This window comes from Dermacentor andersoni, chromosome 2, assembly GCF_023375885.2.
Source record: "Dermacentor andersoni chromosome 2, qqDerAnde1_hic_scaffold, whole genome shotgun sequence".
NCBI classification, from domain to species: Eukaryota; Metazoa; Arthropoda; class Arachnida; order Ixodida; family Ixodidae; genus Dermacentor; species Dermacentor andersoni.
In genome coordinates, this window is record NC_092815.1 from 147,816,959 (window position 1) to 147,889,047 (window position 72,089).

General features: G+C 46.0%; 1 protein-coding gene and 1 long non-coding RNA gene across 2 annotated transcripts; one reads left to right on the forward strand and one right to left on the reverse strand.

Moving 5' to 3' along the window:
• Positions 1–3,843: 3,843 nt before the first annotated feature.
• LOC126540610 (uncharacterized) lies at positions 3,844–35,540 on the forward strand. Its single transcript, XR_011892574.1, has 4 exons — positions 3,844–3,931; positions 15,084–15,139; positions 29,565–29,651; positions 35,220–35,540. It is a non-coding gene; the product is annotated as an uncharacterized lncRNA (long non-coding RNA).
• Positions 35,541–38,169: 2,629 nt separating this feature from the next.
• Positions 38,170–49,465, reverse strand: LOC126540948 (uncharacterized). The gene is made up of 2 exons (XM_050187766.1): positions 48,375–49,465; positions 38,170–38,200 (listed from the first exon to the last, which is right to left on the reverse strand). The coding sequence occupies exons 1-2, from the start codon at positions 49,463–49,465 to the stop codon at positions 38,170–38,172; spliced, it is 1,122 nt and encodes a 373-aa protein (XP_050043723.1).
• Between the last annotated feature and the right edge of the window lie 22,624 nt (positions 49,466–72,089).

Sequence of the window (72,089 nt, forward strand, 5' to 3'; positions counted from 1 at the left end):
TCCTCCTATCCCTTCGTGATCGCCTGAAGGCAGGTGCTCCTCTTTCCAGCGCCCGAAACCGCGCGTACCGTGCCTCCCACACATTCCGCGTGCTTTGTTGGCACTCCCGGTCGTGTCACGCTGCGAGCCGACATTCCATCATCACTAACATTTTTGTTCATGATGTCGACCCTGTTCAGATTTTGCTCGACTGCTCGACATGTTTCTGATACCCCCTTCCATGCATATCGCTCCATGTTCAGCTCATTTTTCAGCTCTTCGATCCGTTTCACTAGCTGATCCTGGACATGTTCCATTTTCTTTTAGTCTAGGATCGACATGACAGTGTCTGGCGATTGACTCGGCTTCCTCTACATTCTCGTCCTTTCCTTCGTCTGCCTTGAGGGACCTCCCACGCGCTGCACGCTACCCTCTTCCTTGCCATATGTTGCACCTTGGTTACGGTAATGCTAACGCCGAACCTTTCAAAGCATGTACCTACAAGCAAAGGCCGGTACGCATAGAAGCTACAGCGCAGATCATTCACCTACTGTTTTTAAAAGCAATAAATTCTGAAGAGACTTAAGGTACGGCGCACGTTCGCACCTGTTCGAACACATGGCCTCGCTCTGGCTGTACTACAAAATCAATATTCCCAATACAAATAGAAAAACACACTAAAACCACGAATCGATGGTAGCCTTGAAACATCCCACCTAAAATGCTAAAGTCTAAAGGATAAAAAGAGGTATAAAGGCATAAAGGCTAAAGAACCAGCAAATCTAAAAAAAACAGAAGCATGCTCAAAGCATGCCACTAAAAGAAGTGCGTTTTCGTCGCAGCCACGGAGCCCTGGAATAACACGTCCGTTCTACAAAAATAACGTACCAGACCAGTCTCAGCTGCGCGATGGACGCGCCATTAAGGAGCGATGGCTCACACCAATTTGCTGGCAGGAGCAGAAGGTACAGAGGGGAAGACGGCCTTCTAATGCGGGTCTTGGCCGCTGTTGGAGAGGGCGAGAGGCCGCGATGCGACGGCAGAAAGGGAACGGAGGAGATGGCCTCACGTTGCGCATGCGTTACGCCACATCGCAACCGCGTAGACGGTCGCATCTGCGCCTCCAAGGGGAAACCGGGTACCCCAAAAAGTAGCGCAGAAAGCCTCCTTGCCTATTTCAACCCCTATAACGCTGGTTGCATTCAAAGGTGCATTGCATCGAAGAGCTTGTCTGTGAAATCCTAGAGCCACATGACAAGGGGTGCGTGAACACATTCTCGTAAGCTTCGCTGTATATGTATATTCCTACAAAGCACGTTGGATCTCCTGCTTTCTTTTTCTGTAGGATGCCGCAACGTTGGTCCTCGGCGCAATAGCTTCGTGAGGCCTACGAGCTAGCTGGGGGAAAAAAAATGGCGGAACCCACGTCACGATGACTGTCAACTGTAATGGGCTAATATTGAATCACTATAGCGACACAACGTATTGCCATCGTCGACAAGAGTTATGTATGAGTCGTGTACTATGCGGGACTGCTCTTACGCGCGTCCCTAAGAACACTCGGTGTCATCGAGAACCGCCACCGCGAAGGCTGCTCATGGCTGACAACGTTCATGGCGCACCGGTGCGTGCGAACGCTGACAATCGCGTAATGCGTAAACTGGGCTTCCCTTTCTCAGAGTTGTCTACGAGCTAGTTCGTATTCCATTGCGAACTAGTGGTATCTAATGGTGCATTACATCTAGTGGCACTGCCCAGAAGTACGCGCGTGTGCTCCGAAGCGAACAGCGTGGCGCGCCGAAACCGTCGAACGCTGAGTATTGTTCCCTCGCTTTCCGCATAGTCAGTGGCACATGCTCAGTGACCCAAGGTGTTGAGGCGTTCATTGAAGAGCAGCACATGCCAAGTGCATTCATGGCGCAGTTCGCTAACGTGTTGGCTTGAAAGGCTATCATTGTAAAGCGGCACGTACCGTTATTGGTTAGCCGTGGGCTCGTTTCCGTGGGCTCGTTAGACGTGGGCTCGTTTCCGTTCCGCAAGGGAGAAATCTAAGGGATCTTTTTGTGATCATGGAGCGGTACACCTGCAGTAGCACATACATACATGGTCAAGTTGGCATCAACGCCGTTCATCGAAGAGCGGCACACACGTTATGGCACATACCCAGTGATCCATCTTGGTCCGATGTTAGGTTAGAACCCTGTTAGCTCACCCCAGCAGCCCCATGTGCTATCCATTCGACCAATGGCTACCCAGTGACTCAGCTGGAGGAAACCCAATCGAAAGAGCCATTCAAACTTACATCGCTACAAACGTGCAAACACACACAGCGACCGCAAAGTGCGCCAAGTATCCAAAATATTCTAACGAAAAAAATTATGGGGTTTTACGTGCCAAAATCACTTTCTCATTATGAGGCACGATGTAGTGGAAAGCTCCGGAAATTTCGGCCATCTAGGGTTCTTTAACGTGCACCTAAATGTATGTACAGGGGTGTTTTGGCATTTCGCCCTCATCGAAATGCGGCCGCCGTGGCCAGGAGTCTAGCCCGCGATCAAGTGCTCAGCAGCGCAAAACCATAGCCACTGAGCAACCACGGCGGGTAATGCTAACGAAGTAACAGCATGGAGGATCGCCACGTTAAGAAATGTAAAAAGAATCACGCAGGATAGCCTTCCGCCCGCAGCTTATAGTTGACTCAGAATTTATGGAAACGTGACCCACGTTCCGGTCTGTCTGTTTGTACTTAAGCTTTTGCGCACCATGGGAACCAAGTTGCCAACTGGTTTGAGGCCACAACTTATGTGCTGGCGGACCTTTAGCAAAGCACATTCGGTATGTGCTCGCTCTTGTCCAATCCCCCAGAATGAGTGTGCCAAGGTGACACAAGGGGCCTAAATATATTAAAGCGATAACGGCCCGACCGCAACACACACTTCCGCATCGAGTACAGCCACTTAATATATAGCGACTGCAACGAAGTTGCAGCTAGACTACAGTGGGGTTGCTGCGGAATTTAAACAGGGGTACAATGATTACAACTGGGTAAACTAGAGTGCGCTTCGTCCGTCCGCGTCCTTCTTTCATTCATTGCCGTCTGTTTCCACTGTTAAACTCAGCGTAACATAATCATGAAGGTATACTATGTAAAGGTAGCATTCGGCATTTCGATAGGCTGCGTCATTAACCTTTGTATGCGTGTAGATGTACCCATAATGTTTCGTGATTCATGAATGGCATGGCGGAGATCGCGGGGGCCTGGATAATTCATAATAATATTTAAGATACCATATAAAACATATCATTACCCATTGCATATCTGTTCTAGTAATGATTTCTCATCGTATTATGCTGCCGTGAATGATCTTCAAAAGAACAAGACACCCCCAAATTTTTATAACGTTGGGATTACAGTGCTATGATCAGTAGTTGTGAAGGCAGCTCTGCGATGTGGTGCTGGAAAAACGGGACAGAACAATTAGCTTGAACATTTCTTCGTGCGGATGTAACGGGCACGAAAAGAGGAAGTTCGGTATGGAGAAGAATAAATTGCCAGAAATATATGCAGTGAGATCAGTATGTCACATGCGGAATTAATATTCTCGTTGTTTACATCAAACCTACAATAAATGTAATATTTGCACATTTTGCTATTGCATAGGCTCAACTAATACAAAGCTGCTCCAGCTAGGTGAATGTCCTTGAAAGGAAAAAGAACAACTGACTATCGTTCGGCATTCAAGTAGTCCTCACCTAAATAAATACCTGTCGATACGACAGCGTTGAACTTTGCTGTTGGTCCTGTACTGACATTTATTCATCGGTCATTCGATGACGCGCATGTTGCCATGTACATATATAAATGAAGCCCTCATACCTGAAATGTGGAAGCGGAACGCTAAAGCATCAACCATGCTTCTACTAGCGCTTCTTGTGGTTTTGTTGCCTCAAGGTGAGTGTGTCGCAGTAATATTCCTTCACTAAATAATTTGGGCTGTTTTGATACTGTTCCTTCGAAGTTGGCGTCAAATGTAGGTATATTAAGTACATCGTAAGCTACGAGCCAGGACCTACTGTGCACTGCGATACCTGCATAATATATATCTACATTTTTCATATTCGACTGCTCAAACAAATACTGCAGTGGAAGTTGTCTTATTGATGTGGCCAATAACTACGGACGTTGAATCGTCTTTTTCAGTATCCTTCCGCCTTATTACTGTGTTTGGTAAAGCAATGAAGCGGGCTAGTTGGTGGACGTTCATTATCATACTGCGCTTACTTTTACACTGACGATTTAAGTGAATGACAGGACGCGAACGTACGTAGCGCAAACTATCAACTGTTGAATACTGGTAAAGAACGCGCTTATATACAAGGAGATATGGTGTGTGTGTGGGGGGGGGGGGGGGTGTACAAGCAGATATTACAAGATGATGACATGTGATCATACTTTTGGCCAGGCATACATCATTCACTTGCACCCGTTCGCCCTGGCATATCAACCTCAGCTTCGATTAGCGCGATAGACGGAGTGCTCACGCACATCTCTCTTTATTTATCTATCGCATCTGTGGTGCTTTCTAGTAGCGGATAGTATTTGAATTGTTTGCAGTGTTCAGCCAAGTTGCTAGGTTCTGTCAGATGCTGGCACGTGTATTTGTGCTCTCGTAACCTATCATTTAGACAACGTCTAGTTTCCCAATGTACACTTTCCCTCAATCTAGTTTGATTTCGTAAACCACTGAAGTAGCACATTCCACGTACTTTTTCAAGTGCTTAGTCTCAGAGACCGTAGCACTTGGATTGCTCTCTTTGGACCCTGCGTTCACCCTCTTGCACATACTTTTTAGTTTTTGCGGAGCGAAGAACAGTACTTGAACATCATGGCGTTGGGCTGTCTTTTTTATCCTATGTGACTACCCATGGATGTAAAACACCACGTGTTTTTTGAATTTTTCTTTTTCCTGTGTTTTTTGCCTTTTCCTGTTGGCTCTGATTTCGGGCAACAGGTTTTCATAGATTTGCACCACCACACTGTTCGGGTACACACTGTTTCTTAAGCGGCTCACTTGCAAATCGATGCTCTTCCCCACAGCATAGTGGCATAATTTTTCAACTGCTTGACTGGTGCAAGCCTTGGCGATGCCTCTTTTTATGATTTTAGAATGGCAAGAGCCATACTTCAGGATATCATTTTCTCCTCTCGTTTTGTAGCACCAGCACATGTGGGAGCCGGTGAGCCTAATGTTTATGTCAAGTACCGTAATCAACCATCCGTAGGAGTCTCGAATGTGAATTCTAGACCTTCATGCTATGCTGCTTTCCACACAACTGCGAAGTTGTAATGGGGTAGTCATCTCTTCAGGCTCTACTTCAAGGCATGCATCTCGGAAAAAGATCTAGCGGAACTCATATAACAATGAATGTCGACGTTAGTGCGATTAGCACTGTAGTAACGTAGCGACACACCATATCGCCACCGTTAATAGGCGTCATTTATGAGGCGCATATGCAGGTGGACATCCCTCTAGCGCATTCAGCCTAACGCGCTACGCCATCTAATGGGACCGCCACGAAGTTACCATGTAGCGTGTGTCTTAATATATAGTCAGACAAGATTTTTGTGAATATATTTTACGCATATTCGATTCCGTCAATTATCAGGAAAAATCTAAAATCTCTAATTCAAAAGGCATCTATTTATCTATTTATCTATATTGTTTACACACAAACCAATATCTATATATATTTGTTTGGGTGTAAGTTTGTATCTAATTGTTTTCCCGCCTACCCGTGGTAGAACTACCCGTGTTCGAACGGGTACTGTAGTGGGTTTCTGTGCTCAGGTGACAGGGTTTGAAACCAAGCATCGGACCAACTTTGATCACTGAGTATGTGAAGATGTGTATGCACGTTCCGCTTTTAAGCAAATCTTTTCCACACCGACATGAGTCGCTGTAGATGCAGGACCCGGTAGGTACCGCTGTTCGAAAAAACTGTTTGATGCTGACTTGTGGCGCTATGTATGTGCCACTACATCTGTGCTGGTCTTCAATGAACCTCTTTGATGTCGAATAGGGTTGTTGGCTATGTGCCAGTAGGTGTCTGTTGCTCCTCAATGAACGTCTTTGACGCCAACGTGGGTGACCGAATATGTACCACTGGGAATATCCCACTGTACAGGGATGAAAGAAATTCCATAAATTTATCCTATGGTAAATGGAATCGAACCCACATTACAAGGGTTCCTTAAGAGGAAGCTTTAGCTCGGGCCCAACTCCGACGCGGCCTATTCAAATACATGTAAAAACGCAAAATCATTTTTCTGAGATAACCCAGGGACCAATTCTAATGAAATTTGTTGCATTTGAGAGACAAAGTTGAATTCTAGTGACTGTTGGAAGCGGAATTTTGATTTAGGGCATGAATTTTGTTAAAAAGATTTTCAAAAATTCAGAAGTTCGAAAAAAATAGAAGCACGAAGTTTACAAACTAATAGCTCTGCATCAAAAACAGATATCGCGATTCTGTAAACGTCATCTATCAGACCATTCAAAGCGGACAAATTTGATATGTCATTTGACATCTTACGTGAATTTGTTACGTTATTTACGAGGGTTTTGCAAAAGTTGTAATAACACATTGACACATTTTTTTAGATTCATGTGTAACATATCAATTTTGTCCCCTTTAAATGTGCTATCAGATACAATTCACAGAATTGCTATATCATTTTTTCTTGCTGGGTTACGGAGTTGTAAACTTGATAGTTTCGTTTTCTGAAAATTTGCGATTTTTGCCAATTTTTTATAAAAAAATGACAACCTAAATCGAAAATTCGAAACCAACAGTCACTAGATTTTAAGTTTTTCTTTTAAATGCAGCAAACCCCGTCAGATTTGATGCAGTGGTTGCCGAGAAAAACGAATTCTCCTTTTACATGTATTTAGATAGGAGCACCCGAGCTAAAGCTTCCTCTTAAGGGTAGCAACCCATCGTGTAGAAGGGTTCGCTACAAATGCTTTATGTGCCCCTTTTAAATGAACCGCTTTCACGCGAACGCTTTAGCGACCTGCGCCGTGAACGCATTGGGTATGTGCCGCTTTCCAATTATCCTCGCAAACTTGGCTCACTGAGCATGTGCCACTGAGTGTGCAGACAGCGAGGGAACAATTCTCATCGTTCGCAAGCATCGGGGCGCAAAGTTTGTCATCTCGGAGGGTACGCGTTGACGTCTCAATAGTGCCACTAGATGGCGCAGCGTGTCTAGAAAGAAGAGTGAGAGAGGAGCCCTGTGGTCGCATGACGGGTTTCTCATTCGCACTCTCCGACGTTTCGTGCATTTTTTTATACACGCGCAGGCGTAGCGATGGTACCCACTGTTCTTAGGAAGCGCAAAAGAGGAGTCCCACTAAAGTGCACGCCACATACATAACTCGTAGCGAATGTGGCAATACCTTGTGGCGCATACTGATTCAATGCTAGCTCATTACGGTCGACAGTCATCGTGAGATTTGTTCTGCCGTCCTTTCTTTTCAATAAAGAGGGCCACGTACGCAGTGGAACATACTGAGGCCCAATGTGCCCTCATAGAGGTTCATTGAAGCGCGATACATATCCATTGGCCAACGTGGCGTCAAAGATGTTAATCAAAATGTGGTCGATAACCAGTGACACATACCCAATGACTAAAGTTGACTTAAGAACATTACCTTGAAGGAAAGCACATACCCAGAGGAACGTACCCAGCGGCCCAAGTTTGCATAAAGAAACGGAAGACACTTTGTCGAAACTAAAGGGTGAAACGGCTGAAGCCTGACACCATTGCCAATGGCGATTTGTTGCGTCGGAAACACCACGCAGGCACACAACTCGTATACTCTTATGTCAATGTACGATTGACTTGTACTTGGTCGGCTTGCCGCGGCAAGATGGCGGTCACGGCGCTTCCGAGCTTCATTTGCCTTGGTACCCGGAGATGCGCGGAGCCGCTTCAAACGCATTGCCTCTCTTGCGTTGGCCCGTCGCGTCCCTGGGCTCTGTGGCGTCGGAAGCGCCTCGCTGCCCTTATGCAAGTGACGTATACGCTCAGCTTCTCTTCGGTGTCGCTTGCGTTCAGCGGCTGCCGCACGTCACTTCTTGGGTACACTGGTTTGGCGATACGAGGCATTCTTCCCATACGATACCGCAAAATAAGCTGCCGCCACCGCCGCCATACCGAACCCATCAGGAGGTGAACACCTGCGCCTAGTGACAGTGACGTCACGACGCAGAGGAGACCAATCAGGAGGCCGGAAAGCTGTGACAGTTTCTGCTAACAGCAGATGACCTTGACAATGAGTTATTAAAGGCTTCCGCCTTAAAACAGCTTTACTAAAGGGCGGCACACAGCGATTGTCCCATAATCACTGACTCAGTTTGGTCCAACGGTTCTTTCCTGACAGGGTTTGCTCAGTAGCATAGGTGAATGCTCTACCCATTAAGGATGGAGAACCTAGTGGCTCAATTTGGTGTGAAAGTGCTTCATTAAAGAGCGACACATATCAAGTGTCACATAATCAGTCACACAAGTTGGTCCGAGGATTGGTCTCGAACATGCTCATGTCATTAGACGGTGGCCCGACTAGAGCAGCTCGTCTAGCTTTGTGTAATGCACAAACCTAAGCAACGCTTTCGTTGTCCACATTCAAGTTGCAGTGTCAGGCTGTGGACCGAGAACAACATCCTCCGACATTGGCTACCTGCCAACGATTATCCGACGTCCTCGCACCAGCATATATGCTGGAGCAAAAGCATTTTAGCGCCTGCAACGCTGATTTTGCATCGTGGAACGCCGTCCATTTATGAGGTGTCTAAGCTGCCATAAGACGAATAGTCTCCACCATTGCCGCTGATTCCGCAGCCATACATGTCGATTTGGGGCCAGTTTAAATCGCCAGGTGATCGCGAAGTTGCGTGATAACAAATGCAGCCATTGCGGCAGAAGGTGTGACATAGGTATGTAATTGTGAAGTCCCGCTATATACAACTGATTGGTCGGCAATGTGAAAGATTGTGCGGGCATTTCCCGGGTTACAGTAGAACCACAAGATGACTGCACTTCCAGCTGTCGGGCATTGTCGCCGAGTCCCCCGTAGTGTTGTAGTGCGGCAGGAGAATTTCTCGAATTTACGGGCGAAGATGACAAATCGCGTACTACGTGCTTCCATCTGGTTCTGAATATTATTAACGTTGGGATGCAGATATCACAGAGTCGAGCTTGTGCATAGTGAAAGGTGCATGAAGACGGTCATCACTACATGGTGGGAAAGCTGATCGTGATTCCGTCGGTTAGCTGGCGTAGGCACTCACAAATAATTAGCAGAAGTTTTCGGCGACCTCAACTCGATGCTGAACTTGGCGTATGGCCACTGCGCTAAATGGGTGCTGCTGTTGTGGAGGCGATCGAAGGCTTCGCACAATTTCCCAAATCCCAGACATAGGTTTTGCAGGGTCCAGAGAGCTAGAGAATGTACTCCGGCGTTGTTTGTCGAGCTTGCCAACGTGCCCTAGGACTTAACGTTTATCCTGGCGAGATGCAGATATATGTAATGGTGATTACGTCCTTCTGTAGTTCCGTTCTCCTCGATGCTGTATCGCACGAAGACGCACGTGCTGGCAGTCACTGGGTGATGTAGGTCCATAGGTCTCTACCATGTTGTTTACCGTCAAACCGGTACACTAATCACTGCCCCGGGATCCCACGCTGTACTACATGCCGCAACCATTGTGTCTGCATGAACGGCAACCAAGCGACACCAGTTTCTCCTCGATCGGAACTAGCTGAAAGAATAGGTATGGTATGCAAGGTACCGGTACTGGGTTCGGTGCATGGATGGATGTTATGAGCGTTCCCAGTCGAAGGGGGCGGTGGCTTGCGCCACCAAGCTCCTGCTATTATACTGCCTAATGTGTTACCTAGGCTAAAAATAAAAAAATAAAAAAGCACGCTGATATCCCACAACCAAATTTTCTGACCCCCTATTTTGAAGTTTGCTTTTGTACGTCTCCGCTTTCTTTTTTGTCGTTTCTCTATTTTTTTTCCACAAGTCTTCCAGTCGTCTCTTACTTATCTCTACTGCTGAGATGTTTAATTTCCCCCTGCTCTCGCTGAACCTAAGGGCTTCAAGGAGGCCAGTGGTGCCTAAATCGACCACTCGGCAGATGTCTTCACATTCTAATAAATCATGGTCCACCTTTTCAGTAGATTTACCACAGCAAGCACATGCTTCTTTTCCTTCTTATATACCCGCCGTGGTTGCTCAGTGGCTATGGTGTTGGGCTGCTGAGCTCAAGGTCGCGGGATCGAATCCCGGCCATGGCGGCCGCATTTCGATGGAGGCGAAATGCGAAAACACCCGTGTACTTAGATTTAGGTGCACGTTAAAGATCCCCAGGTGGTCGAAATTTCCGGAGTCCTCCACTACGGCGTGCCTCATAATCAGAAAGTGGTTTTGGCACGTAAAACCCCATAATTAAATTTTTTTTCCTTCTTATATCTCGCTTTATAGGTGCGCGTTCTAAGGCATCCTGATCTCGCTTCGATTAGTAATGAGCTTTCCTTTGAGTTATTATCAATTGTTTCTTTCCTGATTTCGTTTTTTCCTCGAAAGTAGTTACTCATGGCAGGTTTCTTTTCCATTGCATCACCACCAGGTACTACTGCTCATAGGCGCCCCCTGTTGGTGCTTGCACGCGTTCAAGCTGTTGCAGCAAACCTCAAGTGTGGCTGTATATTCTTGAGGAAACATCCCCTGCAGATATCACGCCAAGGCTGAACTTTCTGGCTTGCGACCGAACTCGTTGTCAATGAAAACTAATTCAAACCACTCTGTACCCAACTGTCAGCCCCAATGGAAACTCGGGCGTACGCGTTATGTGATATTGCTGTGGTTCCACACTCGCAATGTTGGGTGCAATCTGCATAATCCTTTTGCACGCTGACGGGCTGGCCTCGTCGTCCACCTGTATTGTAATCGCAGATTTCCCTGCTGGTGGCGCCTCAGACTGTCTGTGCGCTGCTCGAGGCCTCAACACTCATAGCTAGATGGGACTCTTGCACTTGCTTCAATCTCTTGCGTTTGCTCTCCCAATATAGATCGACACGTCTGCTGCAGTCAAATGCGTTGCGAGGATCGGTATTCCTTATTTTCAATGCCTGAGACTTTTGACGCCATTGCTGGAGCCTAAGTGTAAAACACGTGTGCGCCATAGCCCAGGAACCATCAAATTTCTGCAACTAATTACATAATTCTAGGCGTTATAGCTTTAGGTAAAGTCGTTTTTAAGTTCGATGGATAATATCAACTACATTAGAGTGAGTTCTATCAAATGCGTCCACTCTGGCTCGACAAATGTAGTGGCGAGCTAAGCCTCAATGAACGCCATCAGCGAGGCTAACTTTAGCGCTGATTGCGGCACGCCGTGCGCGACAACGGCGCCAATTACGCACACGACACATGCGTATTCTGGCATAGCCTTCGAGGTTTCCGCGCGTCCACAGGTTTTGCTCCAGCCATCCCGTTTACATGAAGAGAGCGTAAGTTTAGTGGTGAACGTGAATGGCTCCTCCGCACCGGGGCGCGCACAGCCGAGGGCACACATGAATCATGTGCTTACTGCGGCAAAACTAGGGAAACAATGCAGCATGTTTCATTAGAATGCGAAGATATCTGCCGAGCCGTCGATTTAGGCATCTCTGGCTTCTTTGAAGCCCTTGGGTTCAGCGAAAGCAGGGTTAAAGTAAACATGTCCGCAGTAGAGATCGGTAAGCGGCGATTGAAAGATTGGTGGAAGTAGGGAACGACAAACAACGCAGATGTGCAAAAGCAAAGTCCACAGAAGGGGTACAACAAGTTTGGTTATAGAAATTCTGCGTCGATTTTTTTTCCTTTTCTTCTTTTTCCTTTTAACGCAGGTATGACCTTAGGCAATATAGTAACAAGAGCTTGGTGGGGCAAGTTACCTTCCTGTTACAAAGGGCATGCTCTTAGCATCCATCCATCCATCCATCGACTTTCATGCATCGACGGGGATTTTTCTCGCTCCAGTACCTTCTATGGCTTGGTAAAGGGCTAGCAAAACGTAATTTTGCGCTGCTCTATTATGCTTTACTGATTAGAAAATGACGGCGGAAGGTGTACGAACGGAAATGTGCTTACTTACGGCTATTTATTCTCAAGTACGCCTGTGTTTCTGCACATACATTGACGTGGATATGTAGAAGTTGTATATATCTGCAAGAGTTCGTCTGGAAACGCCTAGAAAGCATGAACAGCCGCATACCAGCGCCTTTCATCCCCCTTTCGAGCTATGTATCTAGTGTTGGCTCTGTTAGCGAACAAGGAAACCTAAGTCGCAGGATTAAGGACGCCAGCCCAATGCATATAATCAAGAAGTGTTACTTAAAGTGCAAACACACAAATAATGTTTCAGCTAAGGCGCAGTCCGGAAAGGGCGTATTGTAGTTTAGAGAAAATTAGTGTGTTCTATTCCGCGCGCTTGCGTGCCATTACCTGCTGCGTGTAGGAGTTTCAATGTTGAGTGGAGAGAGAAATTGTGGTCGGAGCATGAAATTATAATTTACACAGTTATTTACTCGTTTATTAGTATATTTTGTGGCCGGCTAAGCTGACACCATTATATTTATGTACAGCATCATACCATATTTCTCATATCTATAATTAGATAGCTAGCTTGGCAGTGTTGCACAAATCATCCTAGCTTTTAATATTGCAGTAACTTCAATTCCCAAAAATAAGATGATTTTAAAGCTTCTGGTGGTTTTAATAACTCTCTGGTTTTAAGTGTACGCATTACGTCAACGAAGACTACGGCAGTGATTAACGGGCACAGCCTAACTAACCAGTAACATGGTTCACTGCAACGTAAATAAAGAAATCAATGATTCGTGAGCATGGACACACGTTTATAATTCCACTTGAAAGGCAGGTCCATAATTTATTATCCATTAGTAGATGTTTGACCAACAGGAAGTGCCTCGGGCGCGGCGGCCATGAAATACAGATCTCCTCCCCTTCGCCTTTAGCAAAGAGTTCCGTTGTCTGTCTGTCCGTCACCAATGCACATAGTGATTTTCACAAAAACTAAGTTGCTTCTCAAGCAATGCTTGCCTATTCCTCCCGCTTCGCGTGTGCTGGCTGCTGTCGTCTTGACCAATTATACAACATCAGCCACTTGGTCTGTGCCCAATTAGATAATTTTGAGCCTCTGCATAAGTGGAGTCCACCACTGTGTATGGGTGCGAATAGACAACTTAATCCCGTGAATATGTGCAACTGGTCGTGTGACACTGGGTACGGGAACATTCTTCGGAATTCGCTCAGAATGGGTAAATACCACTTGGTAATGTCTGAAGATACAAGACGAATAAGAGGTGAAGAGTGATGAAGTTGGCTACAAAAGAAAGAGAGAAAAGAAAACAGAAAAAGAAACGGAAATCAGCTACAGAGTATTCGAAATTTCAGGTTCGACTTCGATAGCCCTTGTTATAAGAGTCATATTCACTTTGAAAACTGGCTATGGGAAGTTGCGGGATTTCTTTTCAAATATCAGGGATTGCAACACTCATTCTATTCGGCCAATCATTTCCCCGAAATCCAGCAAATTGGACGAAAGTGCGTGAAATAACAAAAAAAAAGTAATCCAACCGAATGTAGCTCAAAGCCACAAAGGAAACTGATACGTGTTTACCGGAATCAAAGCTTCGCATTTGGGAAAGTAGTTTGCTTCGTGCTAGAATGGATGGCTGTCTTTCCTTTCGCTTATTCTGTCTACATAGATAAGTACAGATGTAACAGGATGCTGTTCCGAACAAGTGAGCTGCATGAGACCCCCCGTTGTTCCCAAGGTCACCGAGTCAACGCAGTGTATTTATGCTCAGTGGTTTCCAAGTATAGAAAAAGAATGCGGCACTCCAAGGGTAGCCAACGGATTTGCTGCATCAATTTAGTTAAATCAAATTATAATTTGGCAATCTTACCATGCTTGCTGTGCAGTACGTGGTACCACACTCCTTTCCTTTAGTGAACAAGACACGTACTCTTGCACTTGCTTAATTATGGGTGTTTTCACATATTTTATCCGATAAATGAGCGTAATTTACAATTTATAAGCTCCTCTGTTGACTGAGCATCCAGTCGTGCAGGCCATCACATGAGTTTGTGAAACGAACTAACTATCCTGTTTTTATGAGAGAACTTTAACGCATTCTATTAGTTCACTGTGTCTCGAACAAAAAAAAATGTCAGGATATATTTGTGAATTCGTCGGTAGTTTTTCTGTAATGTTGTTGTTTGATTGCGTTCAAAAATTTCAGCATTACGCGATTTTCTATTTTACTACAATAATTTGTTTGCCACAGTGCAAAGACAAGCAAGTTTATCCTGCAGTGTTTATCTCTAATTGAGTACGCAAGTGCTAAACTGGAGGTGACAATGTGACTCCTAAGTTTCTAATGTCCCACGAGGTCCACAATGCGCTTTGGAGCAACTGCCGCAGGTACCTCTGCAGTCGTACTGAGGGTGCGCTTGCAATGGCAGACAGCTGCGGCTTATCAGGAAAAAGGCTGAAATAAGTTTGTTACTATTTAATATAAAGCTATTGCACGAAACATGCCACTACTAAGATTATTCAAAGTCATGTGCACTTGTACTCGTCGGTACGCCATCTTTAGGATAACTTTAGCACAGGTACATAAGGAAGACGAATCCTTCTGTGTCGACCATTATTTCGTCTCGTCTTGCACCTGTGCTGCAATGTTCCGGTCAGTTAATAAAGTTTCCCTACAATTTTCGCAAGATTGTGGCACATGTAAAACAAAACAAAAAACTTGGTAAATTTTTGGTACGGATAAAGTTAAGCTTTTAACTATGGACAGCCGTAAGCTTTTTAACTGCGAAATGCTTTCTTGCACTTCAATCAAGTTTGACAGCAAACGATCCTTGACTAGATACTTTAGAATATTTCAGCGCGCACTATCATAAGACAGAGATTGAAACCCCTATGAATAAAATAACCTTTTATATATCCCTTTTTTACAGTGCTCGGCGACGATTTAGTAAAAGGAGGAAACTGCGATGGAACTCCCGTAAATCCAGTAAGTGAAATATTTATTAACGACGCCTAAACTCAACGGTTCTACGTATTGTACATTGTCAATGAAGTAAACGAAAACCAGTCACCCAGTTTTCCGTAAAAAGAAGCGGAAATTATTTTCGAGCAGACAATCTTTAGTGGCCGTAATGAATGAATTTCTGTCGAAATTGGCAAGGACGGATAAAATTGTTCACGCAGCGTGATTAAAAATGAAGATACGGTATTTTCAAAGCACTGTACTCATGCTGCAGAGCAAGGCAATAAAAAAGAAAAATGGAAATAATTTACGACTCTATGGACGTCAGACTCTGGAGTTTTGCAAGACACGTAGCGCCACCTGCCGTTGCGAAGAGGCAGTAATTGAGTAGTGCGAAGCCCGACTCCCTTGCTAAGTTGCCTATGCAGATAGCAACTGCGAAACAACGATGTAACTAGATTTTGGTCCACATTGCGAGTGTTTTGCGCATTTAACACCCAGACAGAGAGCTATGAATTTCTACGCTAGTCGGACGCGCCGCCGAAGTGCCATAAAGCGCTTGCTGGCTCACTCTTCAGACTGATGGCGGAAGCGACGGCAACCACGATAGCTCCGCGCGCTACGAAGAAACGCCGCAATCGACGCTACTGTTGTGTTGTAAATCGCCATGAACGTGAAGGGCAGGATAACAACGTTCAGTTTTACCGATTTCCATTGCGATCGTATGAAGGGGAAAGGCGAGAGCGCTGGATACGGGCCGTTCAACCTGTTGGTTAATCGGATTACTTGCATTCCCCACAACACAGCGGCTCGCATGAGAAAGTGCGACAGTTTTGTTATTCTGTAATTGTGTTGCGTGGCCCTGACGGAGGACCGTGGTAACCATGCTAAATCTCGAGCATCTGCAGCCGCCACTTCGTTAGTAACAGAAAAAACAACGTTGCAAACCATCCTGCTTATGTACCATCGATATCTCCACCTTTTAACAGACGTCTGCGTCCGCTTGACTCAACAAGTGGAACGGGGAGATTTGGCAGGTCAGCTTAACCAAACATTTTGGTTCGTTTATGAATTCAAAATCCTGTTCTAGAGCATCGTCGTATCGCGAGCACATTTCTACTTTCGGTATTTTGCATGTCCTGCGCCGGTACAACAAGCACGCTTCGCAATGTACTGAGCCTGCTCGACTGCGTTTTTCAAATGTGAGCAATAAAGTTGCTGTATAGGAGCACTGGATGAGTAATTGCGAGGTAACGCATGTGTGTAAAGAAAAAAAATGTCGCGTTTATTTACATTTATTTGTGCGCGCTTGTTGCTCGAAGCGTCTGCGAAAAGTTCAAATTAAGGTACTGAGCGATGCTGTAGCTCCTGCGAGAAAGAAAGATGCAGCGCGTAGGCACTGTAGGAAGCTTACTTTCGTTATGATAGCTGTTTGCTGCCTTGGAAACCGTTTTCTGTCTGCTGCCCGGGAAAAGGCTTATAAAGGATTTGCTCTCTGTAAATAATTGCGAGACAAAACATTACGATAAAATACATAAAAATATAGGAGATACTTAAGTCTGGTGTTCAGGACATATTCAATATGAACCAATTTGAAATGCTTAGATTTTTATGCTGATATGGCTATAGACAAACCTGATGCTCTCCGTATTTGCGAGTTGCAGCACGCCGAAATGACACTTGAGACTTTATTTTATATTGTACACGTACTTCGCCCTGCTGAGCTTCCTTTCCGAAGCGTGGATAGGCGGAAGAAGTTTTCCAGGTCCTTGATTTTTAGGAAACCGTGCCTCAACACAAACGAAAGAGAAGGGTCCATTGTGGTCTATGCACCTTCGCTTGCGGACAGCTCTTCTTGCACTACCCAGTTAGCGCCAAGGCTGCGATGGGGGCGCTGGTGACGGGTTTTTCCGCAGCGCCGCCTGGGCAGAGTCTGAGGTCTATTGATTGGAAATACCGTTGAAAATGCAGCATTGAGAGTGTGCGTGTGAAGTTATTGCATAGGTATTTAGAGCACAGAATAGAAAGTAAGTGTAGGTCGTAAACTATACATCAAATTAAGAATTTACTATGGGTATGTAACTGACACTCTTGCATTAGCCGAACTGAATATTTTGCATTGATAGCGTCTGGCCCGTCGTACGCAGACCAATTGCTGTGAATGGTCTATATTACCGCGAAGCTGAGGGCCCAGTACATTGCTCGCCACATGATATGCGGGCCACACGCCTAGTGCTACCGCATCCGATGTGCCCCCCCCCCCTCCTAACCATGCAAGTGAATTGCTACGCTAAAGGACGTGCTGTGCTCGTTCGCTGCCCGTAGTACGAGCTGTGAGCACGCTACTGAGAGCAGCCATGGTACAATAAACCTTTTTTTTTTTAAGATGATTATATGGGACAATGCTTTCTCATCGGATAATTTCCGATATGATTATTTGATGTTCTAGACAATAGGTGAGTATTTGAGTGATGCTCAAAAATGGATGGGTAGAGATGGTGATTGTGACTTTTCATCCATTCAAACGTTGCTAGAATCACTCATTTCGCGTGGTAGGTGTACTATGCAAGGAGTCTTGTCATCTGCTGGAATAGTACAGACTGAACTGCCGGTCACAGTTGCTGCAAAATCTCAACCGGAGTTCCGTGCTAGTACGTGACTCCGGAGCCAGTAGTACCGCAGGCAGTACTAGTACAACTTCCGGCAGACACCTAAAACGGCTGACGATTGTCATTATAGAGGGTGTTTTTTTAAAAGAATACAGATTTTTCGAAACAGCCGCTAAGCGCAGCGACTATGGCGTTCTTTCAGACGGGCCCTTAGGTGGAGTGGACATACATTGCCGATAATAACGTTAGCTTTAGAAGACTAATGAAAAACATTCATTAACATTATTATTAGTGCCTTAAGGGCCGTTGTTTAAATGGATAATTCAAAGGCAGTCAAATTTAATGCACCCTCATTTTTTTAAACCGATGGAAGTCGCACCGACTTCGACATATCTATCATCGAATTTCTGCGGTAAATCCAGGCGCTATCGAAACCGAGCGCCACAGGAGTTCAGAAAAGGCTGTCCCGTTATCTTATCGCACCCAAACGTCTCGTGAAGGCAAGCGCGAGGAAGTTGGAAACCCAACGTCCTGCAGTCGCGGCAGCCACTGATATGCAAAGGCTGCCGCGGTCTGCCGACAGGCGGCAGGCCACGTCGATGTCGTGTCGGCCTTGTGTGAGTGAACCTAAACGCTTTGCCTGGCAAGCATGTGCGGCTGTGTGTCGGGTCTGGATCTGTCGGGGCATGCGATCATTCAAACTTCGCACCACACTTCTTTACGGAGTGTTGCCCTCTGAAGCGCAGCGGGATGCGCTCACTCTCGATATTGCCTCGACTTAGCTTTCGAATTTCATGATTTAATATCTCAAATTAGGTATGATTATTAAGATTTTTAGAAGATGGGTGCGCATGACAATGTCACTGCCTACAAATTTCCAATTTAGACAACTGTTCCCAGGGCACTAACAAAAGACTGAATGAATTTTTTCTACATACTGTTTTGAACCTCGCGCTGTCAGCGGCAAAGTCTATCCTTCTCGGCTAGGGACTAGGCAGTGAAAACGCCACGTTCTCTGCCCTTATAAATTTTTTAATAAAAACCCATCTTGTCGAAAAATAACACGCTATATACAGGATCCCTCGGAAGGAGGGGGGCTCCGACAGTCATCGCGAATGACGGTGACACGGGAGCAGTAGAGAAGTGAGTCTGGCCATCGGCGTAGTACATTGCCTAGGAACCCTGTACTGTTGGAAAGCGAGGCACACGCGTGCCGAGGCCTACACACCCACATCCATGACAGTCCAGACGCAACTTCCCATAGCGAGCTGCTGTTATGCGCGAATGCCTGAATGTGAAGGGTGATGAATCTTGTCCAGAACGAGACTGCGCAGTGGCAATGGGGCACCGAGACGCTAGTTTCCCGAAACCACAGCTATGTCGCAGAATATTGAGACGTTAAGATCGGTAAGCAGGGCGACGTCTTGTAGGCGCAGAGATAAAGAAGAAGGTTGAGGAAAAGTACGAAGTTCGTGATCAAGCTCTCATGGCTCTTCGAGACTCTGAAGCGTGAACTGTAGCCTAGCGAGGTCTGAAATTCAACTCAGCGCGCCTGCTGCAATTTCATCTGTGCCGTTCACGTTGCAGATATAGGTAGTAAATTCTACAAGGAAAAGGAAAGTCAAATGATGTTTTTTTCGTAGAGTACGTAGCTTTCGACATTGAGAAGGCGTTCGGCACGGGCTTGTGGTCTGTGCTAACAATCAATCAGCATCCTTCAAATAAGTAACACAAGTACTTCCCAGTAAGGCACGCCGCATTGACCTCTATGCCCAAATCACTACACTGATCCTCCGTTAGCGCCCCCCCCCCTCCCCGTGAGTTTCTTGAAAAATAAACCCCGATATTTCAAGTGGCGGGCAATTTGCTCTTGTAGTACAATGCCAACTCGAGAACTTAATGCACCAAGCAAGACACTTGTAGGGGCATGGCGCTTTCAGTGGACCAAGATGGCAGCTACTGAGAGACGTTCCTTAATTGTCATGAAAGCAGCATGGGCTTCGTCAGTCCAGGCCAGGCTTTTGGAACGTGGGAAACCGAGAAAGTGTTTGAAAGGGATGCAGCGCAGTGGCAGAACCTGGTCGGAACCTAAAGTAATAGTTGACCAAAGCAAGGAAACGGCGCAGGTGGCTGAGTGATTTAAGGCGAGAAATGTCTGTGGTTACTTCTCATTTTTCAAGAAGAATACAGATGCCAGTGCAGTTTACAAGGTGGCCCAAGCACTCCCAAGAAAAGACGTCAAATCGATACTTCTCATCTTTTGCGATGACCCTGTGTATGGCAAAACGTCGATAAAGGAGGCCTAGATGGAGAAAACGCTCAGTGTGCCATGATCTAGCGACGGCAACGTCACCCACATAAGCAAGAAAGTCACAGTTGTGCATGAAGGAAGAGTCGCTGATTGCAGAAACAAATTATTAGAGAGCTATACGAAGTAAGGCAAGTCGCTTTCTCAGCTGCATAAACTGCTCTAAAATAGGCTTACTAGTTGAATTCACAAAACAGGTTGTCGGGCACGCACAGGCAAGCACGAATGCATCTCACTCGATGACCCCAGACAGTCACTGTCAGAACGCTGACGTAATAAAGAGTGCAAGCAGCGGTGAGCCCGAATTCCACTTCGTACCACCTCTCGCTTCGACGCGATCTACCCATCCGAGAGCACAGCGCACGCGAGGCAATCAGCTACTTCCGGTCGGCTAGCTTTCTAACAAAGCGCCGAATACCTCCAAGATAGTACGCGCGGCTGCGCTCAGCCATCAGATCCGAAGGGGAAGTGGGCAATAACGTCTGTCACCCTTCCTAGCGCGCGAAAGTATGCCTGCTCCCCCACTTGCGCTCTGGAAAAGACGGCAAGCACCTTTCTGGCATTCCTCCATTACAAGCGCGAAAACACATCTCCGCATCCGGTCACAATCCTTCTCGGATAGCGCTGGCAAGCGGTGGCTTGCCAGGGCTATCCTCGCACCTACAGCATATGGCACGCGGCCGTGATGTGATCGCACTTTATACGGTACATCACGCCGATGGTGGAAATATGTATACAGTGTGCATATGTTTGCAATTGTAATAAAACTAATGGGAGACACGGAGGGTCACATGAATGAAGCGCTGAAAGTTTTGCCTACTTTTACGGAGACCAGACGGCATACGAGTGAACTCAAGTAGTTGAGATGGTGTGGTGCACCTCCCTATTTGTCGGTGCACCTCCAAACGTTAATGGTGAAGTCTTGCATACGGGAGAGTACGTAACCGTTGGCAATGACTGCCCTATTGAGCACTTGGTAGTCTCCACAGGGCCACAAGTTACCGCTATTCTGAGAGGAGGTGACGACCAACTCTTCCATGACTGCCTGGCGATGCCAATCTCCACCGTGTTCTTAAACTCTTGCCCGTTCATACGGGATACTACAAGAGTGATGATGCGATGGGTAACATCGCGTTGAACTGTCTTCTAAGGGGTCCAGACGGTGAAGGAGAACGAAAATTCAGCCGAGGGCTTGCTTAGACGAAAAGGCTTGTTGCGCAATCACAGTCTCTCTGGACATGCTCCTCAGGATAGATTATGTTGGACAGGAAAGTGCCTCCTCGTGTGGCTTGACTGGCACTCTCTACGAATAAAATCCAGCGAAACAAGCACCCAAGTTCCAAGTGGACCAGCAGGGATATTTGCATTGGGCAGAAATGTGGGAGCCCATAACAGCCTGCAACTGTGTTATGGTTGTGCAGGTATGGTTGGCGGAATTGACAGACAGAACGCTCGCCTCGACCACTGTGTTAACAAGGAATCGGAGGCCGTTGGCACAGTTTGTTATTCAGAAAAGGTAACAGTCACTGCCTCTCTAACCGATCGCCGCCGCTAGTTACTCCGTTTTTCATTTGCCGATGAACGACAGGGTCAGCTATAGCACTCCATCGAGTCCCTAAAGTAACGGAGCGCCCAATAGTAGGAAGCTGACTGCTCGCTCTTCGGCTGGCGGCAATGTCGCGGCGGTGACGGAGGGCGAAGGGCATTCTGTCTTTCTGGGAACTCACGACGAGTGTCATTCTGGAGACGGCACGGAACGGTATGTCCGGGTCACCAATGGGGTGAAAACGATGCACTTCGTGGAGCGATGGGCAATAACTGAGTATTAAATGCGGCGCACGCGTCGTCGAAGTGTTCTCTCGCGCCGTGTTTGTCCTCATCGGCGCAGCAACATCGCCACAGGTGTTTTCATATTTGTCGTGCAGATTCTTTCTTCTATATATTGCAGTTGGCATGGACGGAATAGAAGTTCTTAGTCCTGGGTTTGTTGTCTGCACTTCGCCCCGTCTTGTGCGCCGTTAAATTACCTTCCGTGCTGTACTTCCGCCTTAGACGTTGTCAAGCTATCGACATCATTCCTCCGCGGATGCAGTGATTTTCGTTGTTACACCACAGTCATAGTCCTTACTGTTGCGTCGCCGGTATCGTGCCGTCATTCGTACTGCGGAGCGAATGCATGCAAGAATGTTCAAGGGTTTCAACATGTACTTTCTTTTATATCTTGTGGAGTGCCCATAGGCTGCAGAAAAGCTTTCATTTGTATTACGGAAGCACTCGAATTACTCGGCTGCTGCGGTCAATTGTTGAGGCGCCGAGACGCAATCGAATTTTTATTTATAAACGCCGACACTGTGGTCATGTAAAGCTCCTGCTGTGACGCAGATTTCTGTTGTTCTTCTACAAATTAATTTTCATTACTGGCGTCCACTCATGATGCGTGCCCTCCAACACATGGTAAACGTACGCTGGCCGTTTGTGTTCTGCGCACCAGAGCACTAGCACTGGCTTTAAGAGCACTAGTACTCTTACGATTTTTTTCTAAGCGTACGTGACATAGCTACAGATCACCTTAAGTTTCAAAATTTCCACATTTGGCCTAAAGTGAACATTTCAAAAGGCAATGAGTGATCCTTTGTTAATCAGCTAACTGAATATTTCAAGCTGCCGCTCAAATAATATATTCAGGCGATCAACCAGAAATGGACGAATTGCGCTATATTATCAAGGCCATTTAGAAAAACATGCTTCAACAAGAAATATAACCACACCAAATAGTGGCCTAAATTCCCTACTCTCGCGCCTTTGCGGCCAAAATATCTGAGGGTAGCTTGTGTGCTACTGACAACTGCCGAGCATTTGTTTGTACCTTTTAGTCTGATCTTGAATAAAAAAGCTTCAATGCGGCGAAAACGGAATCATCATTTATGTGGTAACAAAACTGTTTGATTGTTAAGAACAGCACAGTTCCTTGGAAATGAATGTACATCGCTATGAAAAGTGAACATTGTCTGCTTCATCTCCGAACCGCCAAGCGTATAACAACGGCGGTTTAATTTGTGATATTGTGCCATTTGGCTGTGCCACTTTGCGAATATATTGTGGCACTCGTGCATAACTGAATATATACTGTGAACGAGAAACAATTTAATGTCTCTTTTCTGTGTCCTGTATTTTCACGGCGAGCACTAATGTCTTCATCATTTGCCGAGTGTTAAATGAAGACGCCAATTCTACCAATTTAAGAGTCCCTAGAATTCAAGTTTGAACGGGCAACAGCAACACATACAATTCCTGGGGCTTGTGATAGTGTATAGTACATACTTGTATTTGTCGTCCCCCGCAGGGGCGTCTGCGTCAGCAGGCGTTTGGTGTGTGGCGACACCACGTACCCGAGCACACGAGGCTTGGACCCTCCCGCGTGTAGCCGTGCGCGGCTTAGCCGTGTCTGTGGAAAAGGGCATCCTGGGGGTTGAGCCAATGCTGGGTGTTTGGACCTTTAAGGCCCCCCGGCGGAGGCAACACATCTCTTCTGCCTCGGCTTCACATAGACGGCACCTCCAGACTGACCCACCTGGAGGAAATCGGCAGTCGCCTTTTCCTGTCTCTCTCTTCCTACAACCTTCGTCTTTCGCTTACTTTCCACCTTTCCTGTCTCCTTCTTTCTTCTATTCACTTCCTTCTTCTTGGCGGCAAGGGTTAACCTTGTGTGGCTATCCAACCTTGGGTACACCATATTTGGTTATAGTGGCGGCGTACGACTGGCGTCGTGCAGACTTGTATGCAAGCTCTGCCGCGTCCCCTTGTTGGGCTCCGTGGTGGGCGGTCGGCGCTGCTGCCGAATTTTCATATATTCTCATGGAAACTTCTTTCCCTAAACTTCCTGATCGCCCTCAGAAAAGAGGGCGCACCGAAGATGTCTTCAAGTTTTTTGGCAACAGATTACAAAGCTTTCCCCGATTCCACGTCATCCACTCCGACAAACCTGAAAAGACGATGAGAATGATTTCACCTTTCCTAGTGTCAAAACGTCTTACCGAAGCACTTGGCGCAGGTTACAAGGCATCAAAGATGGCTAGTGGAGATCTCCTTCTGGAACTCCGCGATGCGAAGCAACATGAAAGCCTTCGGAACTTAGTTAAATTTGGAGAAATTCCAGTTACTATATCACCACACCGAACTATGAACACCAGCCGTTGTGTTGTCTCTTATGATGATCTAATGGAGCTGACAGAAGCCGAACTGATGTAAGGCGGGACCGAACAGAATGTTATCAATGTCAAGCGAATTATGCTAAGGCGTGACGGTAAGCAAATCAAGACAAAGCATCTTACACTCACTTTTGGCTCAAGCATCCTGCCTGAGACAATCGAGGCAGGCTATGTAAAGCTACGTGTCAGGCCCTATGTCCCAAATCCTCTTCGATGCTTCAAATGCCAGCGTTTCGGACACAGTTCCCAGAACTGCCGAGGCCGGCAGACATGTGCTAAATGCAGTGGCGGAGATCATACGTCTGAAATGTGCGAAAGCGCTCTACACTGTGTCAACTGTGATGGCGAGCACGCCGCATACTCACGCTCGTGCCCGTCATGGAACAAAGAAAAAGAAATTGTGACGATAAAAGTTAAAGAGAATATTTCATTTAAAGGAGCGCGCAGGCGGGTTTCCTACCTGCCCAAGAGCAGCTTTGCCGATGTGGCGCGTCAGGGGGCAGCGCCACAACGGCCTCCGGCGACTGTCCGACCCACACCCAGTGAGGCGGCAGTGACGCCTCCCGCCCCCCCCCCCCCCCGGCGGCTGCAGCTAGTGCTGCTACGCTAGCCCAGCCGAAGGGGCCATCTACCTTAGAGCAGGTGGCCTCAAAGGTCTCTTCCACAGGGACGAGGCCTTCTTCTCGAACGCAGCGCTCGCAAGAGCGCCTGTCCAGCACTTCTTCTGGGGCGATGGACACAACCAGCCAGACGGCGCCGCTAGCGCCTAAGGAGCGGCGAGATTCTCGCAATAGCTCCCAAAAAGAAAAGCACCGTATCTTGGCGCCCTCAAAGGGCTCCGTGAGGTAACTCGTCTTTCTTAAACACACAGCACATAAACCACATTCAACATGGATACGCAAATAATACACTGGAATGTCAGAGGTCTGCTGCACAATCTTGATGATATCAAAGAACTCCTATACAGGTATACTCGAAAAGTGCTGTGTGTTCAGGAAACACACCTCAAACATACGCAAACTAATTTTCTCCGACAGTACGCTATTTTTCGTAAAGACCGTGATGACACTGTCGTGTCGTCCGGGGGTGTGGCCATTACAGTTGCCAAAAGTGTTGCTTGCCGGGAATTAAGACTTCGTACGCCCTTAGAGGCAGTTGCTGTCCGAGGAGTGTTGTTTAACAAACTAGTCACGATTAGTTCCATATACATTCCTCCGAATGACCAACTTCACAAAACAGAATTTCAAAAGTATATAGATGGACTTCCGGCACCTTACATAGTTGCCGGCGACTTCAACGCACATAACACTCTGTGGGGAGACTCTCGTTGCGATGCGAGAGGTCGCCTAATTGAAAATTTCTCTCCTCCTCAGGAGCATGTATAATTAACAAGAAAGAGCCGACGTACTACAGTGTGGCACATACCACGTACTCAACGATAGACTTAAGTATAGTATCGAGTACACTAATTCCGTATATTGATTGGAGTGTTCTGAAGAACTGCTTTGGGAGCGACCACTTTCCAATTATTTTGAACCTAACCAAACAGGAGGGATGCTCGCCACACTTTCCGCAATGGAACATGTCTCAGCCAACTGGGAACTGTTCCAAGAGCTGACGCATTTAGGCGCAGATAACATTGCTGGTTTTAATATAGACGACGCTGTGGCATATCTAACAGGTTTTATTATGGACGCTGCAACTAAATGTATCAAACAAACTAACGGTTTGGCAAGTAAACGTCGCATCCCATGGTGGAACGACGAATGTCGGAAAGCACGGCAAAATCAAAATAAGGCCTGGAGATTGCTTCGAAATTGTCCAACTGCCGAAAACCTTATTAATTTCAAACAAGTCAAGTCACAAGGCCGGAGAACACGTCGACGAGCAAAGAGAGAAAGCTGGGATAGGTACATCTCTAGTATAAATTCGTACACTGATGAAACAAGAGTATGGAATAGGGTAAATAAGTTAATAGGTCGGGAGTCACATCCCCTACCGTTAGTAAGTAGCCAAGGTGATACCCTGGAAAATCAGGCGGATTGTCTAGGCGACTACTTTCAATATATCTCTAGTGCATCGCACTATACAGAAACATTTTTAAGACACAAAGAACGTGAGGAGCGGCATCCCATAAACCGCCAAGGCTCATCGAGTGATGCTTACAATTGTCCATTTACTTTGGCGGAACTTAACGCCTCTCTGGCTTCTTGCAACCACTCGGCGCCAGGTGGCGATCGTATCATGTACGAAATGATTAGACACCTACACCCTGAAGCTCTGGAAACACTTCTATCTCTTTTTTATACCATGTGGGTGGCGGGGTATATCCCATCGTCCTGGAAAGAAGCTATAGTAATTCCCATACTTAAACAAGGGAAAGATCCTGCCTTAGACAGCAGCTACAGGCCAATAGCGCTAACAAGCTGTCTGTGCAAAGCTTTTGATAAAATGGTAAACCGGCGATTAATCAGCTTCTTAGAGAGCAACAATAAACTAAACCCCCTTCAATGCGGTTTCCGAGAGGGAAGGCCGACAATAGACCACCTTGTCCGCATTGAGGCAAACATTAGAGATGCCTTCATTCATAAACAGTTTTTACTTTCAGTGTTTCTGGACTTAGAGAAAGCGTACGACACGACGTGGCGATATGGGATCCTCCGCGATCTTTCCGAGTTGGGCGTCTGTGGGAACATGTTAAACACAATCGAAAGCTATCTGTCTAACCGCACTTTTCGCGTAAAGGTTGGTAATGTCTTATCTAAATCATTCCCCAAGAAACTGGTGTTCCGCAAGGGGGCGTACGTAGTTGCACACTGTTTATTGTTAAAATGAACAGCCTACATACAGTCGTTCCACGGGCAATGTTTTATTCCGTTGATGTTGACGATGTACAAGTAAGTTTGAAATCTTGCAATATTGCTGTCTGCGAACGACAAGTGCAGCTTGGGATAAACAAATTGTCTAAATGGGCGGATGAGAACGGCTTCAAAATAAACACCCAAAAAAGTACCTGCGTACTCTTCTCAAACAAGAGGGGGGTAGCACCACTGCCTAGTATTATGATCAAGGGAGACCACCTCTCTGTGAGCAGCCAACATAAATTCCTGGGAATCACTTTAGATTCGAAGCTCACGTTTATTCCCCATATTCAAAATCTGAAAACAAGATGTTTGAAAACAATGAACCTTCTCAAGCTTCTGTCACGCACTCCATGGGGTAGTGATCGAAAGTGTCTTTTGAACTTATATAACAGTCTTGTCCGCTCCCGCCTTGATTACGGAGCACTAATTTATAATTCTGCAACACCAAGTGCATTAAAAATCCTAGACCCCGTCCACCATTTGGGTATCCGTCTCGCGACGGGCGCTTTCAGAACAAGTACAATTCAGAGCCTCTACGTAGTCAAATCAGTGGTCACTTGATCTACAACGGTCATATAGCAGTTTCACATATTTCCTGAGAGTACAAGCGAACATTGAACATCCTTGTTATCCAACCACAAACGATATCGCCGCTGCTACGCTCTTCCATAACCGGCCTGCAATGAGGAAGCCGTTTGCTTTGCGTGTGAGGAACCTAATTGAGGAAATGGGTGTTCCCCTCCTTGAACATTGTCCTATGACTCAAGCGAAACTGTTACCGCCTTGGCAGTGGCAGATCATAGACTGTGATTTGTCATTTGTAGATGTCGGGAAACATGCGCCAGAGGCACATATTAAAATGCATTTTTTAGAACTCCAGTATAAGTACTCTTGCACTGAGTTTTACACGGACGCTTCCAAGTCGGATGCAGGGGTTTCTTACGCAGCCACCGGCCCAACTTTTTCAGAATCCGGCGCGCTGCACCCGGAAACTAGTATATTTACGGCAGAAGCCCATGCACTATTGTCGGCAGTGAAGCATATAATGAAATCAAAACTTCGAAAAACAGTCATATATACAGACTCTCTAAGCGTCGTAAAAGCCCTGAATTCACTCTGTAAACACAAGAATCCTATACTTGTTGAGCTCTACTCCGTTCTCTGCAGAGCATACATATCTAACCAGCATATTGCCACGACAAACTTGGTGACATTCAAGTTGCGCGCCCTTTGCATTGGGCACTATGCACGCCGTACAGTGGTGTTGTTCAGCAACAACAGGAAGCGATCTTCGTGGCACGGGCAGCCAGTTGGACCCGGCTCGCATGCGGCACGCGCCCGAGGTGTCACGCGAGAAGAAGAGGAAGACGGTTCGAGCCCAGTTGGAGAACGCGACTGCCGCGGATTCCTGCACGACCGCAGTGACTTTTACTTGTGGGCACAAGTTCGCCTTTAATAAATATCCTTGTTTTACTAACATCGTTACAATATCATTATATGCTGGGTACCTGGCCATAGAGGTATTGAGGGAAATGTTCTAGCAGACGAAATGGCCAGATCAATTACATCGCAAGCTACTCTTACCGCTGCGGTCCCTGCTACTGATCTGAAGCCTCGCTTACGAAGAAAACTACGGAACCACTGGCAACGCCTGTGGGACGGGGAAACAAATAATATGCTCCACGTGATAAAACCACAGTTAGGATTCTGGCCCTCTGTAGCAAAATCCCGCCGAACAGATGTCCTATTCTGTCGTCTCAGAATAGGACACACGTTTGGCACCCATACTTTTCTACTCACAGGAAGTGACCCTCCAACCTGTGGTAGATGCGGGGAGAGGCTTACCGTCCTCCACGTCCTCCTGGAGTGCCCTAAAGCCGAAGCGGAGAGAAAGAAACATTTTCCTCTTGCATACCGATACTACATTCCTCTTCACCCGGCTATGTTTCTTGGCAGAGAACCCCTTTTTAATATCAAGGCAGTCCTCAATTTCTTAAATGATGTTGTCCTACATGTTACAAGCCCATTACATTCGTAGAGCATCCTCGTTCCAGAGGATGCCGCTGCGATAATTGTGTTGCATAGCACATGCCTCGAGACCCTTGCGTTTCAAGGGCTCTATGGAGGCAGTAGTGCTCTAGCCAATCTTATAACCCTATATATTTTTACGCATCGTATTATTCTTTTAAATGCATCTTAATGTTCATAGCACACGTCATACGCCATCGCCATAATCTTATTATACAGATTTTACGTACTTTAGAGCGCCTACTTTTTAAGGCCCCTTTACAGCCACATCGCCCCAACTTCATAGAACTCATCAAGTATATTGCACACCCATTACCATGGACATGGCGCTCTTTGGCCATACTTGGCCCTTGCGCCATTAAAAATCAAACATTCATTCATTCATGTATTTGTCGTCATTCTAAACACTCTGTAAAAATATCTTGTTTTCAGGGGAAAACGGTTGAAAGCTGTAATTACTACTGCTTGAGAGACGACAAATGGGTCAACACATACTTCCCAGTGGGAACCAAGTGCCAGGTAAAAAAAAACACATTATAGAACACAAACTTTCTCTCTAATGAAATTATGCCCTTCACCTTACTTGTGAAACTAATGGCTGCATGTTACCACGAAACTAGCCGTTTGTACGCTATTACAAAAAAATGTTCAGAAATTTGTGAGCACGTGCTCCTGCTTGTGTGTGATAACCATATCTTGGTACTACGAATTGAAGAAATAGGCTGTCCTCGATAACTAAAGCACGTTTTAAAAAAGCGAGAGCACGTAGGAGTATATAAGTTATTATATATTGCTTTTATCAACCTTTAGTCCCGGTACTTTTGTGTTGTACTCAATCATAACGCCTGTTCTATAATTCTTAATAAATGTCTCGACAGGATATAAATGCTACGTTTGTTGGATGCGTTTTAATGCCTGCTTCACTGCATAAGACGTGTCACTATTGGCGTACCTGTATTTCTTCTCTGCATTCACTGCGGATTCAGCACCACCTTGTTACATGCACCCGTGCTCTCAGTCTCCGACGGAACATGTCTGACGTCATCGATTAGCCAACGAGTCAACGTACCTAACCTGGCAGAACCTACAGGCACTGTACAGGGCTTGGCTTGCCCTTGAGATGGCTTGACTTGCCCGTGCATGGACATCAGTTGTGTCTGCGAAGTGAACGTTTATTGTCAGTTCATTGGCAGGTCGAAGACACGACGGTGCTGGCTTACCAAATACTTACTCCAAAGCACCGAGTGTTGCACTATATACACAGGATTTTAAAGTCGCATTTATAAAAAGTTTCGTAAGAAAAAGCTTTATATCATGCCAAGCGTTGAAGTCTCACCTTGTTCACAAGACATACTTAGGATTGTTTTACCGCAGTTACCGATGGGGCACACCTGTGGACACAAAGTAACGGTAACTTGAAGAAACCTTTTATTAACACACGAGGAAATCTTCCGACACATGCACATCACACGTACGCAGAATGCGCCCATGTCGCCCCTGCCTCCGCTTGAGTGCGATGAATGAATGAATATTTTTGCAGAAAAATATACAAGTTTATGGAGGATATAAGGAAAAAAGTAGCAAAAGAGCAACTTGACTAGTCCTTAAACCTTCTCGTGACAGCAGCAGCAGAAACCAATACAAGGCAAAAAGGGAGGGTACGAGGGAAAGAACAAAACAAAACAAAAACAATAAACGTTCTCATACAAGTGCTCATACAGCAGATACCAATAGGAAAAATACATAACTCAAAAAAAGAAAGCCTACTCATACAAAGATTAAAGCCTAATAGGCACCAAAGTTTTGATTAACTTGTTTTTGCTGCAAGAAAAATATCAATACCATCGTTCAATAACTTATTTAATAATTGCGATAAAGTGTAAAAAGCTTTTCTTTCGCATAGTTAGTACGTGGGTATAGCACAAACCAATATTCGGGAAATCTTATAGCATAATAGCTTCTATATAGAGTCAAGTTGGCTATAGACCAGGCATGGTTAATGTTTTCTGGCACTGCTTACCGTATGTTAACGCTAAGCGAAAATTGAAGAGATCAGGGGCCCTATAATGTAAAACTATTCCAATATGTTTCTATTCCCATCTCCTGATGTCAAATTTGCGTAACCGCCGACGCAAGCACCGGGCGGTCACCCACAGGGTTGTCTGTACAGACCAATCAAACTCTCCTCGTTCATAGGAGGTCACTTTTGTTTGCTTGAAAAGCGAATAACATTGCCGACACTGAGCGGCTTGTCGTATCTAATTGGCTTACAAGAGGCGAGGAGAACGCCAAAGTGGAGAGGGTTTTGGTGGGGCCGAGCCAGTGCGCTGAAAATCGATAACCGCATCAAGAGGGTGGTGCCGGGGTCTGCGATTGGTCGGCTTTCCCTTACTTAGCTTGTGGTGGCTGTTCAAAAATCGCGGCGGCATGCAACGGAAGCTTAAGAATGACGCTAAAGCTGACCCTCAGCAAAGAAGAGTTGGCAGAATGAGGTGGTAAACGTGCCGAAAGTGCTCGAAAACGTTACACGGCCACTCAAGAAGCTTTATTATACGCAAATACACTCATGCTCTACGGCAGGTGCGAGTAGCCAGCGTCTCAGTGATCGGCGGCAGCCATTATTTATTCTTTTCGGAACGGGGCAGCCTGCGGCTATTCCGAAGAAAATTCAGTTTTGTTCGGCATATTAATGCATCTCTATCGCGTACACGTCACTTTGACGCGGTGAGTTTGTGCGGTTTTGTGACGTCGCGTGACAGGCAGGTGAAGTGGGTGCAGCCCGAAAACTTTTTACCAATAGCCGAGGGCTAATGGGGAAGAGGGGTCGAATCAGAAATAACTGTTTTTCTTTTTTCTGTTAAATCATGCATAATCAGTGTGTACACATCATATCAATTGGGGGGCTATCGCGGTTTTCGTGACGTCGCGTGACAGACAGGTGAAGTGGGGGTGGTCGAAAAAAGTTTTTCACCAATCGCGGAGAGCTGATTGCAGAATCAGAATAGAAAAGTTTGAAATAGTTCTACGTTATAGCGCCCCAGGAGCTTTAAGTATCTTTAGATTTTTAAATAATGAATTAGTTGGAAAGTCAAATGGTACTTTGCACACAAAACGAATAGCTATCTTTCGCAGACGAAAAATACGATTAATATTAGTGGCAGATGTTGTGCCCCAAACCAGGCAGCCGTAATTTAGGTGGCAACAAAACAGAGAGTTATAGAGAAGTTTTACGTTCTGTGGAATCTGTTTATTGGTGAAAAGAAGACCTGAAACTTGATTGTTTGTTAAAAAATTAGTATGACTGTTCCAAGACACGTCATGATCAAAGAAAACACCTAAGGTTTTACTGGAATTCACGAGCAAGATTTTTGAAGAGCCAAGTTTAATGTCATCCTTCAGGAGAGCATTGTTATTCTTGTCATGAAACAAAATTGCTTTAGTTTTCCTGTGTTGATTTGCATTTCATTTTCGACAGACCAATTATATAATTTTTACGCACACAATTCGCAACTGTAAACAGTGTTACAGCATTACTTGAAGAAAACAGCGTGGTTGCATAATCAGCGTATAAAATAAACTTTGTGTGGAAATCTATATTAACAATATCATTAATAAAGATATTAAAGAGAAGAGGGCCTAAAATGCTACCCTGCGGAAGGCCAATATAGACTGGTTTGACTTGGGATTAAATGTTATTAATTTGCACAAATTGGCATCTATGACACATATATCACCTAATGAACTCTAAAGCGATGCCCTGGATACCATAGCGATTCATTTTATGTAATAGAAGCTCGTGGTTAATACAATCAAAGGCCTTGCTAAAGTCTATAAAAATGCCTAGAGTAAAAAGGCGTTTATCAAAATCATCTAAAATGAATTCTTTTTGCTGAAGCAGGGCAAGTTGAGTAGATGTATTTTTACGAAAGGCAAACCGACAATCGGTTAAAAAATTTGTGCTTTCGAGGAAATCAGAATTGCGCTGAAAGATAATTTTTTCTAATCCGTTTAAATATACGCGGAGAATAGAAATCGGTCTATAATTTGTCAACTATTTCTTAACTCCTTTTTTGAATAAAGCTAAGACTTTTGCAGTTTGCATCTGAAGTGGGAATACACCAGAAGAAAGGTAGACATTGTAGGCGTGCATTATTACAGGGGCAATTAAATCTGGGACGTATTTCACAGGTTTAATCTGAATATCATTGACATTACTAACGCTGCTGTTATTAAGCTCACTGAACTTGCATACTATTTCAGATACATTCGCTGGATGCACCTTTCGCTAATGGAGCCCTTCGAACGTTAGCGCTTGTCTGTGTGCAATTGCGCGTCACTGTCTGCCAATGTATTAAATTTGAGTTGTATTGCGCATACATACCAACGCTAAATGTCATTGCTTTTCATAGTTGGCATTCGCGTGCGATGACGGTTTCATTCCCAGCGCTGAGCAAAGAAAAAATGATCATCTTTATTTTTGCTGTACATTGAAATAATGGCTCAGTCAGGGGGCAAGTGTTCGAACTTCAGCCTTGTACGGCGCAGACAATGGCGGTGGCAGTCTACCTAACGTTCGCCTTTATTCGTTTCAGTGCAAGCGTGGTTTTGAGTTATGCATTTAAACATGCTTCTTAACCAGGGATACCTCATTGTTTGCTCGTGACCTATCTAGCCGGGTGGAACTTCGGATCACAAAAATTCCTTGTTGTCTAAGTGGGACTGGTGATCCTAAATGTGGTAGTTAACACTCTAAAGCCAAGCTTTAGCATCGATTTACATCAAAACACACACGCGGTAGCTCACAAAAACGGGCTTGTAAAACAAAAACTTGAATTCAATAAAGGTAATGCGACTTGTTTAATCCACGAAGAGGTTCACTCTGTGATTTGGCATGATACATCGTTCAGCTAAGCAAAAGCAACGAAGGCCCAAACATCCTGGTTTTCTCTTGGACTCACGGAATCAGCTGCGCAGACACAGTCTATTAGGAAATATTTCAAAGCACTTTCTCAATATCAAAATTTAAAAAGGCAAACCATGTTTGGACCAATACTTTGTGGTGTAAAATTGCAATATAATGCTCCTAAATAAAAAATCTCTTAAGAGGAAGCTTTAGCTCGGTCCTAACTCCGACGCAGCCTATTCAAATACATGTAAACGCAAAAACGTTTTGCTGAGATAACCCCTGGATCTATTTTAATGAAATATACTGCATTTGAAAGAGAAAGTTAAATTATAGTGACTGTTGGAAGCGGAATTTCCATTTATGGCTTGAATTTTGTTAAAGTGATTTTGAAATATTCGAGCGTTTGAAAAAAATAGAAGCACGAAGTTTACAAATTCATAGCTCCGCATCACAAACAGGTATCGCGGTTCCGTAAACGGCATCCATTAGATCATTCAAAGCGGACAAATTCGATATGTCATTTTACATCTTGTGTGAATTCGTTACGTTGGTTACAAGGGTTCTGCAAAAACTATATTTCCGTAATACCAACATATTTTTCTGCTTATGTGTAACACATTAATTTTGTCCGCTTTAGATGTACTTTTAGATGCAATTCACAGAATTGTATTCAAATTTTTCGTTGTTGAGTTACAGAGTTGTAAACTTAATAGTATCCTGTTTTGCAAATTTTCGATTTTTGCCAATTTTTAATATAAGAGATATGATCTCCATCAAAAATTTGAAACTAACATTCAGTACACTTTAGGTTTTTCTTTTAAATGCAAGAAACCTCGTCAAATTTGGTGGAGTGGTTGCCGGGAAGAACGAATTCTCCTTTTACATGTATTTAGATAGGGGCCGCCGAGCTAAAGCTTCCTCTGAACAGTCATCTTAGATTTTGACAATGTATTGCTCGTGATGAGTTTTCGCAGGGATAGATGTTGTCTTGCATGCACGTTCCCAGCAATAGTGAAGTTTCCTTCGAAAATGTGTTTTACATAAAAACAACCTGTGTGTGTTAAGAAACATACTTTTAATAGCGCATCTTTCCATTTAGAGCATTGTTTCCTTGTTGCACACTATAAGCACACTGCTCGATGTTACTTTGCTATAAGTGATTTATTCTTATTTTTCCGAAGTACGAACCAGGACGCTTGGGTACTTGCCTGACATATGAAGGCTCCTCAACCGCCTGCAACCTCGACGAAGATGTAAGCACCCGAACCTGGGGCCACGGAGGCACGGTATCTACTAATGAGGGAGAGGAGACTACAACGCCTTCGAAAAGAAAAAAGAAAAATCCAACAAAGCAGAAGAAGACTAAGAAGCCCAAACCTTCTACCGACGCAACAACTAAATCCAAAGACAAGAAGAAAAAGAAAAAGAAACCTTCGACTCAATTGCCAGAATGGTAGACACAGTCGTCTCAAGAAATAAATTTCTGCTGTCGTTTCCATCAACTGTTCAGAAGACCTCGTCCCATTTCTCCTTTACGTCCTGCTAGATGTCCTGCTAAAAATTTAAACCTAATTTAAACCAAGGCCTACAACACTGGGAAATGGAGTATCTCTATGTAAGCGGCTACATAATTTAGTAAAGACGACAAACAGCTCACTTGTATCAAGGTCACCTTATCACAGTTGTAGAAATATGACTACTGGTGAGACGCTCTATATTTCTATATTCCGGGAACGTTGAAAGAACTTTCTTGCATGCAGTCTTCTCCATCTTCAAGTAAAATCCCGAATAGCCCAGCAAACACAAAACGGGGATAACAATCTCCGCATCTACGCTTTTCAGAACACTTGAATGTGTTCAGCTACAGCAATTTGTATACCATATATGAGTAGCGCTGTAACATTCCTTCTGTTCTGCCTAATCAATTGCTACTGAAGCTTGAGGTATGCTGACGAATGCTACTAAATAAGTTAACCTAATATTTTACTTCTGTAGTTCTACTCACAATTAAGTTTGAAGGTTTCACAAAATTATAGCAGACGTTGTAACGTCGCTTCCACTCTGTTTCGGCGTAGCAGTGGCCGATGTTGGCGTCGTCAAATTCAATCAGATTCTTCAGCTCCACTTGCCACGTAAAAACTATGAATGGCTTATAGAAGCGAGTACAAAGGAACTTCAAGACATTACACCCGTCTTCAAGCGCTTAATTGAAAATAACGTCTCAGCGCATAATCGTCCTGGTGCTATGTCATCGCTCATCATGGATGTCACTGGCAGCGTCATAGCTCGCCAAGGCACTGTGCTTTTGGTTGCGTGCTGCAGACGACCGCATTTGCCGACATAGCATGATTGTTTATGTTCCTTAGCGCGCGACGGGAATTTTAAAACAATACTATTAACCTTACTTCGCGTGTTTCCATCGGTGTTTTAATGTTGCACATTACTGTATTTTATAAACATTGCTCATCGACGGAAATACTGAGTGTTGCATCAGTAAGTGCACCAGGTTGACTGGTCTCCGCTTACTGACCTACGATCAATTAAAACGCGTAGATGTCGTTACAAGATGTGGACGTGCTCGGAAAAGTACGCTCCAGTGACCATAGGATGGCAAGAACTCGAATTAGCCTCGACTTGAGGAGGAAACGGAAGGAACTGGTGCATAAGAAGCTGATCAATGAGTTAGCGGTAAGAGGGAAAACAGAGAAATTCCGGATCAAGCTACAGAACAGGTATTCGGTTTTAACTCAGGAAGAAGACCTAAGTGTTGAAGATATGAGCAACGATCTGATGGGCATCATTAAGGAGTGTGCAATAGATGTCGGTGGTAACTCCGGTAGACAGGATGTCAGTAAGCTATCGCCGGAGACGAAAGATCTGATCAAGAAACGCCAATGTACAAAAGCTTCTAGCCTTACAGCTAGAATAGAACTGGCAGAACTTTTCAAGTTTTTCAACAAGCGTAAGATAGCTGACATAGGGAAGTATAATATGGATAGAATTAAACATGCTCTCAGAAACGGAGGAAGCGTAAAAGCAGTGAAGAAGAAACTAGGAATAGGCAAGAATCAAATGTATGCGTGAAGAGACAAGGCTGGCATAATCATTACTAATATGAATGAGATAGTTGAAGAAGTAAAGAAAGCATTGGGAGCTATGCAAAGAGAGAAGGCAGCTGGGGAGGATGAGGTAACAGCAGATTTGCTGAATGATGGTGGGCAGATTGGTCTAGGAAAGCTGGCCACCCTGTATACGCAATGCCTTATGACTTCGAGCGTACCGGAATCTTGGAAGAACGCTAACATAATCCTAATCCATAAGAAAGGGGACGCCAACGACTTGAAAAATTATAGACCGATCAGCTTACTGTCCGTTGCCTACAAAGCATTTACTAAGGTAATCGCAAACAGAATCAGGAACACCTCAGACTTCTGTCAACCAAAGGACCAGGCAGGATTCCGTAAAGGCTACTCAACAATAGACCATATTCACACTATCAATCAGGTGATAGAGAAATGTGCGGAATATAACCAACCCTTATATATAGCTTTCATTTATTACGAGAAAGCGTTTGATTCAGTCGAAACCTCAGCAGTCATGGAGGTATTACGGAACCAAGGTGTAGACGAGCCGTATGTAAAAATACTGAAAGAAATCTACAAGCGGCTCCACAGCCACCGTAGTCCTCCACAAAGAAAGCAAAAAAATAACAATAAAGAAAGGCGTCAGGCAGGGAGATACGATCTCTCCAATGCTATTCACAGCGTGTTTACAAGAGGTATTCAGAGACCTGGATTGGGAAGAATTGGCAATAAAAGTTCATGGAGAATACCTTAGTACCTTGGGATTCGCTGATATTGCCTTGCTTATTAACTCAGGGGACCAGTTGCAATGCATGCTCACTGACCTGGACTGGCACAGCAGAAGGGTAGATCTAAAAATTAATCTGCAGAAAACTAAAGGAATGCCTAACAGCCTCGGAAGAGAACAGCAGTTTAAGATAGGTAGCGAGGCTCTGGAAGTGGTTTGGGAATACATCTACTTAGGACAGGTAGTGACCGCAGATCCGGATCTTGAGACTGAAATAATCAGAAGAATAAGAATGAGCTGGAGTGCGTTTGGCTGGCATCCTCAGATCATGTAGAGCAGCTTGCCATTATCCCTTAAGAGAAAAGTGTATAACAGCTGTGTCTTACCAGCACTCACGTACCGAGCAGAAACCTGGAGGCTTACGAAAAGGGTTCTACTTAAACTGAGGACGTCGCAAGGAGATATGGAAAGAAGAATTATAAGTCTAACGTTAAGAAATAAGAAAAGACCAGATTTGGTGAGGGAACAAACGCGAGTTAATGACATCTTAGTTGAAATCAAGAAAAAGAAATGGGCATGGGCAGGACATTTAATGAGGAGGGAAGATTAGCGATGGTCATTAATGGTTACGAACTGGATTCCAAGGGAAGGGAAGCGTAGCAGGGGACGACAGTTAGTTAGGTGGGCGCATGAGATTAAGAAGTTTGCAGGGACAACATAGCCACAATTAGTACATAACCGGGGTAGTTGAAGTATGGGAGAGGCCTTTGCCCTGCAGTGGACGTAACCAGGCTGATGATGACGATGATGATGATGTCGGTTTGTATTACGTTAGCATATTACCGTATTTTCCTAATCTTTACCGGTATGAAATTTGACGGACGTATGGTCTCAAACGACTCTATTCGGAACATGTCGATTCTGCCGCACGGAAGGCTGGCAGGATCTGTCGCAGCAACTGTGAAACACAGCTCCTACGAGGCCCCACTAGATGAACTGGGTAGGGTGTGTTCTGTATGGCTGTATTTGCGATGTTTCCTTTGCGTAATAGGTCAACTTTGCTGACAGAAACCGCTCTTTTAACAGCGAAGCAGTGTACCTCTGGCCCCGTATGCTGCCCCCGCATGCGTTTCCAGGAGGGGTTCCTTGGGCGGCTTACGTCCGTATAAGGGACACGGGGCGTGGTCAGGAATAGAGACGGGTAAGGGAGAGGGAAAAAGGATGTGGGCGCCGGCGCTGCAGCAACGGATACGGATAGGGGGAAACATTGCTGCGACGGAGCCTGTGCAAGTGCCCTGCGTTTCTGTGGTTATAACGTCAAGCGCGTCGGAGGCACTGGTGCGACCGGAGCAGCGGTTGTGTGGTACTGGGGTGCCATATGAAAAAAAACTATATGATTTCTTAATGTACGCAGCTTTATCAGCTTCTCTGGTAATCCGCCGCAATATTAAAGCACCGGCACCATGCATTTTGACACTTTAGAGGCAACTGCAGTTAGCACGTAGTTTTCGTTCTCAATAAAATGTTTTCCTTCCAACTTCTTTGTGGCCTGTTCTCAGTGTAATGCTGCAGAGGCAATCTATTAATGTGGCAGCAAATAATATTTGCTTTGAAGTTTTAAAAAGTCACTTAACAATACTTGTTGCTGGGCTAGTTGGTTAATCTTAATCCCAGAAGTTAAGACGCAACCAGAGGAGGAAAACAAGCTTGAAGACAGGAAAGAGCGCCTTTCAAACAAGTTAGCTTCGTTATCCTGTCATGCAGTGCAGAAACTGTCGTTCAGTGCTACTCAAATCCACAGATGTATCGCTGGCGCATACGTCCCGTTTCATATCGATGAAATAGGCACGCGTAAATTCCAGTGCCCAGGGAATCTTGGCTTTTACCAAGAATGCACATATGGAAAAGAAAGGGAAGAAGCAGGAATCGCATGGCATACACAAATATGCACTAATCTTATTCTTAAGAGACAGCTCATGTTCCCTTGCCCTATCGTTGATGCAACGGCCTGTCTGGCCGATATACGCCCTGCCGCAATTAAGAATAATTTCGTACCCCGCACCAACCGCGCAAGTCCCATACGGTCTTCTATGCTTTTTACCACAAAGAGTCAGCTTCTGCCGCTCTGCGATGCGTAGGAATAGTCCGGCAAGCTTCCGTGGAGCCGAAAAAACAATTGGTACTTTGTACCTGCTGGCCACTTTTTATAAATTGTGGACCACTTTATGCATTTACGAAAAAATCTGCAGCCATTTTCACAGTAGTGGCTTGGCTTTCCGCTTACCCTTCAATATTTAAGGGAGTGTTTCCGCTACTGCAATTGTGATGGAACGAGGGTATACGGTTCCTCGTAGCCGTGCAACCTGACAGTTAAAGCTGTCCTGCATTTTGTGAGACCAAGACCTCACCTGCGCCGCCTCAAGACATAGGGAGGCTATTGCCCTTTTAACAAGTTCAGTTTGCGCCGAGTAGAATGGTAGAAGCTCTCTTCGTAAGCTCGAGCAATACGACTAACAAATTTGACTTTCAGAAAAAAATAGACTTAAATCAAGAACTGGAGCTTGTCATGTAAATGAAGCTTATGCGTAAAGGAAAGCCCTTTACCATGTTGTCCAAATAGTGCTAAAATTGCTTCCACAGTGGTCGTTCAGGAAAGATAAGATTTTAAAATCACCAAAAGGTTGTTGACATGCCTAAAACCTTTTTGCACTTTTGCATAGTCGAAAGCAAAAGCCAAGCCCTAATCAATAGTAGAATAACGTTACATAAAACTGGAGCGACAAAGGAACCAATGCAAATACCCTTAAGCTGATTGTAAACACGATCATCATGCGAAACAAGTGTCGAACAAAGATAAAGTTCTAGCAAAGTCATAAAGTTATTAACAGATAGGCCTGCGCCACTCCCAAAAGAGAGAACACCATTTTCTTCGACGCAGTCCCCAGCTATCATTAACAGTTATACATGCGGGACTGAATCCTACCGGAGTTAAGGTATTGCAGATACTGTGTAAGATCTCTTGAATCCTTGACAATAAACGGGTCATCAACATCCAGTACAATAAGATGCTTGAGAAACTAACGGCTAACATTCTGCAGCCAGCATTCACGCTCTCCAGCGATGCACCTAAAAGGCATATGTGGCTTGTGGGTTTTGCACTAAAAGACAATGACAAGGAGTTACGCTGAGAAGCATTAACAGCATTAGATAATTTCTGGAGATAATGCTCTTTACACAGCACTGTAGCCTTCGCCTTTACCTTATTTATGTGGCTCTTTGCTGGGACGAAATTGTTGGGGAAAGCTGGAATTCCACGCCCTCATACATGCCTGATACACAGAGTGCGATTAGGCACCGCCTTCACGCGCAAATACTTGCACGTCATTGGACGGACAGACTCCCCGGACTGTTCAGTGTGTGACGTTGTGGAGACTTTAGACCACGTGCTCGTGGTGTGCCCTGAGTATATTCGCGAAAGACTGACAATGGCAGCTACCTTGAGACATATATGCAGTAGACCACTGTCGGAGGACCTCCTGCTAGGCGCATGGCCACACTGTTGGCAGACGATAGAGTCCATGCGTGCTCTTTCACATTTCTTAGGCGACACGGGGCTGGACTCACACTTGTGATAACAGTTATACAATGTGCCCTTCACCTCGTTCCTCCCATTATCATCCCCCATTTTGACACTTTTTCTTCCCCTCTTCCCCTTCCCTTACGTAGGGTAGCAGGCCAGATGCTCCATTTTCCGGCCGATCTCTCTACATTTTCCATTCATTAAACTGCTTCTTCTTGGCGAAAGCCTGTGCAGCTTCTGCAAAAAAGACCCGGCACGGTAACACAACAAAACCATCTTCGTTGTAAGCTTGTAGCAGGCGAGTGTTGTTTTGTTTGAAGTGACGACATCACGGTTTAGGTTATGAGGGTTTAGCAGTGCATGTTTAACGGCCCTAAGAAGGCAGTCCACGCCGTCTAAAAGGCACCGTTCGCGATCGTTGCTATCCGCCTTGTTGACTACACGCCTGGTGAGCGCGAGCAAGTCATGCGCCTATGCACAAGACAGAGTATTTGGGTCCTTTCTTAAATGTGTTTTGATTGTCTTCACGTACCGCAACATCTCCCAGGACAAGAAACTGGGCTGGATTACACACTACTCGCCTGGATTCTCTGGGCAGGTGATTCAGCGTACAACGCCACGAGAACTCAGCAGTTCCGGCAGCCGCTTGCTTAATGGCCTTGAATTTTCGTTCAGAAATCCACCCAGTGACGATTTGATGGCAAAGTACCTTCAGACAATCGTTCATAAGCCGAATTCGCCTCCACAATTCCTCTTTCCGCTCTTTCCTGTCTTCAAGCTTTGCTCCGCCCTTGATTGCGCCTTAATTTTGGGGAAAAAATTCACCGCTGGTTTGACACTCGCTAATGTGAAATTCCAGCGCTGTTCAACACGTGTTTTCATTTCGCAATATATCCTCTGGAGCGGAAAATCTGTCTCGCGCGGCACGATGGAAATGGAGCGAAGTGTGGCAGTACTGCTTTGCTAATCTTGAGATTGCAAGAGGCACCGTGCGAGTGACGCGTCGGCCCGATTCACAGCAGTCGCCGCAGATAGACATTCCGCTCATGCATTTCTTCGTTTTCATACAGACGACGCGTCATCTCGTAGCCATCGTCGCCGCAAAGCCCCCCTTGCGCGCTACTACCATCTTCTCACGCTTTCAGCATGTCTTTCTCCTCCGCATTGCACCTCATGGTTCCGCTGCACCCTCCTCTCCTCTTTCCTCATCGCTTTTCCGTCGCTATCGCCGTCTTTCATCTTCCGCTGAACTCCACGTTCGCTTTCATCCTTGACTGTGCTCGTTCGCTCGACTACGAGCGACAACGCCGACGATCGCCGCAGGAACGAGCGCCTTTGAGGTGCGCTCTAAAACAGCCGCGGGTAAAACTCTCCTACCTTGCTCCGATTAAGCGACACGTCGCGTTCATTGTGCCTCGCCATAGTGGTGACCAGCGGTGACATCGGTAAATATAATTAGATCCTCGAGTTCTACTTGCCCAAACGAGACACTGATTATGAGGCGCGTCATAGTGCAGGGCTCCAGATTAAATTTGACCGCCTATGGTTGTTTGGCGTACAGCCAACGTATGGTAAACAAGCATGTTTCTTTCATTCCGACCACATCGCCACGCGACTGCCTTGGACGGTATCGATCCCGCGACCTCGAACCCAGAAATGCAATGACTAATTAAATTATGAGGTTTTACGTGCCAAAACCACTCTCATTTTGAGGAGCGCCGTAGTGGAAGACTCCAGAAATTTCGACCCCCTGGGGTTCTTTAACGTGCACGTAACTCTAAGTACACGGGTGTTTTCGCATTTCGCCCCCATCGAAATGCCGCCGCAGTGGCCCGGATTCAATCCCGCGACATCGTGCTCAGCAGGCCAACACCATAGCCACTGAGCAACCACGGCGGCTCGCAGTGTAATGCCCAGCCACTAGATTACTGCGGCGGTCGTTCCATCGTTCCGCTGCAACATTACCAGAGGCGGTGACGTTCGAGACGATCCGAACATAAAATGTAACGTGGATGAAAATGAAATGTAACGCCTGAAAACATGATGTTATACTCTCCTTCACGCAACAAGGGGAAGCCAGTTCTTTAGCAGGAAGAATCATGTAGGAAGTTATTGATGCAACGCTCAGTATATTATAGTCTGGGCAGGTACATAGCATCTGCAGTTGTCTGCTGGGCAGAGCGTCTGCTACTAAGTACTTGTAGTGCAGCGATATCTGGATAGCGCGCGAGCCAATAAGAGGAGATAACTTTCAGATAGTGGCAGTCCACAAAGTATCAATTCGCAAATCTACTGTTTTCACCGGGGAGATATCAATAGACCACGAAGGAAGTGGTATGCTTAACCTTTGTATTGGTGTTTGCCACGGTATACGTGTACAAATAATTTGCACATATTTATTGGCGTATTTATTTATTTATTTATTTATTTATTTATTTATTTATTTATCTGGACCTCAAATGCCCCACTTAAGGGATGGTATATGAGCGGTGGAGCTTTTGTATAAGAAATGTTCTTTCTTGAAGGTGGCAGCAAGGCACTGCCAAACAATTTCAGAAGCGAGGGTGTTCAAATCTTTCCTAGTTTGTATGAAGTGGGACACGAGATGGGAGCAGGTGCGAGCTGGGGCAGGATAAACATCTTAACTGTGGCTTCCACGGAAAGATGGTCAGTGCCGTGGAGCGATGATTGAGTCTCCCAGCTGGAAATAATGCAATTTATAAATAGGCAAAGGCAGGATGGTTTAGATCTGTATTCTAAGCTGCGAAAGTTAGGACATGCTTTCAGTCGGGTGTAGCTGGAATGTTAAGAAAACATTGACAAAATAATCAGCTTAGCCGCATGGTTCTGAACACTTTCAAAGGTTTTTGTTAAGCCATATTAGTAGGGATCGAATTCACACCATGCGTATAGTTTTCGACACACTAGAGTAGAATGAAGAAATAAAACGAAGGACACCGACCAACATAGAAGTGCTAAAAAATGAAAAATCTAAAAGACGTTTCGGCTTCGCTACGGAAGCCTTGTTCACAATGGGATGACGGAAGGTTCGTGGAAGCTTATGTAGGCTTTAGAACGTGACGTAAGCAGCGCGTGTATGACGGGGGGAGGGTTCCCTCATTTCGATTAAGCGTGTGACGTGTTTTTTGTATCTCCAGTGATTCCAGATAGAGACGCGATTTTTGATTTCGTTCTTGGCCGATAATTCTCGAGCGATCCCAGTCGATATTGTGGCCCGTTGCATCCGTGTGCTCGGCAAGGGCATTCGACACTGTACGCTTCTTTTCGACATCTTTCTGATGCTGCCTCAGTCTCTGTTTGAAGTTGCCCGATTCACCGATGCATGCGTAGTCGCAATCTGCGCAGGGTATCTTATAGACCACGCCGGGAAACGATTCTCTCGGAAGCCTGTCCTTACCGCCGACGAGCGCTTGCCTCAGCTTACATACGGGCACGTGCGCCACCTCAACGTCATAACTGCGTAGAACGCGAGACAAGGTTTCGCTTATCCCTGGAACGCAAGGTATGGCGGCACGCTTTCTTGGTCGGGGATGGGTCGGACGAGCTGGATTGGACAGACGGCGCTCCACAGCAGTCAAAAAGGATGTGGGGTAGCCGCTTGCCGAGAGATCACCTCGCACGTGGTCCAAGTCAGTGGAACGGCTTTCTGCTGTGGTGCAAATGCGGTTCGTACGGTTGAGCAGTAAGGCAGCAACCGACCTTTTGTGAGCGCCTGGATGAACGGATTGAAAGTTCAGGTAGCGGCCAGTGTGTGTGTCCTTACGGTACACGCTGAACGAGAGCCGTCCATCGCGTCTGGTGACAAGTACATCTACCGGACAGGCCGCCATTGGAATATGAACCTGGCAACGTTTAACGCAAGAACATTATCTAGTGAGGCGAGTCTAGCAGTGCTATTGGAAGAATTAGAGGGCAGTAAATGGGATATAATAGGGCTCAGTGAAGTTAGGAGGCCAAAAGAAGCATATACAGTGTTAAGGAGCGGGCACGTCCTGTGCTACCGGGGCTTAGCGGAGAGACGAGAACTAGGAGTCGGATTCCTGATTAATAAGAATATAGCTGGTAACATACAGGAATTCTATAGCATTAACGAGAGGGTGGCATGTCTTGTTGTGAAACTTAATAAGAGGTACAAAATGAAGGTTGTACAGGTCTACGCCCCTACATCCAGTCATGATGACCAGGAAGTCGAAAGCTTCTACGAAGACGTGGAATCGGCGATGGGTAGAGTGAAAACGAAATACACTATACTGATGGGCGATTTCAATGCCAAGGTAGGCAAGAAGCATGCTGGAGACAAGGCAGTGGGGGAATATGGCATAGGCACTAGGAATAGCAGGGGGGAGGTATTAGTAGAGTTTGCAGAACAGAATAATATGAGGATAATGAATACCTTCTTCCGCAAGCGGAATAACCGAAAGTGGACATGGAGGAGCCCGAACGGCGAGACTAGAAATGAAATAGATTTCATACTCTGCACTAACCCTGGCATCATACAAGATGTGGACGTGCTCGGTAAGGTGCGCTGCAGTGACCACAGGATGGTAAGAACTCGAATTAGCCTAGACCTGAGGAGGGAACGGAGGAAACTGGTACATAAGAAGCCGATCAATGAGTTAGCGCTAAGAGGGAAAATAGAGGAATTCCAGATCAAGCTACAGAACAGGTATTCGGCTTTAAGCCACGAAGAGGATCTTAGTGTTGAAGCAATGAACGACAATCTTGTGGGCATCATTAAGGAGTGTGCAATAGAAGTCGGTGGTAACTCCGTTAGACAGGATACGAGTAAGCTATCGCAGGAGACGAAAGATCTGATCAAGAAACGCCAATGTATGAAAGCCTCTAACCCTACAGCTAGAATAGAACTGGCAGAACTTTCGAAGTTAATCAACAAGCGTAAGACAGCTGACATAAGGAAGTATAACATGGATAGAATTGAACAAGCTCTCAGGAACGGAGGAAGCCTAAAAGCAGTGAAGAAGAAACTAGGAATTGGCAAGAATCAGATGTATGCGCTAAGAGACAAAGCCGGCAATATCATTACTAATATGGATGAGATAGTTCAAGTGGCTGAGGAGTTCTATAGAGATTTATACAGTACGAGTGGCACCCACGATGATAATGGAAGAGAGAATAATCTAGAGGAATTCGATATCCCAGTAGTAACGCCGGAAGAAGTAAAGAAAGCCTTGGGAGCTATGCAAAGGGGGAAGGCAGCTGGGGAGGATCAGGTAACAGCAGATTTGCTGAAGGATGGTGGGCAAATTGTTCTAGAAAAACTGGCCAGCCTCTATACGCAATGCCTCAAGACCTCGAGCGTACCCGAATCTTGGAAGAACGCTAACATAATCCTAATCCATAAGAAAGGCGACGCCAAAGACTTGAAAAATTATAGACCGATCAGCTTACTGTCCGTTGCCTACAAAGTATTTACTAAGGTAATTGCAAATAGAATCCGGAACACCTTAGACTTCCGTCAACCAAAGGACCAGGCAGGATTCCGTAAAGGCTACTCAACAATAGATCATATTCACACTATCAATCAGGTGATAGAGAAATGTGCGGAATATAACCAACCATTATATATAGCTTTCATTGATTACGAGAAAGCGTTTGATTCAGTCGAAACCTCAGCAGTCATGGAGGCATTGCGGAATCAGGGTGTAGACGAGCCGTATGTAAAAATACTGAAAGATATCTATAGCGGCTCCACAGCCACTGTACTCCTCCATAAAGAAAGCAACAAAATCCCAATAAAGAAAGGCGTCAGGCAGGGAGATACGATCTCTCCAATGCTATTCACAGCGTGTTTACAGGAGGTATTCAGAGACCTGGATTGGGAAGAATTGGGGATAAGAGTAAATGGAGAATACCTTAGTAACTTGCGCTTCGCTGATGATATTGCCTTGCTTAGTAACTCAGGGGACCAACTGCAATGCATGCTCACTGATCTGGAGAGGCAGAGCAGAAGGGTGGGACTAAAAATGAATCTGCAGAAAACTAAAGTAATGTTTAACAGTCTCGGAAGGGAACAGCAGTTTACGATAGGTAGCGAGGCACTGGAAGTGGTAAGAGAATACATCTACTTAGGACAGGTAGTGACTGCTGATCCAGATCATGAGAGTGAAATAATCAGAAGAATAAGAATGGGCTGGGGTGCGTTTGGCAGGCATTCGCAGATCATGAACAGCAGGTTGCCATTATCCCTCAAGAGAAAAGTGTATAACAGCTGTGTCTTACCAGTACTCACGTACGGGGCAGAAACCTGGAGGCTTACGAAAAGGGTTCTACTTAAATTGAGGACGACGCAACGAGCTATGGAAAGAAAAATGATAGGTGTAACGTTAAGGGATAAGAAAAGAGCAGATTGGGTGAGGGAACAAACGCGCGTTAATGACATCTTAGTTGAAATCAAGAAAAAGAAATGGGCATGGGCAGGACATGTAATGAGGAGGGAAGATAACCGATGGTCATTAAGGGTTACGGACTGGATTCCGAGGGAAGGGAAGCGTAGCAGGGGGCGACAGAAAGTTAGGTGGGCAGATGAGATTAGGAAGTTTGGAGGGTCAACATGGCCACAATTAGTACATGACCGGGGTAGTTGGAGAAGTATGGGAGAGGCCTTTGCCCTGCAGTGGGCGTAATCAGGCTGATGATGATGATGATGATGACATCTAAAAAATGGAGTCTGCTGTCGACCTCTGTCTCAACTGTGAATTGGATGGCCTTTTCTTGACTGTTTAGGTGCGCAGTGAACGAATCCAAAGCGCTGCGCCGAATCAGACAGAAACAGTCGTCCACATAGCGCAGAAAAACTTTTGGCCTAGGGCTGAAGGACGCGAGAGCACGCCTTTCCAAACATTCCATCGTAAGATTGGCAGCAGTAACAGAGACGGATGCACCCATTGCCGTACCGTGGACTTGCCTGTAGAAGACCTTGTCGAAACAGAAATACGTGTTTCCAAGACAAAAACAGAGGAGCCTCTTGTGGTCGGGAACGTCAATGGGCGACCTGTCTGGCAAGGTCCTGTCAGATTCCAGAGCAGAGGTGCATGCTTCCAAAGCCAAGTCAGTCGGAATTGAGGTAAACAGTGATACCACGTCGAACGAAACCATCACCTCGTCGTCGTCTAGAGACACGTCACGAACTTTTTCAATAAAGTCACAGGAGTTGCTCACGTGCGTGGAGCTCTTCCCGACGAGTGAAGCCAGAAGCTGGTGCAGGTATGCGGACAAGTTGTAGAGAGGGGAGCGAGTGTAGTCGACGATTGGACGTAGGGGGACGTTAGGCTTATGAACCTTTGGCAGGCCATAAAGTGCAGGTGCAGCACCGTTATGACAGAGAAGCTTGAAATACAAAGACTTGCGCTCGGGAGCTACGAAGCGGAACACGTCAGCCAGGAGAGTCTGGAAGTCCCTCTGAACCTTCAAGGTGGGGCCCCGAGTGAGCCGGACGTAAGTGTCCTGGTCATTAAGCAGAGCCAACATCTTGTTTTTGTAGACAGCCGTGTCAATTAGCACTGTTGCATTCCCCTTGTCGGAGGGAAGGATTACGATTGCAGTGTTCGCCTGAAGACGCTTGACAGCTTTTCGTTCCTCAGCGGAAAGAGGGGAAACAAACTTCCTCCGGTGCAGACCAGAAAGGACACCAATGGCGCGGGTGCGAGCCTCGTCACGGCGGGACGGGTCAACTTGGTTAACCGCGCACTCCACCGCACACACAACCTTTCGAACGTCAGGTGCAGGTGCAACATTGAAATTCAGACCTAGCTCTAGGACCGAGGCCTCGGCTGGGTCGACGCTGTGCGAAGAAAGGTTGTATACCGTAGTTCGTTGGTTGTACGGCCGGTATGGTCTGGTAGATTCCGAAAGTCTGTCAAGCTTGACACTGTGCACCAACCCCGCATGACGGGCACGCATGTTGGCTTCAAAGTTGGCGTGCAGCTGGATACTTGCAAAATGATCTGGACAGTGGTCCTCCAGGCGGCGATCTCTCGGCAAGCGGCTACCCCACATCGTTTTTGACTGCTGTGGAGCGCCGTCTGTCCAATTCAGCTCGTCCGACCAATCCCCGACCAAGAAAGCGTGCCGCCATACCTTACGTTCCAGGGATAAGCGAAACCTTGTCTCGCGTTCTACGCAGTTATGACGTTGAGGTGGCGCACGTGCCCGTATGTAAGCTGAGGCAAGCGCTCGTCGGCGGTAAGGACAGGCTTCCGAGAGAATCGTTTCCCGGCGTGGTCTATAAGATACCCTGCGCAGATTGCGACTACGCATACATCGGTGAATCGGGCAACTTCAAACAGAGACTGAGGCAGCATCAGAAAGATGTCGAAAAGAAGCGTACAGTGTCGAATGCCCTTGCCGAGCACACGGATGCAACGGGCCACAATATCGACTGGGATCGCTCGAGAATTATCGGCCAAGAACGAAAGCAAAAATCGCGTCTGTATCTGGAATCACTGGAGATACAAAAAACACGTCACACGCTTAATCGAAATGAGGGAACCCTCCCCCCGTCATACACGCGCTACTTACGTCACGTTCTAAAGCCTACATAAGCTTCCACGAACCTTCCGTCATCCCGTTGTGAACAAGGCTTCCGTAGCGAAGCCGAAACGTCTTTTAGATTTTTCATTTTTTAGCACTTCTATGTTGGTCGGTGTCCTTCGTTTTATTTCTTCAATGCTTCATCCCGACCAGACGGGCTTCCGTCGAACCCTCGATTTCACTAGAGTAGAATAAGCTAATATTATTAAATAGGCCGTAGCTAGGCACATGTTACTCCGCCAGTAGCCTCGAACGTGGTTGTCTTGGGGTGAGGAAGACAGAAGTAATTTTACAGAACAGAAGGGAGAGAGGTCGTCCTGAGCTAACACGCTTTATCATGCTACTCTGCACAGGAAGAGGGCGAACGGGGACATAATGGTGTGATCAGTTATGAGTACTTGCATCAGATTCCAGGTGATATGCAAGACGTACCGACCATGCAGCAACGAAGCATATTGTTTGACGTTTTGTGCAAAGACGCTAACGTTGTTTCGTTCACATTTCACGACATGAGCCAACCCCTGCACCAGTGCTGCAATTGGTCGAGATTGTTCTCATGAGGCTCAGTGTCGCAAGTGTCAGAAATGAAGCGATATATGACATAATCGTCTGCGATTAGACAAATGTTCAATTATATACATGATGGCAGGTCATTATTATAAATGAGAAAGAACAATGCGCCTAGGACGGTGCCATGATGTACGGCGAAAACTACTAGTCAGAAGATAAGAGGCCGAATTCGCATAGACCAACTCTGAGCGATTAGTCAAGAGAAAGCGCGTCCATGGGAAAGCGTGTTGGCCAAGGATCAAACGAAAGAGCTTTAGGAAAGCCGTTTGATGCGGAACCTTACCGAACGCCTTGTCAAAATCGAGAATGGCGCCTGCTAGTAGGTTAATATCAAGGCAGGAGCTGAAGCCGCTAAATTAAAGGGCGAGATATGTTTCACATGACCTAGCTCTTCGACAACCATGTTGTCTCACAGATTGAAGGGCTTTCATCAAGCTAGAATAAATGATAAGTTCCATTAATTTTGAGATGATGCATTAGATATACAGGACAGTACGTACGATCTATAGACGAAGAAGCTGGTTTCGGTAAAGGAATAATATTTCCTATCTTCTAGTCATGTTATACTACGCGAATGAATAATGACTGCTCACAAATGTGCGTAACATGATAGTAGTAATGTTCTTAGTGTTCTTTAAAATCTTAGTATTGATTCCAGAAATACCAGCGGACGAAGTTACGACATTGAGTTTCTTTCGAGATACCGTGGGTCTCGAAAGAGATGGTATTAGGCGGATGATCCTTACGTGGAAATTCTGGAATATGAACAGGAGGTTCATCAGTGAAAACAGAAGAAAAGAAACTGTTTGACACATCGAGAACAATGGAGTCCGTGATGGGAACAGTGAAATCGTCTGTTTAGGAAAGGTTTTGAGTAGGTTTCGGGTATAAAACCCTTCAGAATTGTCTCAATTATTGCAAAACATAGTAGGTGATGTAGATGAATAAAACGGTCGCTTGGTTTTTGAGGCGAGATTCTCGAATTCTTTCTCAACGGAATAGTATTTATCCCAGATGAGCGGCCCTTGAAACGTTAAGCGGAAAAGTATCTTTTTATTATGGTTTAGACATTTAAGCGCGCAATTAAACAACGGCAATGATGTGCACTGCCTTGGAGTTAAGATGGGTAAACTTTTCATCCAAGCTTTCAAAAGGGACCAGTCTTCTTCTTCGACGGAACGCTCTTACAAAAATGGAATGAAGCATGTGTAGAAGCTAATTCGCTGTTAATGTATTCTAAGTCTGCCTTATGGTGAAGCGTAATGGCACTTTAAAAAAATCCGAGGACACCTAAGCACTTCTCATGAGTTGCGAATGCGAAAGCAATTATGTCTAATTGAACGCCGCTGACCGGTTCATCGACTCATGAACTCCTCAAGGGCAAGGGATATATCAAAACGTTTATTTAAAAGGGAGTGCCTTGAAACGGTTGGCCAAGGCCTCCTATGTGGCACAAGGTCCACTTCGATTAGTAGCGTCCTGCTACCTCGCCCGATTGCCATAGCATCTAATCATTACGGTCCCGATATAAGCTGAGATGATTTGACATCACCGCATTTCGTTACGCCGTGTTTGGCAGTAGAAACTTCTGTCCAAGTAGCATAATTACATAAAGCGGAGGGCACAGGCCAGTTATGTAGGAGGTGCTAGTTTAGCCAAAGGTATAACACACTCGGCTTCTCAGCGCCGGTTTATACATACGAAGCTCACTACCGCAGGCCTCTTTCTTTCAAGTTTGTTCTGTTTTTACAGCAAAGCTGTGTGTGGCTAATCGATTCGCCTGTCCGTCCGTCCGTCCGTCCGTGTGTCGCTTTTACGCCTAAAACTCCTCCTGCACAACATCATGCGCATCAGCGAAATAAAAAAGAAAGAAGAGAAACAGAAACGCGCGATTAGCTGTGCCAGTAGAGACGTCGTTGCTCTCCATCACAACCGAGAACGCGCGCAGCAGTTTCAGCCGGGCTTTGAAATGGGTAGGCCACGCGTCATGCGTACTGCTGAGGAGCAGGCAGCTTTCGGTCAGCAACGCCGCGAGCAGAACCGGGAAGGAGCTCATCTACACCGTGTCGATGCTGCAGCCCGGGCACAAGAACAGGCTCGTGCAGCCGAGCGCAATCAGCAACTGCGTGCCGAGGATGCTGCAGTATACCAAGCCGTCGTTTAATGAACCGTTAGGAGCGACACAGTGGTAAACACCGGAGCCGGACGTTTCAGCTTCGCAGGTTAACCAGCAGCGATATATTTATATGTTAATTTCTTTAAAGCGGTTACTGAGCTGGAGTTAGAACGTAGGCGAGAGCTTTCGCCGGCAAAACAACGCGCGTGTAACATAGGCTTCCAACAGCGAGGGTGACGTGAGGTCGGCGCGATGGCATCTCCGTTCACGCAACGCCTGCCGCGCCAATGCATCCGCAGGTGTACCCGCTCGCCCGCTCTGCTCCGTAGAGGCGGGCACGTGACGTGGCGCCACAGCAAATGGAAAATTAGGCACTGTTTCGCTGCTGCGGACGCCAGCTTTTCCGCTGAATGGACCATTTGATGCTTTGGCATCAATATTACTCGGAAGAGGGGACGCAAAGGAAAATGAGGCACGAAGAACTGCGCGGTCACTAATGCCAGGATGAAAATTGTGTGAACGTAAGTAATCTGCATGTGAATTAAATATAAATAAAATCGAGCACATTAGAATTCCGGTCAGTTGTGTTCGTGGAAGACAGTGCGAGTTGGGAACAATTAAATATTTCCATGTGTTCAAGAAAGCACTCCCAATGGTGTGAATGGTAGTTATTGATGATATATATGCCGACGTGATTGCAGGGAAACTGAAAGGAGTATGACGATACTGAGATGTAACTGAATATAGAGCGGCATGAAAATCATGAACGAACGTAGTGTCAGTGTGTGGGGGACAGAAGCAGACGCTCACAATAACTTCGGTATGTAGCATGCGTTAGAGAAGATTTCAAAGTCGGAGGCAACATCGACAAGCTCCCGATGAGTGCTACGGTGCGCTGCAATGAGAACACCCCGCCATGCTTGTTAGCCCTGAGATCGTACGAGTGTCGCACTGTCTCGTGTGACGTCAGTGGGCGCACTCCGCTGTCGCGCAACGTGAAGGCAACTTGAAGCTGTCGGCCGATGGGCTCTGCTCGAGTATGCGAAATGCGAGTCGGCCGGTTCGTAGAACAGTATATACGAAATGCTCTAGCGAATCGTTCTCTGCGAAATCGAGGGTAGTCGCAGTCGTTGCCTTGCTTAGGGTGCAATGTTTCTGGCGTCATCTGCCAGTGTGTGTACATGTGCGTGTGCGACGGTGGTTTTTCGTCATTGCTGTTGCGTTGCCATGGCTCACTCAACGACTAGCCGGCCCTTATTTTCTTTCGACGAACTGCAGCATTTGCTCTTGAGCTGCTGTGTCGGTGCTGTAATACTGTGTGCGCCTGTGCAGCGCATTCGGTCACCCTCTCCGCTGGTCACGGACATGCTCATTTTGTTGATCCGAAGCCAATTAAGCGTACCACGCAATACGTTTCATGCCATCGTCAGGAAACTATGGGGTCACTGCGGCGAGGAAATGCATGCACTGGTTTAGCGGCATTGTAGCAAAATGTGCTCCGGAACGTCTGATGCGAGGGCAGACAAAATTAGTTGGAAAATCAAATTTATGTAGCCTTGTGCTTCAGTGCTGACCTTGGCAAGATAATCTTACTTAAGCTTGCTTCCTTTCACCCTGACAAAGGTCGCCTCTACATGCAACGTTAGTTGGCTCAGCGTAATATATTCTTTACTCCTGCCATGGGTAACGAGCAGATTCCACGTGTGTGGTTCGTCCATCGATGAGAATGTGCTATTGTGTGACAAAATCAAGCGGAAACCTTTGCTTAGACAACCAACTTCAAAATATTTTTTATCTGTGAAGACATCCTATGCATTTAGATTTGAAAGAAAGAAATTGAGGAGCTTACCTTTGCTGGTAGTTCACCGAAAAAGTTGTTGGAGCGCTAAGCACACAACAGAATAAAGGATAGCAAACACACACACAAGAATTGGCTCAACAAAATGTCCACAGGCTTTCCGGCGTTTTTATTGTTCTCTTTATTACATAATATTTTATAATGGTGATAAAGCTTTCGTAGTCTTTGCCGGCATTCTGAAAGTGCATCGAGCAGAAACAGTCTCATGCTAGCCGAAACAAACGTCACATTTTTCGTTAGAAAGTCGTAATTCAATATATTTGCAGGAATATAGTGTAAGGCACGCTTAAGAATTTCGAAATATGACAGACCGTGGTGCATCTATTGTTAGAAATAAAGCGTGGAAAATCTCAATTTTTTATTCAACTACAGTATCTCTCAGTTGATGTGAAATCTTGCGATTTCGCCCTGCGAGCGGGCTTGCCTTCCAATTTGGTATAGACTCTCATTTACTCACTCGGCGCGATGTTCTACGACTCCCTGCCCGCGAGGCCTGAGTTTGTGGGTATAGAATTTTCTTTACGCCAGAAAATAAATTCTGGGATTTTACATGGCAAAACCACCATATAGTTACGGCCAGGGCGTAGCGCGGGACGTCGAAATCATTTCGACCTCCCGCGTTTCTTTAACGTGCATCTAAATCTAATTATAAACCACCGTTCTTGCATGTCGCGCCCGTTGAAATGTGACCGATCTAGAATCAGCGACGTCGTACTGCGCAGAGCTACGCCATACCCACTGAGCTAAAACACAAAAAATACGCACGCTCACATACAATAAATATATAAGGTTTGTTGTGCTCCTAATGCTGGCATTTCTAGATCTACCACTGTTAAAAAATACAGATAGTAGTAGAACGCCCTCCTAAATGAGCACGCAGTCCGAGCGCGAGGAAACGGGACGAAATAAACCTATTTTAGCGGCAGCGTAGCGTACGACATTGACAAGTCCCCCATCTTACGTCATTGGAGCGCCATTCGCAGCGCCGCCAGTGGAGGCGAACGAGGCTAGTTGCTGCGGTCATTCTTGAAGACATCAAATCTCTGAAAGACAAATGGGATTGGGCTATTGGAAATGGACAACCATAACAAATTCTGACAACGCATCAACATTGGGTTGTGTTTACTGGAATGAAGCTCAGAAGTAATCACGCTTGGCCAGAAGATTCTATTGTTTGCGTAAAGAAATCAAAACGACCTTGCGTGAGAATTAGCGGGACGTGAGGGCCCTAGCTATGGAGAACCAGAAGGGGCTTGACTGTTCATATATGACAAAAAAAAATACGTCTTGTCCATCAGTAAGCTGTCATGTCGCATCTTAAACGATTTTCGCTGTGACTTTGCATGTTGAAGTAGACACTTGCGCGCTCTCTGAGTAAAAGGTTTACAGTGGTCTGAAATGCTGTATCACGAGGTTTTCAGCTTATTCGTGAATGAAGGAATGTGTTCGTTAGTCTCAAGATGAGCCAACACGATCACGGCCCTCGTCCCATTCTCCTGAAAGGTGCCAGGCCTGTGTGCGCTTTAGATATTCATTGGCTGAAGCGGGATGTGAACATGCCAACTACAAAGGCCAACAATCAATTTGTCGGTCTGCGCCAATGCCTTGGTCGCCAGGGTTCTTGAAACAACAATCGGAAAAAAGAAATATACCAGGTATGAACGGCGGGAGCGGTCATCAGAACCTTCTTTAAGTGATGGTTGTGATATGAGTTGCTTTCTCCTCACATGAAGAGTAGAACTTGCGGCTTCGGCTTTCATGTCGGAAATTGCAGAACACTCAGCTTCAAGTTTAGAAAGCCTTTGCTTAATTCATTGAAACTTTTATTACTTTGTGCGAGTTTTGCTCCAATTGTTTTAAGTTGGCAAGAAGGGCTGTATGCCCAGATTGAATTTCCTCTAGCGCATACGTGATGTCACATGCATCTTGCATGCGTGAAGAGCAGATGCTGGGTCTAGGATTAAGTTCAGTATCACCGGATAAGGCTAGCAATGTTAGGAGAACATGAGAGCAATCAGTAACGATAGTCAGAAAACACTGTTGACTCGGCAGCACAATTAAACCAACAAATCTAGTTCTTCGTGCCTAGACGGAGTATTTTTTTATCTGTATAACAAAAAGAAATTGGCTGAAGGCTTAGCTTGGTTAAGCCTGGAAGATTGCGAAAGCAATACCCTTGGCTGCGCCTTGGTTCGGCTGATGGTGTGGACATGGTTGCCCTTTGTTAAACATATGGCTATACGTCATCCGACATAGCGCAAGGCAGCGCGCCGACCACTGCGAAGAGCCGAGCTGGAGCCCCATTTATCCTCCTAGCGTGACGTCACGCCAGCGAGCACCCTCTCTCGGTAGCGCCGCAGTAGCGGCGCGCAAGGCTTCGCCTCCACCATCGATGCCGCGAGCTGGGGCCCCGTCTCTCGGTCTGACATGACGTCACATCAGCGAGCGCCCTCTCTCGGTAGCGCCGCAGCAGCGGCGCGCAAGGCTTCGCCTCCACCATCGATGCCGCGATCTGGGGCCCCGTCTCTCGGTCTGGCGTGACGTCACACGATCACGTGACGCGCAGCTGTGTAAGGAGGCGCCACGACCACCGATGGGCCGAAAGTGCGAGCAGTATTGCTTTCGCAATAAAAGGTAGCAAGGTCAGCGAACGGCATTGTAGGCTCGCCGCCAAGCCTACTGAGCAGCGCGCAGGTTTGGGATCGTGTTTCATCAGGGTGACGCGGCGACTGCGGCGGTGCTGTTCTGTTTTGTCTGGCGTCTCGAGCCGTGAGTCGCAGCGGTAGCTCTGGAAAAGGCGCGGCCGGTCAGAGCTCCGCATTTGGCGTTCTGGGACCAAACAAGGCCAGTAATTTGTGCCCGTCGTCCAACTACTCGTCCGACAGGGTAGTCAGAGTCTTAGCAGGTACATACAGGGGAAGAGCTATCTCGAAGGGATGCGCATGCGTGCCGGCAGGCAAAGCAGACTGCGACAAGCAAGCCATCTTGGTAACAGCCGAAACTGGCAGCCCTCGGCACGCCTGGCACGATTTCCTGGCTCTGCACTCACAACTGATCACTTTCAATAAAAGTTAGGCAGGTGTTACGCTCTTGTAACAAGGTGAAAGCCTGCTGCGCATTTGGTATTACATGAAGTTATACACTAGGGTTAGACTTCTTGCAAGACATAACGAGCCGCAATGAGAAGTACACGACCCGCCGTGGTTGCTCAGTGGCTATGGTGTTGGGCTGCGGAGCACGAGGTCGCGGGATCGAAACCGGCCACGGCGGCCGCATTTCGATGGGGGCGAAATGCGAAAACACCCGTGTACTTAGATTTAGGTGCACCTTAAAGAACCCCAGGTGGTCGAAATTTCCGGAGTCCTCCACTACGGCGTGCCTCATAATCAGAAAGTGGTTTTGGCACGTAAAACCCCATAATTTATTTTAATGAGAAGTACACGTGTGGCACTAAGACAAGCGCCTCACTAAGGCGCAGTGGTACGCGCTTCTTCTGCAGTGGCATACTTGCACGGCCGTCCTCGCGAGCCCTATGAGCGTGCACGCGCCACCATTGCTCCCCGCAGCCGCTCTAACTGTGGCGTCAACGAGCAAAGCTCGCGTGCTTGCTTCTCTGCTCCACAACACTTGGTGTGAAAGCGATTACTTAAAATTCGGCAGACACCTTAGAGTACCTGCGTGTGAGAATGCGAAAGCATTATAGAGTTTGTACAGCTCGGAGTGTCATGGCGCGCTCATTTTATGCGCTCATGACGTGGCGCCACCTCTTCCGCACTACAGAGTTCCGGGTTCGACTGCCACCCAGGCCGAAATCTACCAAATTTTTTTTTCAAAGCTACTAAGTTAGGAGGGCAGAAAGTTGGGCTAGTCGGTGAAAATGCATACTGAGAACGTATGCACATGCACATGTACGCATGCACATCCCGTCGAGTTAGCTCTTCGCCTGTATGTACTTGGTGGGACCTTGACTACCCTGTCGGGCGAGTGGCTGGACAATAGGCATGGATTACTTGCGTTCTTTTTTCCCACAACACCAAATGCGCTGCTGTGGTCGGTCGCGCCTTTTCCAGAGCTGCCACCGCCACCCGCTGTTCGAGACGTCAGAGAACATAGAACAGCGCCGCCACAGTCACCGCGTCATCCTGTCGAAAGACTACCACAAACTTACAAGCCGCTCAGTAGGCTTCGCGGCGAGCCTAAATTGTCGTTCGCTCACCTTGCTGTCTTTTTGTTATCCCGGTAAAAAAATACTCGCTTTAGGCACGACGAAGAAGCTTTGTTCGTTTAATTGTGTTCCCGAGCCCACAGTGTTTTCTGGCTATCGTTATGGTCTACTGTCATGTTCTCCTTTTGTTGCTAGCCATCTCCGGTTATACTGAACTTAATCCTCGACCCATCATCCGTTCTTCACATACGAAAGATTCATGTCACGTCAGGTCTGCGCTAGAAGAAATTCAAGCTGGGCAGGCAGCCCTTCTTGCCAAATTGAAAACAATTCAAACAAATGTTACAAAAGATGATAAAAGTTTCGATAAAGTTAGGCAATGTACCAACACCTCATGTGAGGAGAAGGCAACTCATATCGGAACCATCACTTAAAGATTATTCTGAAGACTACGCCCACCAGTTAAACCTGGTGTTGTTTTGTTTGGTTTTTTTGAAGAACCCAGCGCCAAGTCGTGGGCGCAGATCGACAAATTGTTTCTTGATTTTTGTAGCTAGCATCTTCAGATCCCGATTCAGCCAATGAATATCTGCAGCGCACACAGGCCTGGCACGCTTCAGGAGAATAGGAAGAGGCCCGTGCTCGTGTTGGCTCTTTTCGAGACTAACGAACACATTCCTTCATTCTCGAATAAGCTAAAAACCTCTTGATACAGCATTTCAGACCACTGTTCACGTTTTACTCAGAGAGCGCGCAAGCTTCAACTTCAACATGCAAAGTCACAGCGAAAACCGTTTAAGATGCGACATCACAGAATACTGATGGACAAGATGTATTTTTTGTTGTTGTCATATATGAACATTCAAGTCCTTTCTGGTTTTTCATAGCTAGGGCCCTCACGTCCCGCTAATTCCCACGCAATGGATGGATGGATGCAAAACTTTAATAAGGTCCTGAGGTACGCGACTCAGCGCGCTGAGGGCCGCTCCCACGTTGCGACAGTCAGGCCTTGCCCGACCGCCGCATCGTGGGCCCTCTGGACAGCACATAGTTGCGACCCGGCATTCCACGCAAGGTTATTTTCATTTCTTTGCACTAACATTAGAACCGTTCTGCCCAAGCGTGAATCCTGCTGAGCTTTATTCCAGTTAACCCAACCCAATGTTGATGTGTTTTAAAAGACTTGGTTATGCTTGTCTATGCCCAATAACCCAGTCCTATTTATCTTTCCGAGGTTCCATATCTTCAGGAATGACCGCAGTAATGAACCTCGTGCGCTACTACTGCTGAAGCTGTGAATGCTGCTTCAGTAGCGTGAGACCGGGCACTCGGACTCGCCTATGTCGTCTGCTACGCCACCGCTAAAAAAGCTTCATTTTCATGGGTTTGCTCCCGCTCGGACTGCGCACTCGCTTAGCACGGCGCTCTCCTACTACTACCTGTATGTTTTAATAGTGTTATATTTAGAAATGCCATCATTAGGAGCCCCACAAACCTCCCATATTTGATGTTTCCTTTGTGTTTTAGCTCACTGGTTGTCGAGCTCGCTGACTCGACACCGGCCGCGTATCAACGGAGGCATAATGCGAGAGTCTCCATGTGTAATTAGATTTAGATGCACATTAAATAAACGCAGGAGGTCGAAATTACTCCGAAGTCCTGCACTACGGCGTGCCCAATAGCCATATAGTTGTTTCGCCATATAAAATCCCGGGATTTATTTTTTTACGTACATAAATTTCTTTTCACATAACCACAGGTATCCCGGGCAGGGACAGTGACAAAAGTCGTGACTGAGTCATAGAACATCGCGCCCAACGAGTAAATGAGAGTCTACGCATAATTAGGAAGGAACCCGCTCGCAGGGCGTAAACGCAGAATTTCACGTTCACTACTTGACATTGTAGTTGAATAAAAAAGAAACTGAAATTTCTCACGCTTTATCTCTAACAATAGATGCACCACGGTGTATCATGTTTCGCAATCGTGAAGCATGCCTTACACTATTTCCTTGCATATAAATCGCATTACGAATATCTAACGCAAAATTTTCACCTTTGTTTCGGTTAGCATATGGCTGTTTCTGTTCGATGCACTTTCAAACTGCCTGCAACGACTGCGAAAGCTTTATGAGCATTATAATATATTACGTTATAAAGAGAAAAATAAAAACGCCAGAAAGCCTGTGAACATTTTGTTATGCCTTTTCTTGTGTGTGGGTGTTTACTGTGTCTTTTTGTTTATTGAAATGTATATTAGCAGAGGCTGGTGCCTTCATGGTGGCACCGCATACTCCTTGTCACTTGGCAAAGGAAAGAAATTTGCGGAAGAAGGGAGAATAGTGACACAAAATATGTCACTCAATAGTACACTGTATGAATAAAAAATATACAGTCCAACAGTACATGAACCGCAAAGTTTTGTGTATGAGTTCAGTACACGCACGCATATATAAAGTCAGATTTTTTGAACAGGCAAAACACACATCACATGTAATACACTGCAAGTACAGAAAAGAATTATACATATTGAGTAAAAGTTGCGATCACCAAATAAATCAATTGTGAACCCAGAACAACATTTCTGTTACTCATTTAGCGTAATAGGGTCATCTGAACCTTAATATTTTCCCAAAACGTTAGTGTCCTCTAAAAACTTTTTCAGAGCAAGTGCTCTTTTCTGAAAGCGCGCAGTTGGCCATGGGCCAAGTATCTTTTTTAGTGTGAATGATCTTCTGTCTAATATCAACAAATTTGCTTGCAGTACCCTTCTTTGTGGATCGTATTTCGAGCACTCGAGGAAAAGATGATGCACATCTTCGTCTGGATGGCCACAAGAACACTGCAGACTAGAGACGCGTTTTATCCTGTACAAAAAGTGCCTCGTAAATGCAGTACCAAGACGCAGGCGGTGTACCAATGTTTGAAATTTTCTGTTGTCTCTTAAATTTTCCGGCATTAATAAGTTGATACATGGGTCTATAAACTATAACTCCGAGTTCTTAGTTTGCTCATCAAACCAGGTAGTTTTGGTGAGGCGACAAGAAATCTCTTTCAGGATCAAACGGACTTCACTACGCAATAGGGGATGATTGGTTCTCTCCGCATCATTGTGCCCCCAATTCGCAATTGGTTTAGTGCGCTCGCTTTTGTAAGTTATTTCAGCGTCTCATACAATAGCAAAATCTTCAAAGAATTTTTGTTATTTCTCTGTAGTAATATGAGAGCGGCTAGCGAATCGCTAAAGATAACCCATTTTTGCGAGTGTTTTTCTGATGTTATGAAACGCAAAGCACACAGGATTGCAAACAATTCTGCCACGGTGGAAGATGTCTCTCGGGATAATTTCATATTTTGCTCTAGCGCTAAATGTGGAATGACGAATGCTGAAGTTGAGAAATCTTTATGACACGAACCATCTGTATACACGTAGATGCACTGGGGTTATAATGAGTAAATTTGGAAGAGTTCCAGTTGTTGTACAGCGACTATGAACATGTCTCTGCTAGATATAATCCCGTGAACCGATAATTCTATTTTAGGATATGTTAACATCCAGGGAGGGTAACAAACATCCACTTCGCATAATTCAAATCTTGATAAAAATGCTTTAGGTTCTCGAACAACATCGTGAGTTATGCTTTTGTTCCTTTCGGCAAGTGCGACGTTTAATGGATGCTTCTCGTGTTGGGTTAAGATGCGATAAATATATCGGCACGTTTCAACTCTTCGTATGACTGGGAATGGTGGGTGACGAGCTTCAGTAGTGCTGCGGAACCCCAAGACACACTCGCAGCCCCCTTGCCAGTAAACGTTGAAGACGTTCCTCAGAATTTTGCGATAAACATGGAGAATAGGTGCCGAGTAAGCAATTTTTTGTTTTATGAGTGCGTTATGAACATGTAATGAAAGACTGATCCCCTCCACGCTGTGCCAGCAAACCGCCGAAGTACGTTTATTACAGCATTGGTCTGCTTTCAGTTGCGCAGATGTGTGATGCCCATGCCAACTGGCGGTCAAGAATAACTACAACAAATTTATGCTCTTTCACAAACATCAGTTTGCCCATTAAGCGTAAGTTGGAAATTATACAGCGGTCGTCTAGTGAAAGGAAGTACGGTTGCCTTTGCGTATGAAAGACCCATGCCTCTTTCTTTTAAAAGGTATCGATACTATCAAGACCCTCTTGCAGCGTTGTTTGAATGTCGTGTATATGAGATCCAGAGGCCCACATGCAGATGTCATGTGCGTGCAGAGAATACTGTAGACCAGACGGGAGTTTTTGTGGCAAGGCTGCCATGACACAGTTGAATAAGAACGGACTGAGAAGACTGTCCTGCGGAACGCCCTGCGCGATGTGAAATTTACTCTCTGCTTCGATTGTTTCCATAAATAATTTTCTATCTTTCAACAAATTTGATACCCATCGCAGTGTTCGACTGTGTAGGCCAAGCGCTAACATACCAGCAAGTACGTGTATGTGACTTACAGTGTCTAATGCTCTTTCAATATCTAAGAATACTGCTACTGTCCACAAATTCGCTCATGTTCGATGCATGTGACAATGTCTAATACTGCATCTATTGTACGCCTGTTTTGTTGAAAACCGGTTATGTAGTTGGAAAACACATTTGTGTGTTCACACCACCATTGCAGTCGACTGTCTATCATCGTCTCTATTAGTTTGAAGAAAAAAAAAAGCTTGTGAGGCTGACGGATCGGTAGGAGTCAAGAAAAAGGGGAGTCTTTCCTTGTTTCAGTACTGGAATTACCCGAGGTAATTTCCATGAATCTGGAAGAGTCTCTCTTATCCAGATATCATTAAATATCCCCAATAGAGCCATTCTTCCTGCTGGACCTAGGTTCTTTAACATCACATACGTAACACCATCTGGGCCTGCGGTTGTCTTTGTACGGCATGACGAAAGGGCACATTTCAGTTCTTTTAAACTAAACTCACAGTCAAGTTGAGGATGTTGTGACATAAAGCATGCACGAAACTTCTGCTAGTGTTGTCGAACTTGCAAACTGTAGGCAAATAAACGGAATTCCTGGTATGGATATAAGTTGACAGAGTTGGTCAGCAACAGATGTTTCGGGAGTGCTTCGAGCTACGGCGAGGGCTTGGAAGGGATGGCTCTGGGTAACTGGACCACTAAAAGATCGGACAACTGACCATATTCTGGGAACTGGGGTCAACGGACACAACGACGCGCAGTATTCTCGCCATCTTCTCGTACCTAATTGTTGTAAGCATCTGCGCGAAGTTGACTGAACTTTGTGTGCCATCTTGTAGTCATCCAGTTTTCCACTGCGGAGGTAAGCACCTTCTGCGCGTCTTCTAATTGCTCTTAGACATTCATATTCCCCGTCGACTGCAGCGTAATCATTTGGAACAATGACTTGCTTTATGCCGATATTGTAAGACTCACACAATATATTTGCAAAACTTTGAAAGTTCGGACTGCCGCCCAATGAGTTACTTAAATAGTGACGAAAACTTTGTCAATTAGTATATTTTGAGTAGCGCCGGGTCCCTTCACTCCGTATGAGACGATGTTTTACTAGGATCGGAAAATTACCACTACCATGCGTTTCTATGTCCGTTGACCATTTAACACCATCAAGAAGGTCTTCTGAGCAGAGTGTAACATCTATACAGCTTGAGTAACGAAACCACCGCAAGAACGTTGGATAGCTGTCATTTAACACGATCAAATTACTTTTTTCTGCGGCAGACTCTAAAACGATTCCGCGAAAATCATTATATTCAGTGCACCAGATGACGTTATGTGCGTTGAAGTCCCCACAAACCAGCACATGTGAGTTTGCAAGATGAAACACCTTCACCAAGCAGTCTACTAATAGTTTGCTAGAACATTGTAGATAAAGACTGATCACTGTGACGCTTGTATTTCTAAAAGATATCTTGCATGCTACGAACTCCGCTATATCTAAATCGCTCGACTGTATTAAAAAGAACGGCTGGTCTTTTCTGACGCATAACATCGCTCTGCGACTTCCAGCAATGCGCGGTGATTTATATATAACATAGTTTGAAATACGAAAGTCACCTACGCTTGCATCCTGTATACATAAAAGAGGAAAGGTATGTTGAGATACTAGTTTGCGAAAATGAGCTGACATTTTTCGAAGGCTATTAGCATTCCACTGACATATGAAAACATTGTTGTAACGATTAATCATTGTAAGCCTGCCGTGGAGCTGTCTCTGGTTAAGGAAACACCAACGATTCCATAGAAAGCAGTGCTTTTACCTCTGGTAGGTTGTTTGCGTGTGGAATGGCACTGAGAATTACAGGCGGAGCTGTGAATAGCATGGGCAGGATAATCTGTGCCACGGGTAAAGACGCGTAATCACCAAATGACGCTGAAGCTCCCTGTGCGCTCGAAGCTGGTCGCTGAAGAGCTGACTGAGATGCCCGCTGGGATGACTGGTGTGGTTGACGCGAGTGCTGAGGCAGTCGCTCAGATGTTAGATGAGGTTGCTGTGTCAATAGTAGAGAGCGTTACTGAGAAGGTCCGCAAATTTCAATCGATACCTGGGCAAGATGAGAAGTATTATCTGAAGGTGTATCGTGTCGCTCACTGTGAGGACGTTGTCGACCTGAGTGCTCTAGAGCTGCAGAATAGTTCAGATTGACCCCTTGCTCTATTTCTTTGTTGAGAGTTGGAGGTGCGTATCTTAGAGTATCAAGGTTGGGTGGGGGCGCATTACGAGGAGGCAGCCTTCCGTATTTCAACTCATGTCTGCGTAACCTTGAGGCAGCTCTGCTCTGAAGGCACCCGGAGTAGGAATCTGTATGGTTTCCGCCACAGTTGGCATACTTTGGCTGACAGACAGACTTGCACTCTGAATGGTTGTGCTTCTGAGCATATCTTGCAGCGACTTGGTCTGCGGCAGTTCTTCGATAAATGTCGAAATCTCTGGCAGTTGTAGAATCTGAAACCTAACTCGTGACCCGTGAAACCTAAATGCCTCGTGAAACCTAAATGACTCGTGAAACCTAAATGCACTTGTTGCGTCATTGGTTTGTCTTCTCGGAGAATGACGGTTCTCAGAGGGCATGATTCTACCACTACCAGTTGTTCTACCAGTTGTTCTTTCGTATACTCCACTGGTACATGGCGCATCTTGCCAAAATTCTTGGTATAGGATGGCGGAATGAATGGCTTCACTCCCAAACCAGGCACTTCATTCATCGATAGATGTCTTGCAAATGAGACTGAAGTAACGTTCACGGAGAAACTGCCATCTCTATTCACGCGGAGTGACTGCACCTTTTCCTTTGCCGCGGACACAATTTCCGACGCAGCGTGGTTACTATTCACTTGCCTGAAGTTGCGTCCTTCCTCTGAGGGTCGAAAAACAACTGGAATTCCCTCAGGCCGCTTCTTTTTATATGCTACCAAGAAGTACGGCGTTTCATTGCAGTCTATGTCTTCATCTTCACTTAGCTCATAGGTAGATGTCCTGACGTCATCAAGCCGTGGTTTCTTGGCTTCAATTTCGCTTGTCTAAGCCATATTCACTGAAGGTGCGCTAGAAGGTACTCCAGCGTTGAAAACTAGCGTCGCCGGCTTGATGACATTAGGCGCGTGTTGTGGCACTTCCAAGTGCGGCACCGATTCTGTGGCACTCATACGCCTAGGAACGCGCTGTCCGACATATGACTCGTGCCGTTGTTCTTTGCTGCCTACCGCCGTGGTAGGCGTAGATACGCTGCGGAGTGCAGCAAAACCAGCGCGATATTGTGCGTGATGTTTAGCACTTATGTATCCCACGGGATGTATATTCTCTCTGGACAACAGCGAAGCCTCAACACAGCACTGATTCTTCGAAGAAAACAGAGAATAATATCTCACCCAAGAAGCAGCGACCGCTCAGTGGGACTTCTTTCTCTACTGTGTCTTATTCCGTTGCGAGCTTAGCGCTCCATGTACTTTTTCGGTGAAGAACCAGCAAACGTAAGCTTCTCAATTTATTTATTTCAGTTCAAGATACGTAGGATGTCCTTACAGATAATTTTTTTTGAAGTTGGTTGTCTAAGCAAAGGTTTCCGCTTGATTTTGTTACACAATAGCGTTAATTCTCATCGATGGACGAACCACACCCGTGGAATGTGCTCGCTACCAATGGCAGGAGCAAAGAAAATGTTACGCTGAGTCAAATAACATGCATGCAGAGGCGAGCTGGGTCCCGGTGAAAGGAAGAAAGCTTAAGCAAGATTACCTTGCCAAGGTAAGCACTGCAGCACAAGACTACATAACTTTCAATTCCCAACTAATTTTGTCCACCCTCGCATCAGACGTTCCCGACCGCATTTTGCTACAATCACGCTAAAGCAGTGCCTGCATTAACGTGCCACAGTGGTAACGCCATAGTTTCCTGAGAATGGCAACAAATGTATTTCGTGATACGCTTAACAGGCTTGGCATCAACAAAATGGAAACGTCTGTGACCAGCGGAGAAAGTGATCGAATGCAGAGCATGCGCTGCACAGCGAGACACAGTATTACAGCGATGACACTGTAGCTTATGGCCAAATGGTGCAGTTCATCGTAAAGAAAATGACGACAATTCATTGAGTGCAGCACGCCAAGGGAAGTGCAATTACGAAAAACCACTGCCGTACACATACATGCACACGCGGGTGACGAGCAAATAACGCTAGGAGCAATGCAGCGTAAGCATGGCGATGACTGCGACTCACCCTCGATTTCGCAGGGAACGGTGCCCAAGAGCATTCCGTATATACTGTTCTGCGATCTTTCCGATTCGCATTTCGCATACTCCAGCACAGCGCATCGGCCGACAGCTTCAAGTTGCCTTCACGTTGCGCGGCAGTGGAGTCCCTCCACTGACGTCACACGAGAGATGGCACCACTCGTAAGAGCTCGCGGCTATCAAGCGTGGTGGGGCGTTCTCATTGCAGCTCACTTTAGCGTTCATCGGGAGCTTGCGGATGTTGCCTCCAACCTTGAAATTACTTTCTTCTTCTGTAACGCATGCTATACCGAAGTTATTGTGGGCGTCTGCTTCCGTCCCCCAAGCACTGACATTAGATTTGTTCACGACTTTCATGCCTCGCTATATTCGCCCACTTCTCGGTATCGTCACGCTCCCATCCTTTTGTTTGGCGATGTCATTTTCCCTGCAACTACGTCGGAATATATAGCATTGATAACGTCCATTCACTCCATTTGGAGTGATTTTGTGAACACGTGCCAAATATTTAATCGTTCCCAACTCGTACTGGCTTCCAAGAGTAATGGATGCAACTCTAACGTGGTCAATCTTGTATTTACTTCCCATCCTGAATACGTCACTTCACACGACTATCATCTATGGCCTTAGTGACCACGCAGTTCTCCATGGCTAATTTTCCGTCACGCCACCTCGTCCGAACAATATTTATGGGAAAGCAAGGGATGGTCCATTGAGCGAAAAAGGCGCCGTCTGTAGCAGCGAAACGGTTTTAATTTCTCATTTGCTGCGACGCCACGCCCCGTGCGCGCCTCGATGGGGCGAAGCAGGCGAGAGGGCGCATTTTCGGGCGAACTGGCGCTGCAGGTGTTGCGTGAGAGGAGAGCTCACGGCACCAACGTCACCTCACCCTCGCTCTTAGAAGCCTTTGTTATCGGCGCGTTCTTAGCCCGCGCAAACTCTCGCCTGCGTTCTAACTTCGCCTCGGTAATCGCTGTAAAGAAATAAATATATTAAAAACAGCATAAATTCGGAAGGAAAACCTTCTCGGAAGTGAGTTTCGAACGTCGTGCCCTATGCTCAGAAGCCGAGTGTGCTACCCTTTGGGCTAAACCATCGCTTCCTAGGTATCTGGCCAGTGTGCTCAACTTTATGAGATCATGCTGCTTGGACCGAACTTTCCACCACCAAGGCCGACGTAACGAAAGCGGTGATGGCACAAGGCAGCCTTGTGCCATCTGGGACGCGTTGACCGAGCGTCTCAACGCACTGGCTTGCCCGCGAGGAGTTGGTGACTCAAATGACCAGTCAGCAGCGTTCAATTGGACATCAGTGCTTTCGCATTCACAACTGATAAGAACTCCTTAGGTGTCCTGGGACGTTTGTTTAAGTACTATTACACTTTGTCATAAGGCAGACTTAGCAAACATTAACAGCAAGCTAGCTTCTGCGCATGATTCATTCCAGGTTTCTCAGAGCATTCCGTCGAAGTAGACAGGTAGCTTTTTAAAGCTTAGTTAAATGTCTCATAAACGCTTATATTCCTGCCGTAACTGCAAGAGAGAGCCCGTCATTGCCGTGGTTTAATAGCGCACTTAAATGCCTAAACAATAGTAAAAACTTACTTTTCCGCTTATCTCAATGTTCTAAGAGCCGCTCACTTGGCATAAATGCTATTTCGCTGAGGAGTTCGAGCCTCGAAAACCAAGCTAACGTTTCATTCATTCACATTACCTACTATGCTTTGTAATAGGCCGTGTCAATTCTGGAGGTTTCTAAACGCGAAAGCTAGTCAAAAAGTTTGCTTAGCAGACGATTGTAATGCTCCCATCGGCGACTGATGTTCTAGATGTGTCTAATAATTCTTTTTTCCCTTTTCACTGATGAGCCTCCTGGTCACCTCCCAGAATTTCCACGTAAGGATCACCCGCTTATATATGTGCATAACTTTTTACACCTGTGGTATCGCGAAAGGAACTGAGTGTGTTAACCTTACTTCATCTGCAGGTATTGATGGAATTAATACTAAGATTTTAAAGAACACTAAGAAAATTACTAGTAACCATCAATGCCACATTTGTGAGCAGTGGTTATGCAATGGCGTAGTATGACATCACTAGAAGATATATGAAAGGTTTCCCTGTACCAAAACCACCTTCTTCGTCCCTATATCGTACCTGCTGCCGAGTATACCTTACACGAATCTGCACCAAAATAAGGGAACACATGGTTTATTTCAGCATTATGAAGTTCCTGGAATCTACCAGCTTTCTTCATCATAATCAGCATGGTGTTAAAAACGGTAGGTCCTGTGAAAATCCTCGCCCTCTTCTTTACGGCCTCAGCTCCTGCCTTGACATTACCATAACAATTGACGCCCTTCTCTTTGAATTTGAAAAGGCGTTCGAAAACCCATCACAGGGTTTTCCTAAAACTCTCATGTTTGAACCTTGTCCAACATGTTTTCCCATGAACATGTTGTTTCATGAATAATCACTCACACATTGTCAATGCGAGTTCTGGCCCTTTACTTGTAATTGGTAATTTTCGGCATACCTCCGGGTACCGTCTTAGGCGCTTGTTCTTTCTCATATACAATGATGGCCTGCCATCATGTATATCATCGAATATTTGTTTATTCACAGACAATTATATCACCCATTGCTCTATTGCCGACAGTTCCGACACTGATGCTATTTTGAACAATCTCGACCAAGTGCAGCACTGGTGCAGAGGTTGGCTGCTGTCATTAAACGTGAACAAAACCACGTTAGTCTCATTGCACCAAATCTCGAACTACATGGCTCGAAGCTACAGGTCGGTACGTTCTGCATATCTGCCGTACTCTAACATAAGTAATTCAGCGTAATCATATCGCATGGTCTTAATTGGTCATCTCGCATTACTTGTATCACCAGTGAAGCCAACGCACGTTCGCGGCTACTTGCGGTGTAACATGCGCCTAGGTACGCCCTCTGTCAAATCATTAGGTTATTCTACTCTAGTGTGTCCAGAACTAAAGTACGCAAGCTAAAACCCTTGAAAGCGTTCAGCACCGTGCAGGAAAGTCTTTTTTCAAGTTTTTCCTAACATTCGAGCTACACCTACTGCAAGCATGTGCTAATTTTCACAGCTTAGAGCACGAACATAAACTATCCCACCTTTGCCTTTTTTAAAACTCCATTATTCCCAGGCCCTCCTCCCATCTCCGGTCAATCTTCATACAAACCACGAAAGATTTGAACACCCTCGCTCCTGAAATTGTATGGCACTGCGTTGCTGCCACGATCAAGAAAGCACCAAAGAACATTTTCTTTAATGAAAGCTCAACCGCTCATATACTAACCCTTAAGTGGGGCATTTGAGGTGTAGATAAATAGATAAATATGCTAATTCATATGTGGAAAATATTGCTGTGACAAACACAACTGCACAGGTTAAGCGTACCACCTACCCCATCATAGTAGAGCAGAGGTCGGGATTGATGCGTCGCAGACTGCCACTATCTGAAAGTTATCTTTGCTTTAAGGCTCGCGCGCCTCGCAGCTTTTGCTACACTGCAAGTATTTGCTAGCAGACGCTGCGCACGACAGACAACTGCCGATGATATGTACCTGTCTAGATGAGAATGTGTGGAGTGTTGCATCAATAACTGTATATATGGTTGTTCCTGCTAAGCGGCTGGCGGATATCCGCTTAAATTTCCCCCTTGATGCGTGAAGGCTAGTTTAACATCACGTTTTCAGGCGTTACATACCAGTTACATCCACGGGACATATAATGTTCGGATCGTCTGGAACGTCACCACCTCCAATGACCTTGCAGCGGAACAATGGCGCCGACCTGCCGCGGTAGCCCAGTGGCTAGGCATTGCGCTGCTGAGCTAGAGCTCGCGGGATTGATCCCGTCCATGGCAGACACGTTCCAGTGGGGGAGGAATGAGAAAAAAAAAGAACCAATTCTTCTTTAGCGTGCATTGGGTGTGCAGCAAAGAACGACAGATGGTCATAATCAATCTGGAGCTCCACGCTAGGACGTGCCCCATCATCAAACTGCGGTTTTGGCAATTAGAACTCAAGAATCTAATTGAGTTTGCCCGTGCCACTATCGGTTGCTGCTACGGCGACACACAGCTAGTGGACCGGATGAGTCGCTAATTGGAGCAGGGAAGGAGAGGTTCGTGCCCGGATGTTTTAGAGCGCATCTTAGGCGCCCGTTCCTGCGGGCAGCGTCGGCGCTGTCCCTCGTAATCGAACGAACGAGCACAGTCAAGGATGAAAGCGAACGCAGAGCTCAGCGGCAGATGAAATACGGCCATAGCGAAGAGAACGCCAGGAGGAAAGTGGAGAGGAGGGTGCAGCGGAACCATGAGACGGAAAGCGGAGGAGGAGGGTGTGGCGAAAGCGTGAGTAGAAGAGCGTAGAAGCGCGCAAGACGGGTTTTGCGGCGACTTTGGCTGCGAGATCGCGCCAGAGTAGCCTGCGCCGTCTGTATGGATACAAAGTGCTGCATGAGCGATTTTTCTGTGGCGGCTGCTGTGAATCGCCGCCACGCATGACCCACACGCTGCCTCTCATGATCTCCCGATGAGAAAAGCAGTCGAACCACACTTCGCTCCGTTTGCAACGTGCCGCACGAGACAGACTGTCCGCGCC

Bases quoted from the DNA above. Each gene is read 5' to 3' on its own strand.
- LOC126540948 (XM_050187766.1), bottom strand. From the start codon at position 49,465: ATGTGGGGTAGCCGCTTGCCGAGAGATCGCCGCCTGGAGGACCACTGT. The intron at 38,201-48,374 runs GCAAGTCCACGG...TTTTCTCTTAAG, and splicing joins TTCGACAAGGTCTTCTACAG to GGATAATGGCAAGCTGCTCT.